We start from the raw sequence: 60948 nt of genomic DNA, 5'->3' as shown, positions 1-60948 counted from the left end.
ATACAACAGACATTCAATACCACCACTACCTCAACAATTTCTCACCAACACCACCAGACAACACCACAGCAACGCGTGGCCGGGCACAGCTAATGTATAAATATATAGTGTCCCTACTTTGTGGATTTAAAATATACAAATAGGCAAACATTAAAACAGAATTAGACCATAACAGCATTACAAATTCAGAGTTAAAATCCATTCAAACACATTCAAAGCTGAAAGCGCAGACTTTAAAAAGCAGTACAATGAACACACACAAGGTCAACAGTTAGTAAAAAAGTTTTTATTTCCCCTCCCCGAAAGTTACAATTTTTTGAGTGCAGAGGAAAAAAAAGCAAGAATTCCAAACACCCAACAAAATGACATTGTTTTTAACTGTTGTGGCCTGGCGTCTTTCCTTTTTCTCTCTCTCGATCCTGTTGAGCAGGACCAGGAGGAAAACCTGCTTGAAGCAACCAAGCCAGAGCTCAATTCTAAACTTTCCAACATGCAACACAGGACCAAAGGAAACCAAACCACCCTGATCCATTGTTTTTTTTTCTCAAAGAGTTAAAACCCGCTCCTCTTTAAAAAGGCCTTCGTTCTCGTTCAGCCAAAGGAGGAGAGGAAAAGCCAACACATAATGCACCTAAGTCAGGAAACTGCCTAATGTTTTCAACATAAATAATTCTCAATAGACATGGAAAGGAGTATTATAGAAGCTAAGGAATCAATGGAGGGCAAATGGGCACTCAAAGTAATCATGGCTTCAAAATGCCACTTTTTCTCTCTCCTGAACAGTTAGGAGAGACCAGAAACGTGACATTTAATGAGAGTGGAAGGTTACGCTTCCCACCCCTTTCACACAGAGGTCCTGATTTGCCGATTCGTTAGGTAGTCTATTTCGATTATTTACAAGATTATTTTTTTTTCCAAAGATAAAAATACCAAGACATGAAGAGCGGAGACTAAAACTTCCTCCATTGGGGGGATGCGGGGGGAAAGAGAGATGGGATTTGCAGTCATGGGATTCCCCATCCTCAGTCGCACATTGTCAAGGCTGCAGCTGACTCAAAGCAACAAGAGATTTCAAGGCAAGTTTCCCCGTCTCCCAAACTGTTTCGAAGCTTTTCAGCAGAACTAGAAAGCACGCGGCGGGCAAGTCACCCCCCAACCGGTCTTCTCTGGGGCCTCCCCGCGCATTCAGTTCTCTTCGTCGCTGTCGTCGGGGCTGATGGCCGGGCTGGTGAGGCTGTAGGTGGGCGAAGTGGGGCTGTAGCCCGGCGAGGTGGGCGAGTAGGTGGACCCTTTTGGCGAGGTGGGCGAATAGGTGGGCGAGGTGGGGCTGTACTTGGGGGAGGTGGGCGAGTAGGTGGGGCTGGTGGGGCTGTACTTCGGCGAGGTCGGGGTGTAGACGGGCGAAGTGGGCGAATAGGTCGGCGAGGTGGGGCTGTACTTGGGGGTGGTGGGGCTGTAGGTGGGCGACGTCGGGCTGTACTTGGGCGACGTCGGACTGTACTTCGGGGATGTCGGGCTGTACTTGGGGGACGTCGGGGTGTACTCCGGGGAGCTGGGGCTGTAGGAGGGGCTGGTGGGGGTGTACTTGGGGCTGGTGGGGCTGTAGCTGGGAGAGCTGGGGCTGTAGCTGGGCGAGGAAGGCGTATACGTCGGGGACTGCGGGGTGTAGCGGGGGCTGGAGGGGGAGTAGCTGGGCGAAGTGGGGCTGTAGCTTGGGCTGGTTGGAGAATAACTGGGGGAGGTCGGGCTGTAGTTCGGAGACGTCGGGGTGTAGTTCGGAGATGTCGGGCTGTAACTGGGAGAAGTCGGGCTGTAACTAGGGGAGGTGGGGGTATAATTGGGAGAAGTTGGGCTGTAATTGGGGCTCGTAGGGCTGTAGCTTGGACTCGTAGGGCTGTAACTGGGAGACGTTGGGCTGTAACTTGGACTGGTTGGGCTATAACTGGGGGATGTAGGGCTGTAGCTTGGACTGGTTGGGGAGTAACTTGGCGATGTGGGGCTGTAGCTGGGACTGGTTGGGCTGTAACTGGGGGATGTGGGGCTGTAGCTGGGGCTAGTTGGAGAATAACTGGGGGACGTAGGGCTGTAGCTGGGCGAAGTTGGGCTGTAGCTAGGTGAAGTTGGACTGTAACTGGGACTGGTTGGAGAATAACTGGGGGATGTAGGGCTGTAGCTGGGGCTAGTGGGGCTGTAGTTGGGACTGGTAGGAGAATAGGAGGGGGATGTTGGGCTGTATGAGGGGGATGTTGGGCTGTAACTAGGGCTTTGTGGTGTGTATCCTCCAGGGGAACGGGGCTCGTAAGCAGGAGATGTTGGGGAATAGCTGGGCGACATGGCCCCACCTGCGGAAATGGAACAGGAAGAGGAGTCAATTATCGGTATTGCTTATAACTGGCACAAGCAAACTTCATCCCTCCATGTGTTTTCTGTTGGAAATAGCAACCTCCCAAGCCTTTCACTATGTATTTGTTAATTGTTAGCCTGTATTCTATGTGTATGCTGATTTGCCAGTTTGTCTGTACCTCTTTGGTGTGGGAAGGATTCCAGACATGTGATTGTACTGAGCATGTTCAGACTCAGGACTCCATTTTATATTCAGTCTGTTTTACCTCTCGGTGGAGGTGGATGCATGCTGCTGTTACGACTTCAGTACAGAAATATGACTTTTGGACCTAAAGTATCAAATGACTACGGACTGTTGGTTAAGAATGATACCCTGTATACTCAACACACAGAGAGAACTACGTCCTATCTATCTGAACTTTAATAAGAAATATGCCTGGATGGTGAATCAATACAAGACGTTTGTGAGTAAACAAGGTATGTTATTTTCCAAATAAGACTTTGTTTTTTTTTTATCTCTGAGTGCATATTTTAAACTAAGAGGTTTCAAGGGAGTGTACATCTTTTGGGCAAATTACAAAGTACCAACTGCAATTTCAACTTCAGAGAAACAACCATCCTCTGCTAACCAATATATTTTTGTAGTGGCATGTCTTTGTCCTTGGCAGTTCAAAGACATGGTTCTTCAGTCTAATAGCTGAGTTCCCTGTGTGCCATTACATGAATGCTTGTGAATATCACTTGTTCAAAGGGTTGACTTCTAACAAGGTCATGCTTTTCTTGACTAGTAATTTTCAAAAAGTGGTCTCCACGTGTTCATGGAGATTCACATTTGCCAAAGACATCATTTTTTTCCTTTTCAATAAGATTGTGATTGCCATTTACAGTAGAGTCTCACTTACCCAACATTCGCTTATCCAACATTCTGGATTATCCAATGCAGTCTGCCGCCCGCCCAAATCCACAGCTGTTTCTCTAGACAGCAAGCACTGAACTTTTTATGGATTTAACTTCCGACAATGTTGTTAGTGCAAGTTCATTTTGTGCAATTCTGTCTTTATTTGTAGTCAATTTGTTAGTAGCCAATGTTTTTGTAGTCAATGTTTTCAATACATTGCGATGTTTTGGTGTTAAATTAGTAAATACAGTAATTACTACATAATGTTACCGTGTAATGAACTGCTTTTTCTGTCCATTTGTTGTAAAACATGTTTTGGTGCTTAATTTGTAAAATTGTAATGTAATTTGATGTTTAATAGGCGCTTTTCCTTAATCCCTCATTATTATCCAACATTTTTGCTTATCCAATGTTCTGCCAGTCCATTTATATCGGATAAATGAGACTCTACTGTATAACCAAAAGGGTATCTGCCCAGAAATTGGGTGCACATATTTCAAATAGGTTATCTCCAATAATTGGACTTCAACTCCCACAATTCCTAACAGCTGGTAGACTGTTAGGAATTGCGGAAGTTGAAGTCCAAAACTTCTAGAGCGACAAGGTTTGCCCATGCCTGGTTTATAAACTGCCTGTTTGATCTTTCTGCCAGAAAATTACACTGCTCAAACTAACAGAACCAGTAGAGATATTGACGTATGAGTCTCACAGCAAGAATACCAACGCTGCTCACCTGGTGATGGGATGTACGGGCTGGAAGGTCCCGGAGACCCAGGAGAACCTGGAGTAGGTGACCAGGCGGGAGAATAGCCTGGACTGAGGCCGCTGGCATCTGAGGCAGCGCTGGGCGAAAAGCCAGCCGCCCCAGGAGTCATTCCACTCCCTGCGGAGGAAACAAAAGCGAATACGCACAATCAGAGGGGGGAAACATTCAGAAACCATCCAAACTCCAAGAAAGACAATATTCCTAGGATCACAGAATGGGAGAGGACCCAAAAGACTGCTTATTCCAAGCAGGAAGGAACCATAGATATTCCCATGGGAGAAAAGTAGAGACACATGAAATGCTATCGTTAACCAAAAAAGCAGTTCAGATCTGAATTTGACACTAAAGAATGCAGCGTTTCTCTTGCTCGTAGCCTCCTGCCTCCTCCCCCAATATACACCCTCTGACACCTACCGACACTGGGAGACCAGGCTCCGTAAGCTGGTGTGGCACCTTGGTTCCAGGGGGTCATGGCGGGCGACATCCCTCCCATGGGGCTGGGAGCGGAGCCGAAGAACATGCCAGTAGCTGGAAGGAAAATAAAGAGTTAAAAGGGAGAAATTTGGGATCCAACCGGGTTGGGAATACAAAGAAAGAGATTGGAAGGTTGCTCTCAATAGGCCAGGCCTGGGCAAACTTCAACCCTCCAGGTGTTTTGGACTTCAACTCCCACCATTCCTAACAGCCTCAGGCCCCTTCCTTTCACCCCTCAGCCGCTTAAGCGGCTGAGGGGGGAAAGGAAAGGGTCTGAGGCTGTTAGGAATGGTGGGAGTTGAAGTCCAAAACACCTGGAGGGCCCAAGTTCGCCCAGGCCTGCTCTAAGGTTTAGCTTAAGCGGCTGAGGGGGGAAAGGAAAGGGTCTGAGGCTGTTAGGAATGGTGGGAGTTGAAGTCCAAAACACCTGGAGGGCCCAAGTTCGCCCAGGCCTGCTCTAAGGTTTAGCTCCCTCATTGGATAATTCTTCCTCATCCTTTCCCTTCAGAGAAATCAAATATGCACCGAAGAAGGCAGCAAATCCCTGTTTGAGGAAAATCAAAGAATCCCACTTAGGAGGAAATGATAGACCAAGAACCTAATCCCAACACCATTGATTGGTCTCTGGCTGCATCCTTGGGATGCCTTTGGCTAAGCATGCTGTGTCTGAGCCACTTAGTGATACCTCAAACCAACAAACTAGAGAAAAGGGGAAGGTTTCTCAAGACTAGTTTGTTTAGAATTTTTTTTTTGGTTTTCATTCTACTACTTGAAGACAGCCAGTTGTCCATCTCTGTCCCATCTGATCCATAATGCCCACTCCTTCCCCCATAAAGCTGACAAGGGAAATCCAAGTGTAGTTGTTGTTGGGCAAGTGGTCTTATTAACGAAAGACCCTTCCCATAAACCAGAATGAAGGGTGCCAGGATGACATCATTCCACCATGTCTCCTGTGTTGATATAACAATATATTTATTTTATTTATTTACTACATTTATATCCTGCTCTTCTCACCCCGAAGGGGACTCAGAGCAGCTTACAAATCAAATGAACATACAATATATTACTAGCATAGCTCAATATAAGCATTAAATTACTATACTGTACCATATCATTAATATAATAAATAATACTCATATTATGCTATACTAATAATGTAACATATGGTATATACATATAATACTGATAAATAAATGTCAATAATAAATAAATAAATGTATAGCAGAGTAACTTATTAACAGAAGTCTGACCCAGTACCAGTAGCCAAAAGTGAGAAAAAGAAACACACAGATCAATATTATCTCTTCCTTAATAAGTTTTTCTTTGTAGCAAAATATAGTTTCACTATTTACAAAAACAAGGTTTCCATAACACAAATAAAGTTCTTTCTACTTCCTTCTTTGCTTCCACACTAGCTTCTTTCTCATGCAGATAAACAGCTTTGCTCTCACAGAGCTTCCTCTCATAACAAACGTACACAGGAGCTTCACACACTAGCTCTTCACACAGCAGCCTTCACACTAGGGCTTCACACATGAGGCCTTCAATCTGGGGCTTCTCTCACCAAAGCTTCTCACACTGGAGCCTTCTCACATTGAGTCCTTCTCATACAGCTCAGGGACGACACTAGCTTTGACCCACTAACTCTAACAGGCTTCAGCCTACTCACTCTCCTCAGGGCGATACTAGCTTATTTAACCCTTTCAAGTGCTTGACTCACATTTTTGTAATTAAAAATACCTAGTTAATTTTTAATCTTTCTGACATTTGTTTCTTCTCTCCCACACTACATAAGTAAGGAAAAGCACCACAGAGTACTTACGGCCACCCACGCCCAACCCAGGGATGTTGGTGGGGATCTCCATGCCGTATTTGCACTTCTCTGCATCCAATAAGAGGTCGAAGCAGCCGGTGCCTGCCGGGGCAAGCTGGCCCAACATGATGTTCTCCGAGACGCCCTTCATGGGGTCGCTTTCACCGTGGGCGGCTGCTTCCATCAAGACGTCAACCTGCAGCAAAAGACAGAGCGCTCCAACGTTTGCTCAAAATAATCCCTCAAATCTCCTCTGACCAGCAGAGAAACAGGTGTTTTTTCCCTTCCTGCATAGCCTCAAACTTACCGTCTCTTCAAAGGAGCACTTCATGAGGGGCCCCGTGTCCTGACGGTTGACTCCGTGCCGAGTGATGGCCATCAAGTGCCCGCGGCACGTCATGGTGTCGCAAAGCAGGGCCAAGTGGCGGTAGTTGACGTAGGAACCGTCAAAAGAGATGACGTGGTACAGCTCCCGCTCCAGAGCCTTCCGCACGGCCTCAATGCCCAAGACCTGTGGGGTAAGGGGCAATCAGAGTCACATTTTCCCACCTGGGCTGGGAAACATGACCCCTCCCACAGAGCTTTATTAACATGCTTACATCACAAATAAAATACATCAAACGGACATCTACTCAAAATCAGCTGCTGGAAATGGGAATTAATTGCCCTTCTCATCTCCCCAAAGTGGAATCCTCTTCCTAAAACCTCATTTTCCTTTTAAGAAAATGCCATGCAACCCAATGCTCACCGTGAAGATCTCCACAATGTCGTTGGAGGTGGTCCGGACAGGGTCCACGTCCTTCTCACTCAGCACACGCATGAGGCTCACGCCATCTGTCTCCAGGATCCACTCCTGCAAGGCCTTGAATTCCCCGTCCTCCGTAATGATGATCTTCTTTTTGTTGTCGGTCTGAGGCAGATGCATGTACACCTGACAGAGAGAAAAAAACAGAAGCAAGATGAAGCCTGGAGTGGCACTTTCAGAGCAGTTTAGGCTGAGGCCTTGCATATATGGAGGGACACAGGTGGGGTGAAGGGTGAACTAGGAGCCCCAGAGTGCAAATCTCACAAAGGGATGTGTATCGCACTCACCTTGCTGATCTGCTCAATGCCTTGGAGGGTCATATCAGTCAACATGTTGGACTCAATGCAACGTAGGAAGACATCGTCATCCATCTTGTCCACCACCTCTTCCTCCTGGGAAAGAGGAAAAAAGGAAGAAGGAAAGTCAGTTCAGTCTTGCACAAACCACCATTCCTAAAGTAAGCACCTCTCCAGGTGGCCCAATGCATGCAATTTCCATCCTCGCACCTCCTGCATCTTGTTCTCATCACTGTTCATGATCCGGATACGCAGCACCAACTTCTCCGCATTGTCGTCATTAAAGATGCAATTCAAGTCATCCCCAAACCCTGCAAAAGAAGGTAGAAAGCAGGCAGGTTATACTCCCAGGTGGAAAGGGACTCTTGTGAAAACAAAGGGTCTTGGAGCAACTTAGGGAAACCCGCTGTCTGCCCCCTGCCCTGCCTCGTACCGGCATTGATTTTTTCTGCAATCTGCTCCATGGTGAGCTTGCGGTCCGTCATGTGCTTCCGGTCCAGCTCCACACGCAGCAGCCAGGGCGAGATGCGGGTCACGTCGAAATCAGGCATCTCGTAGTACACGTTCACCCACTCCTGGTCCTCAGCCACTACTGTGTTCTGTGGGTTTGGGTCATAGTAGATGGCCGTGTTGGCCGTCACCTTCCGAAGGGTTGTGTGCTCCAAGCGGCAAAGGATGTCCTGTGGAAAAAAAGAGACAGAGGAAATGGGGTGAAGGAGCTGCTTGTGTAAAGAGCAAGTAAAGACCATCCCACTCCAACCTCACAAAAAGTGAGCGCTGTCTCTGCACCACCGCCCCTCCAGCTTACCTTGGCTCGCTCGGCATCGCGCGCAGACTGGCCCAAGAGGAAAACAGTCAGCGAGGGGGTCTTGGGTTTCTTTGAAATATTGATCAACTCCTTGAGTCGAGGCACACCCAGCGTTACGTTCTTTGCTGAGACTCCGGCGTAATGGAAGGTGTTCAGGGTCATCTGAGTGGCAGGCTCACCCAGGGACTGGGCAGCCAGAGCCCCCACCATCTCGCCAGGATGGGCCTAGGAGGGGAGGAAGCAGTCCTTCACATTAGGGTGCTCTCCTGGCATGGTTTCATAACACTCTGCAAGCCAATCTTGTCCGACTTCAGAAACCAAACAAGGCTAGTTCTGGTTACTACTTGGGTGGGATACTGCCATGAAGACACCAAGGTGACCAAAGGAACCCTGTCTGAAAACCCTGGAGAGGCAAAGCTGCTACTAGTTGACGTATTAGACAGAAAAGACCAATGGTCTGAGTTCAATACAGGACAGGTTCCAGTGTTCCTCGTACCAAGTTGATTGGGGGGAAATAAAATGATGGTTTATTATTGACAGGAAGACAGTGCAGTAAATGGGAATCAGATGCTTCCCATTTACACAAGGGAGGTGCATGCTTTTGCTTTGATTTCTTTAACTACCACAATTATGCACTAGATCCAAAACCTAATCACATTTCTGTCATAAAGAGTCATGCTTTTTTGGGCATCTGAACTGCTTCTGTAGGAGTGAGATCTCTTGTGTCTCCCCGGCACTTCTGAACAACAAAAATGACAAGATTCCCACATGACTGCTTTGGGATTTCCTTCTTCTAGATTGGATTTAAAGGTTACACTGTGGGACTGTCCCTGAAGAAAGCAAAGGGTTCTAGGCAGGCACTGATACTCACAATGGCTTGGTTGAATTTGGACTCGATCTCGCCCAAGAGCCAGTCAAAGGCCTCCCCACTAAGGCGGAACTCCTCAATCATGCGCCGGCTGCAGAGTGTGGAGCGCAGGTGGATGTTGAAGAGGAGGGTGGCGTTCTCCTGGGCCTGCTTGCTCAAGGGGTCGTCCCCATTCACAATCACCAGCTTCTTGCTCAACTCTTTCACACCTGAGAAGCAGAGGTCAAAGAGATGGGAGATAAAGACACTTCCTTAGATCCTCATATGGAGAACGAGGACATCTATTCTCATTTGGTTATATAGCTGCCCTCTTAAACACCTACTTCCTTCCAATACACTCCCATAAACCATTCCAGGAGGCAAGGCTCTGATCCTACAGCTCTGCAAACATGCAGCTGAATCCAGGTTTGATGTTTTTCCAAGCACAGAGAATTATGGTCTCCATTCCATATACCACCAGTCCAGTCCTCCATCCCCAAACTCACCATCCACCACTTTGATGGGGTGCAAGTCAGAGGGCAGGCGGGTGTTGATGTGGAAGATTTTCTGAGCGTTCCAGATCATACGCAGCAAGTTGCAGGGAAGAACCACCTATTTGGAAAGGTAAATTTGCAGGTGAGATGGCAGGACCTAGCATCCAACAATACGACTGCACAGCCCCCTGGGTCAGATGTTGTTTTATGTCTCTATTCCCCCACCCCAAAAGCAGCCTCACACTACTTCTTTGATCTGACCAAATTACAAAAGCTACGGCAGTCCAGAGCTTACAATCTTTGAGCAACTAACTTTCATTCACAGGGTCAATTCAAAGCTGAACTGATGGCACTTAGAGTTGGGTATCCATGAGGGTACCTGGAACCAAACCCCAGCAGATGCCTGGGCCCACTGGGTGTCCAGGGGCAGGCAGAAGGGGTTGCCAGGACTTGGCCTCACCTTGCTGTCCCCTGTGGGGAAGATGACCCTCAACACCTCCCGGTCCTCCTTCATCTTCTCAAACTCCCTCTCCAGTTCGTTCTGGATGTGGGCATTGCTGAGAATGTCCTTCACCATCTCCTCTTGCAAGGTACGCCGCAGCGCCCGCTCATTCGTGTAATCAAATTTGAACCTGGGGGGCAGAAAAAAGGGGTTTTTTTGGGGGGGGGTTGTGATCAGACCTAGGACGTTGAAACATTTAACTCTGAATAAAACAACGCCAAGGAAATATATCCTATGGAGAGCTGTGGTTGGAGCTCTTTGCACAATAGCAGGCAATGGCTGGAATGTCTCGTCTCCAGAGACTTGGTGGAGTTGAGAAACAAACACACTTTTGTTTCTTCAGGGCCCTGTGGCAGCCCTGGGTGAGGGGAAAGCATTCCTGGTTTGTGTGGGAGACACCACATAAGCAACCATTTGGAGCTATTTAAAGTGAGGCAAGAGGCCTCCTCGAAGGGACGCCAGGCCAGAGTCCTTCCCGTGTGTGGCATGCTATTTTCTCCTTCCTTAAGATGCGGCCACCTTCCCAGGAGGAAAAAGACTGGTCTGGGTTTCAGTATCACATACATGGATGGTTGAAGAATCCCTTGTGAACTCAAAGAACCACAAAATAATGCCAGACTCCTGCAACTCACACAGACCCCAACCCAAAGCCCCAGACTCACTTCTTTTCAAAGGCCTTGTTGGAGGGCTTGAGTGTGGCCAGGTTCTGGAATTCCACGCTCTCCCCGGCCAGGCCATCCTCGCCATAACGCAGCTGCACCACCTGATTGATGGAGTTGCGCACAGTGGCATCATACTTCACCATCACCGACTCCATAGATTTAATCAGTCGACGCTGGATGTAACCTGGGGAGGAGCAGAGAAACTCAAAACTGATAAGATTGCAGTGATAATGCTTCGTTCTATGAAAATAGATTATCTGCTTAGTGGCTGCCCCTCTTCTCTGTAACTTCCTTTCTAGAAAGGCTACAAGGCCCTCCCTTGCTGTCACTGGAATGACAAAGACTTTTTAAAAAGTGTATTAAATTACTGCCATATAGACTTCATGTTGCAAACATTAGGAAAGCTGCAGTACATTATATACTAAGTGGAAGTGAAGTTTTTTTTAAAAAAAATTTTTTAAAATTTTAACCAACTTCTGAGATATTACTATTTTAAAAAATATAATTTTTATAGGGACTTCAAATTTGCTTATTTTGTGTAGTTTACATTGTTTTGGTATTACTAATGGAAATAATTCTATTTAATTGTAATCCATTTTAAGTTTATTATTGTGTTAACTCAACTGTATTTGTTCTTGCTGCTCTGACTCTCAATATAGGGGGGGGAAATGGATGCAGATAAAGATGGTACATAAATTCCACAGGTTTGTCTGCCAATTGAGGTTTTCCCTGTCCCTCCCCTCTTTCCCACATGCCATCCCACCATCTTCCACTCACCAGTTTCTGCAGTTTTCACAGCTGTATCAATCAGCCCCTCTCGGCCTCCCATGGCATGGAAGAAGAACTCTGTTGGGGTCAGGCCGGCCAGATACGAGTTCTCCACAAAGCCCCTGCTTTCGGGACCATAGTCGTCCTTGATGAAGTGAGGCAGCGTCCGGTGCTTGAAGCCAAATGGGATGCGCTTCCCTTCAACGTTCTGCTGCCCCACCACAGCAATGACCTGCAGGGCAGGAGAGTCAGAGGATCATGCACAGGGATCTGTGATGAAGCAGGCAGGTCAGTCAGTCAGTCTACCCAAAACAGTGGGCCTTACCTGTGAGATGTTGATCTTGGAGCCTTTGGCTCCTGACACCACCATGGACTTGAAGTTGTTGTACTCCGATAGGGACTTCTGCGCTGAAGAACCGGTCTTGTCTCGGGCATCGTTCAAGATCCTGTTGACCTGGTTCTCAAAGGTCTGCCGCAGCGTGTTGCCAGGGGTGGGCTCCAGCTCATTGTTGTGAGCTTTCTCAATGACCTGGTGATGGCAAGGGGAAAAGATCGGCTCTGGGCCCTAAGACTCTGGATGTCCCAAGATAAAAGCCAAATCATCCAAAAACAGAATTGTTTCCTTTTATAATCTGATTCCACTCCCAAATACTTGTGGCCTACTGTTGGAGTGGCAGAATTCAAAGATATTGCCATATTAACCTGGATCTGCATGCAAAGGGCTCATGTAATAATAATAATAGTAATAATAATAATACTTTATTTATACCCCGCCACCATCTCCCTGCGGGGATTTGGGGCAGCTCACATTGTTACAAAAGTAACAAATAAATTAACACAATATGCACAGGTTAAAACACAATAAGGTAATAAAACAAAAGTTAATACAACAGTAATAATATCAAACAACCACCAATACAATTCAAACTTCATAGGTGGGGGGACGGCAGCAGCAATAGAACACCTTTGAGACTGAGACAGACAGAAGCTGGTAGAAAAAAGGATGAAAGCTGATGCCATCCATTTCTTTCTCAGTCAAAAAGTGTAACAAGATCCCTTTGCACAGTCTGTGTGAGAAAGGAAGTGACAGCATACATCATCTCACACTCAACACAACTGACAGTGGCTCCTAAACACCAACTCTGGTCCCAATTCTTCCCTCATTTGATTTCCCATCCACATCTCCCCATTTTGTGCCACATCTACTGGCCCACAGCACCCTCTCCCTTAACAGCTCTTTTGTTTAAATGTGTTGCTTAACAATATAAGTTTATACTCATTTTTGGGCAAAAATGCTTACCCCATTAGCAGAACAAATTTGAAAAACAAAAACACACAGCCACAAGTGTAGCTCCTTCCCAATTTCTTTCTCAGTCAAAAAGTGCAACAAGATCCCTTTGTACAGTCTGTACAAGAAAGAAAGTGACATCATGCACCATCTTGCACTCAACACAAACAGGGGCTCCTAAACACCAACTCCAGGGAAATAACCTGCCTGAGAAAGCGCTGGAATAATTGCTTCTATGCCTTCTCTCCTCTGAACACATTCCTATTGCCAATCCCCAAAATACTGCATGACCTGGTGACCACCTGCCACGGTCTTGTGCTTGCTTCCTCTTACCTCTATCACATCTTGCTTGGCCTTCTTGATGGTGTTCTGAATGTCCTGGTAGGTCTTGGCATCAGCAATGGAATCTCCAATACCGATGGTGTGACCTGTGAAAGGAGGAGGGTTCAAAGCCGGGAAGGAAATGCATAACCCTACAAGGCTGTCTCCACACCCCTGAGGAGGAAGGCTTCCCTGCACAGAATATGGTAGATAGAAAATTTAATTAACAAGCAAGGGAACAGTTTGCCCATAAGTGATAGATGGCCCTCCAAGTTCCTTTTGTGGGTCTCCTAATGTCATTCAAATGAACATGTCTGTTCTCAGGCCTGAAATGTCAAAACTTCCAAGAAAAATATGCCAAAAAATACTGTCATAAGAAATGCGAAAAGGAACCTCCCTAAAACACTCCACCCACTTATCAGATTCTGGTTTTATGATGTTCATTATGCTAGACTGGCATCCACATCCTGTCAGTTGAATACAAAGGGAGAAATCATCACCATCATCTCCTTCCCTTCCCACAAGGATAAGACTTCAAGGATGCTCTGGAAGAAGCAATGAAAGACAATGCTGCCCTGGGGGTCCATGTAGCCCAGACTCACCTTCGATCAGGAGCCAGTTGTTGATGACGGTCTGGATGTTGCTGTAGAAGAGGCGGGTGACGTCGTGGCCCATCTCTAGGTAGGAAATGTGGACGAGGGAACCAGCCGAGGTGCCCAGAGACTTCTTACACAAGATCCCCATGATCAGCTCCCCGTTTTCCACAATCACCTAGAGCAGCAGATTGAAAATTAGACCCTAACACTTATTAGCAAGATATCTGTCAATAAGGTGACTAGAAAAGGCTACAGCAGGCATGGGCAAACTTCAGCCCTCCAGGTGTTTTGGACTTCAACTCCCACAATTCCTAACAGCCGGTAGGCTGTTAGGAATTGTGGGAGTTAAAGTCCAAAACACCTGGAGGGATGATTGAAGTTGTCCCACGCCTGCTCTAGTGTGATGAAGTGGTCAGTTCTATTTGGAAAGACATTTGGAGAGAAGCAAGAATGTCTAGAGGCCTCTTACTGCCATCTGCAGGGGAAAAGTGGTGCTGTGCTTCCCCTATTTGGCTGTCCCACTATCCTCAGCCAGCATGCAGGTAGTTAGCTGTTCAACACTCATCCTAAAGCCTGACACCTGGCAATATGGTACCTTTGTGTCTCCAGGAGAGATGTGCTTGTAAGGGCCACTGTCCTCATCATCAGGGTGGGTGCTGTGTGTCCGGATGCAGTTGATGTGGCCAGGGATGATCAGGGAGAAGATCTGCTTCCCGGTCCAGAGCGGGCGCGGTTTGAGGATGGCCGGCTGCGGCACCTTGCCATCCCAGGTGGAGAGGAACATCAGCAGGTTCATCACCTCACCCTGAAGGAGAGAAGAGAGAAGAAAAGGGGAGCCCTGAAATTTAGACATCCAAGTTCTCAACCCAAAAAGTATTCCATTGTGAAAACCTCCAGAGCATTTTAAGACTCTACAGTGCATAGAATTCAGGTCTTGTCCACCAACTTGTGATTCTTTCACAGAGGTTGGTGTTGATATGGAAATGAGAGCGTTAAATGAGAGAATTAAATGAATGAAATAAGAGAACCCTTATGTAAAAAGCATTTTCTCCATTCTGTGTCAACTCACCCTCTCCAGGAAGACATCTCTTTTGGTGAACTTGCGGACGGCTGTGAGAGTGTCCTGCACGATGCCCATGACGGGCCGGTTGGATTGGGGAGTGACGATCATACGGGGCACCATGGCCAGTTCCTGGATCTCTGCCCGGGTCTCAAGGGACTGGGGGAGGTGCAGGTTCATCTCGTCACCATCAAAGTCAGCGTTGTATGGGGTGGTCACACTGTCAAGGCAAGAGAGACAGCCATGTAAGCCCCTGCCTTGATCCAGAGCCAACTGAGGGATTGCACCCTGGGCACCCTCCCATCCTTCAAAGGGCTTCCTGCCTCTGAGGAAACACATGGACCTTTTCAGAGATCAGGCAAACCAATCAGACCCCAGAAGAATAAAAGCACCAGGATGGCCATTTACACGTCGAAGGATGCCCAAAACAAACCTGTGTTGATCTATGTAATTTATAAAATGATAAAGACAAGAAAATAACTGTCAACAATAGGGGTTGATTTCCTACGCAACTTCTACAGGTCTCTCTCCAAGAAACCACTCTGTCCCCACTATTAAAAATAGCTTCTTTTTAGTACGTAAGACCAATATGAATAGTAACTTTTTAAATTGAGATGCTCAACTAGATTGGGGGCTATGATAACTGAAAATGTCCTAGTTCAATGCGCCTGATGCATTGCATCAAATATCAGTCAAGGACAGGCACACCTTGCTGCACTGCAGAAGCCATTTATGTTAACTGGAAGTGATGTTGGATCACACTTGGTTGTTTTTTGGGGGGACATTTGGGGTTTTTATGGGGATACTGGGTTTTTTGGGGGGATGCATTCTCAAGTATCTTTTAACAATGGGTATTTTGACAGAATAATGGACATGGTGAAGTCCCAAGATTCCTACATTTGGACTATATAGTGACTTCATCTATTATAGTGGTTCTCAACCTGTGGATCTCCAGGTGTTTTGGTCTACAGCTCCCAGAAATCCCAGCCAGTTTACCAGCTGTTAGGATTTCTGGGAGTTGAAGTCCAAAACATCTGGGGACCCTCAGGTTGAGAACCACTGATCTATTGCTTCTTAAACTTGCATTCAAACTAGTTTGAAACCTGTTTTGGATTATATAATTCCTAAAACCTTAAGGATGTCAACAGCAAATTAGTTCTTAGAAGCAAGGAAGAGGCAATGCAACTCAGTGTAGCAAGCGTTTGGACTTACCTGCATCACAGAAAAAGTTCCAACACATGCCCTACACCTGCTCCGCTTACTCATTTCCCTCTCTCTGCTCTCACATGGAGAGCAATGGAATATTGCAAAACAGAAGGGGGGAAAAAAGGCTCACCTGAGATTGAGGCGGAAGGTGGACCACGGCAGGATCCGGACCCTGTGACCCATCATGGACATTTTGTGCAATGTGGGTTGCCGGTTGAAAATGACAATGTCCCCATCACACATGTGTCGCTCAACCTGGAAGGTGGACGAATGAAAGAGCCTTTGTTAGTATCCCCCCAAAGGATACTGAGAAAGGCTGAGAAAGTGTGACTAAAATAAAATGTAGCATATCAGCAGTCAAATGAAAATGTCCTAGAGCTCAGTGGTCGTGATAAAAATATATGTGACGTAAATAAACATGTAGAACAGGAGATCTTTGGTTTCTTTTGCCTTCCCACACCCTTCCTTGGTCTGGCATCACCTCAGCACATCTCCTAAGTATTCAATGCTCCCATTCAATAGGATTCCCTAGGAATCCTTAGCACAGAAAGCAGAACTGACCTTGTAGCCAATTTGCAGGTGGAGGTCGCTGGGCTTGGGGTGAAAACGGAGGTCAATCCTGTCCCCATTGTCCCGGATAATGTATTTTGCTCCAGGGTACTGGCTGTTTCCTCTGCGGACCAACTCCTGGAGCCTAGAGGAGATTAGGAGTGTGAGCAAGAATAGCTCAAGGAATGAAGACCTAGGCTTCTGCCTCCAAATTCAAACAACAGGTGCAGCAATGGTGTGAGGACTCTCACCTGTCAATGTTGAAGGGCGTCACTATCTCTGCGAAGGTCATGTTGGCAGCTATGGAGCGAGGAACTCCCACCTGATCGATGGAGAGGTTGGGATCTGGCGTGATGACGGTCCGGGCCGAGAAATCCACTCGTTTCCCCATCAGGTTCCCTCGCACGCGCCCCTCTTTTCCCTTCAGACGCTGTTTCAGGGATTTCAGAGGTCGCCCTGATTTCTGCATGGCCTGTGAACCAGGAGGGAGAAGAGAGTCAACAAAAACTGAAGCAATGCCTCCCTTTTTACTGTGCCCATGGAGAGGCGGCAACAGGGGGCACGTTTCCCCTTCTGAGGAAGGCAGAGTGGTGGTCAGATGTCCTGCTATGGAGGAAATCTTCCCCAGGCACTTACCCGGGGCAGCCCAGGCAGCTCGTTGTCCACCATGGTGGCCACGTGAAACTGCAGGAGTTTGACATCTTCGGCAATGACATGGGCAGCTGCCCCGTTCTGTTCATTCCTCCGGAGCTGGTTGTTGATCTTCACAATGTCAGCCAGTTTGTGAGTCAAGTCATCCTGGAGAATGGTGGGAAGGGGAAGAAAAGATATAAATGCGAGAACAACTGTGTGTACATGTTCACCTCTGCATGTGTTGAACATATGCTTATCTGCCTTCAACTGCCATTCCATTGGCCTCTCAGTAGGAAGGAAAAAGCCAGCAAGATACAGTTACATCATGTCTTATGTGCTACATCTTTTATTCTAATGTAGATTTTGTAAGCTTGAGGGCAAAGTAACATTTTGTAAGCCATTGTAAGTGCCTTTGTGAATGAAAAGTATGTTAAGAATTCTCTTAAAAACATATTCTAAAGGATATCCTATTAAAGATGGAACAGGCTTATTTTCTGCCGCTTTAGAGACCAGGACACAATGGAGAAATGAATTCAAATTGCAGGAAAAAACTATTCCACCTGAAACTCCCTGACAGTAAGAGCTATCTGACAGTGGAATCTGCTGCAGCCCGACAGTCTGGTGGAGTCTCCTTCTCTGGAGCTTTTTAAACAGAGGCTGGATGGCTTGGATTTGAAGCCAAGCCAATGGTTCACCCTTTATTCCAGACATGGAACAAACGTCAACCCTCCCAGGTGTTTTGGACTTCAACTCCCATCATTCCAAACAACTGATTTGCCCATGCCTGCATTATTACCTGATTCCGTGCAGAGCCCTGCATGACCACGGCCGGCCTGACGGAGAGCGGTGGGACGGGGAGCACCGTGCAGATCATCCATTCTGGCCGGGCAAACTTGGGGTCCATGCCCAGGATGAAGCACTCCTCGTCCGAGATGCGCTTGAAGATCTCGTGCACCCGCTCCGGGCTGAGCAGGATCTTCTTCTCCTGGGAATCCTCGTTGACATGCTTCCACTCCGCGTACAGCTCCAGGCCCGAGCGGCGGATTCTCGGCTGGTAGCGCCCACAGCCCCCGTGGCCCTGCAGCAAGAGGAGAGAAGGGAAGAAGAGGTATCAGGAGGAGGACTATTGCAGGAAAAAGGGATTCTACCTAGACATTAGGAAGAATTTCCTGATGGTAAGAGGGGTTCGGCAATTGAATATGCTATCGAGGAGTCTCCTTCTTGCAACGGCAGTGGGGGGGGGGGGGGGGAGAGGGGTTAAGCATTAGCTGGGTGGTCATCTGTCAGGAGGACTTGGATTCTCTATTCCTGCCTGGCAGAAGGAGTTGATCTGGATGTCCTAAAGCCTCTTCTTTTGGAGAAAAGCTGATTGGTTTTTCAATGGGTATAGTCCTATGCTGAGAAAAAAATATGAACTCCTCCCCTAATTTCTTACCTCTGACACAGCTATTAATAACAAGTATTTGTATCTTACAATTTTACAGCAAGAATTTTAGTGGATGACCCACTCTGATGATGGACATAGTATGGCCCCCAAATCAGTGGTTTTATCCACATTGGAAAAACGGTATCGTCACTAGCATTTTTTTAGGTCTTCCTAATTATACAATCATGTTATGCTTCAAATAGACATAGCCACAGATTTGTAATAGAGGAAAGTCTTAGGAATTTTCTAGGTCCTTCAAGCTAATTCTAAGGTAACTTGTGATTTATTTAAATTTGGTTCACTGTTATTCACAGTTTCCTCTTTCCACAGCAAGTTCAGAATTGTATCTTCTACAAATATGAGCACTTCCTTGATGTATAGAAACTGTGTTAATTTGCAACATAAAGTATTTTTTCAATTGAATTTGCCTTTAAACTAGATAGCAAAACCAGTTAGATGCTGTCAACAATTTTTGGCAAAAATCTCCAAAACTACTTTTGTAAAACAATGTATCCAGTTATAATATAACTGACAATAAACCAGATTTTTTTGAAAAAATCAAGGATTATTTGTTTAAAATGTAACAAAATTTATTTAGATAAATGTGCTACATTTTGATCCAATAGTTATCCTTGATATTTCATATCCACATATCCATCCACTTAACAGAATAGTAGTGTACTTTATGACCTTTAACACTGACCCAGGTTGAATTGCAACTAATTATTTAAAAAGGTAATAGTCACTCACTAATGCCTGAATTTACACATATTTACTAGAAATCATTATCCTATAAAGGTTTTTTTTTTTAGCTTCCTGCCTTAACAGCCTCAGAGCTACGAGCACTTGATTCTAGCAGCTCCTACTGTAAATGGAGCAAGCTCAAATGCTGTGCACCTAATTTATCAGTTGCCTGGAGACCTCAAAGGCAACAAACCAGCCCTTTGCTAATTGGAGTTAATTGGCGGTGGCTGGAAGTCAGAAGAATGTGGGCCAAATGCCAGAAGATTCTGCCTCCTCTGACCTGGTTTGGAGGACTGGAACTTGTGGGAAATTTGTTGCAGAAAGCATTGAAAGTAGGACCCTCAAATGCATCTCGCATCCTTGCTGCTGGATTTTGTGTTGTCCATGAGACTGGTACATAAGGTGAGGCTGACTCAACTTTCCTGTGTGTATAGTCCTATCGTTAGCCTTTGCTAGGTATTGTCATTCTATGCCCTCCTGCTCCCCTTTTGTTTTGGACATTAATCCACAACATTAAATGTCTGTTATTTCTGAAGACAAGTTGTCAATAGAGACATGTAATGGGGCTCGGCTCTTTATAATCTCAGGAAGGAGTTAAATAACACCTTAACAGACTGCCCTACACACTGGTTGCAATACCATAAATAGTTCCTCGCCCTTAACTAATTTCACTTTTGAGAAGCAAGGGATTTTTAGTTGAGAACTCTGCCATGTGGGATGTAGAGGCGCTTCAAAAACAAAGTGCCCCCATCTTCTTGAGCAACCTTCATTTCATTCTCCACCATTTTAGATAAGGCACAACAGAAAAGGAATGCACTGAGATCTGTGTTAACATGTCAGCTCCATAAATCAGTTTCACCGAATAAAATGTAACAGCTCAAGGACAGAACAAAATTGCATTGAATTGCAACTAAAGACTGTATGGCTGAACCATTGTCCTTGGCTTTTCTCCTTTGATGACATTGTTGCGTTTTATTATGAGAACTAATCTTGATATACACATGCGCTGTGATTGCCATTAGTTCAATCTTATAAATTTCTGACAACCAATCAACAAGCTGTTCCTCTTTACCTATGAAAGAAGGTGGCCATTTTGCACAAATGTGATTATGTTTAGACTAGCCACAGACTCTGCAGGGGTGGTGGACCCATTAAGATGGTCCGACCCAGGAGACTTATGGATCCAGGTGGATTCCTGACATCTCTTAGGGAGTTTCTTGTCATGGCAGCAGACAATCCTGTCAAAGCTCTGGTCGACCTCTGGAACATGGAGGTGGATACGATCGCCTCAGAATGTCTTCTCTCACTTAGCAGAGTCAACTTGGCTCCTTGGTTTACCGGGGAGCTAGCAGTGATGAAGCGAGTGAGGTGGAGACTAGAGTGCTTCTGGTGGAAGTCTCAGAGCAAATCTGACCAAACACAGGCTAGAGCCTCACTGACGGCCTACTCCGCGGCAATAAGGACTGCCAGGAAGGCTTTCTTGGCTGCCCGTATTTCGTCTGCAACGAATAGACATTGTTCTGAGTGGTCAGGGAACTTCTCCACTCTGGTTCTCCGAGGGAGGCTCCTGATCACTTGGTGACTCAATGTGATCAGGAGCCTCCCCCTTCCTAGATCGAATACGGCAAGTGCTGTATTTTATTGTTTTAGCCAGGGGGGTAATGTGAATTTATGGTGTTTTATTTCACTATTTATTGCCTATGTTTTGTTTTGCACTTGTTGTATTTTGTATGTCACATCTTGAGTGTTCTGTGAGCCGCCCCGAGTCCCTCTGGGAGATGGTGGTGGGATATAATAAAGTTTTTATTATTATTACTATTAGTAGTACCGGTAGTAGTATGTACAACAAAATAGTCATAATGGAAAAGAGAACAAAAAGCAAATATTGTTGCAAAAATCCCATCAATGTTTTGAGCAACTACGTAGGAATGTTTTCAAAAAGGCCTACATCAAGAATAGAAAAATACTAAAAAGGAGATGCCAGCACATGACATCTCAAATGTGAGCATCAACCGCCTGCCTCCCGCAACTTGTTCCTCTGACCTTTTCCTTTGTGATGTCCTCGTCTCCCTCCGGCTGCTCCACGCCAAACTTGTTGTCCATCTCCTCTCCTCCTTCGCAGATGTTCTTGCCTTTGCAAAGGTCATAGACGTGGGTCAGGCGCTTCTTTGGTTGTCCCTTGGATTTGGCCAGGATATCTTTGATCTTTGGATTGTTCTGCAGAAACAGAGCCAAACAGACACCTGTTAGAAAAGGTGATTAATACCTAATCTTTCTGATGCTTCACCACTTGTCCCAAACACTCAGATTACTAAACATCGGCACTGAAACTCCAGAAATCTGTTCCTTCCCAGTGTAATCAAAACTATACTGAACAGACTGCAGCGTTGAATTCAGTTCTACTACATTTTCATATATCCATACCTACATTTGCACATGTGCAGTTGAGTTTGTAAAGATGTAAACATTTAATCACAGCTCCTCACAGATTCCATCAGAAGTGACTAGACTTTTCATCTTTGTTCAGCCTCAGCTCACAGGCCCCTTGACACCTACTTTGTGGGATTGTAGCTATACAAACAAACCTCACATAAAATGGAGATTCCTTATAATCTAAAGAAAGATGCAAGCTCAGTCTCATACCATGGATCGGTTATGCTTAATGAACATGAAACAAAGGCACGTTGCTGGACTACAGAGAAAGGGCAGGTCACGTAGGACCCAAATTGTGTCCCTTGTCTCCAATGAGATACAAGTGGTGCCTTGAAAGCAGTCTTCCTCAATGCCTTAGGCGGCAGGGGCCCACAACGTGCAACTCTCTCCCTTCCATACGGTTATCCTCTCAGATGGATTACTGGAGATCCATGGTCAATTTACCTCAAGAAACCCTGCCCCCTTCTCTTCTCCAGCGCTTCACTAATTCTGCCGCCTTACATGTATGGAAAATGGTTTTAGTGTCAGACATCGGAGGGAGGCGGGGGAAAGCTAAGGGAATATTAAGAAGTTAAGCTTGAGTCACATGGACAAGATGGAGGGGTAGATGGGCTTCCTGTAGAAATTTTCCATAGAAAAGGATACTTTAAAAACTGATGAAAAATGAAATTAACAAAATGGTAAATGGCCAGAAGTCAATTTCTGGTTTACAAAAAACTACCTGAAGGAACTGCCTGCCCAGTCATCAGCTAGTGAAATAAAGCCAAATTATTTCCACATTCTTAGTTGCAACTTTAATTTGTTTGTACCTTTTTGATTTATACGTGCCAAAATGATCACTAGCACTACCGCTACAATTTTTAACTATCAGTGCAATTACATTTTCTTTGCTTGTTATTGCATCTATAACGTGGTGAAACTAGGTCACAGGACTGTTTTTATTTTGGCAATATTTATTCAGAGGGAGCTTGCTTTTGCCTTCCTTGGAGGCTGAGTGTGTCTTCTTGGTAACACTACTGAAATGTTTATCCATAAAGCTTACCATAAACTATAGTAAGCACCAAAATGTCTTCAATATACCAATACTCTTCTCAAAAAGAGAGGACCTTTTGTTTCTATCTTAGTGAGACCATTGATTTGACATAGGGATTGCAGAGATGTAAGAAAAGAAATGTTGAAGACCACTGGAATCAACCAGCCAGACTGAAGTTTGTCAACAGGAATACAGGTAGTCTTGTCGGCGGCACAGAACTACAAGCAACCAATCAAGAAAATTATTCCCCAATGGGGAAAAAAGTATAGGGTTTCCTTTCTAAAGCAGTTAACAAGCCACAAAAGAGCCCTACTAGACAGGTTAGTTTTAAAAAAATCTTGGTACAGTAGAGTCTCACTTAACCAACATAAACTGGCTGGCAGAATGTTGGATAAGCAAATATGTTGGATAATAAGGAGGGATTAAGGAAAAGCCTATTAAACATCAAATTAGGTTATGATTTTACAAATTAAGCACCAAACATCATGTTATACAACAAATTTGACAGAAAAAGTAGTTCAATATGCAGTAATGCTATGCAGTAATCACTGTATTTATGAATTTAGCACCAAAATATCATGATGTATTGAAAACATCGACTACAAAAATGCATTGGGATAATCCATAATGTTGGATAAGCGAATGTTGGATAAGTGAGACTCTACTGTAATTGTCCGGATTCATGTCCAAGGAGGTAAATCAGCTTCTATACTCACCGAGTCAACCAGTAGTTTGGAGCAGAAGAAGCAAACGCAGCGGAGAACTTTCATTGTCTTGCCCAAGAAACCCACGTGGAAAACAGGCTTGGCTAGCTCAATGTGTCCAAAGTGGCCAGGACATTCTGTCATGTTGCCTGTCGGGTGGGAGCGAAAGGAGACCCCATCAGCCTCTCTTCCTCAGAGAACTTCATCCAACAATTTGGCGGGTGGTCTTTTCCACCTCCAACTCTTACCTTCCCAATGAAGGCATTCTACCTAAAGTATTTGTTTCCTTTATATTCTGCCTTTCTCCCAATAGTGGATCAAAGGCATCAACTAAAGCAAGTTATATGGCATCAAACATTTAGTAATTTTTCAAAACAATCACAACTCTCTCAAAATCACTAATTGAGAACAATTTTTAAGACCACAAAGTGCTATAATAATAATGGTTAATATTCAACATGTTTTTGTTGTCTGACTGTACATGTTGCTACATGCCTTCAAGTTCCCTGCTGTCTTATGGTGATAGGAGTTTCATAGGTGTGGGTGTGTCACAGGAACGTAGCAAGAAATGACAAAAATCTTAGAAATGTATGTTATGATTCATGTATTTTAAATATATAAATAAAATTTTATGAGATATGTTGTGTTCCCTCTACATTTCATTATTATAATTTATGTACATGTACTTATCTCTTAAAAGGGGTTGGCAAGACCTCTGGTTTGCTAGTAAAACTGAATTACTGTGTCTAGTGGGAAAGCCTCACCACTGCTTTCAGAAAGCTCAACATACGCAACATTTGTTTCATGCAAAAAACCCCAAACAAACCAAAAAATTTAAACACTCTATAAAATTACCTTCTGGCGATGGTTATGAGGCGTACAGGAAGCATAAGAGAATGCTTTGTGTTAAGATCTGCACCCCATCTCCAAGATGCTTCATTGTATACATATATACAAATCCAAAACCCTGTTGGTCCCAAGTCTTTTGGATAAGGGATATTCAATCTGTACCCAGTAGGTGTCAATGAAAGGCCTAATGTCAGACTCACCTGCACAGGTCTGGCATCGCCCGGTCCTCTCAATCACTCCCTGCCGAGGGTCCATCAAGCCCCCTAACTTGGGGCGGCCCCCTTCTGTTGTCTCGGGGTACTTGATGCCCCCTTCTGTCACTGACATCCGTTTCTGGAAAGGAAAAGCAAAGGAAAATTCAGCATAGCCCAGGCATGGACAAACTTTGGCCCTCCAGGTGTTTTGGACTTCAATTCCCACAATTCCTAACAGCCTACTGGCTGTTTGCTTATGTTTGGCTACATAGCCAATATTACTAGAGAATGAAGATTTCAAAAACTTAGAAAAGCAATGCTGACAGATCTACCATATTTCTTTAATTCTAAGATGTGCCCCATTGTTAAAGATGTTTATATGGGAAAAATGCATCTCAGAATTACATAAATGTATTTTAAATACAAGACCGTAAGACAAATCAAATCCATGAGAGGTTTGCTTTAGCCACAGGAAATTAAGAGAACACTACAGTACATTATAGTTGTTCCATCTTCCTAATAAGCTCCTACATGAATTTTATTCTGAAGGCCTCCAAAACTGTGGAATGAATGCAGTTTTGACATTTTTCCCACCACAGCTTAATGCTATGGAATACTGGGAGTTGAAGTTTCATGAAGTTCCAGCACTCTTTTGGCAGAGAAAGTTAAACGCCTGGGATTCCACAGCATTGGACTATGGCCATTTGAAGGGCTGTCAAACTGCACTAATTCTACAATGTACTTGCACCCCAAAACAAGAGTGGGGCACAACTTTTTCTTGCCAAGCAGCTATTTAATGCAATAATTTTTTAAAGCTCCAATACGAAGTATAATGCCACATTCAATGTTACTATCTCCTGTCAACTCAACTCTGTAACTGTAAAAAGAATTCCAAGTACACACCCAGAGAAAAGGGCACAATGATCCGAGAGCTTGGTTTTACATATTCTCAGACTACACATTTTGGAAGGAGGGACACATTTTGGAAACAGAAAAACCAGTGGAAGTGTTGTGTGAAATGCAGGATTCAGGCAGGGAGATTCTGGACAAGTGGAGACTAAACCAAGGAAGTTTCGTATAGAAATACACAATTTATACAACAATCTAAGTGTCCAATATTCACTCCATGTCCAGCAACTCTGATTGTTATGAAATATATGACTCATCCCAAAACTGACTTGAAAGTAGCCTCCAAGTAACATTATATAAACCAGGTCACCGTGTTATATGAAAATACAAGTTTTGCAAGATTTCAGTATCCAGATATTATCCCAAATGCTTCTACACTTGAAGGAATATAACCTCAGAAGTCCTTATAGGCTGGGGAATACTACAGAAATACAGTTGGCCCTTCGTATCCCCAAATCCTACAGCTATGGAGTCAATCACTAACAGGTTGAAAATACTCCCCAAAATACAAATAAATCCCCATATCAAACATGGACTTTGACATTTTATGTAAGCACCACCATTGATTTTGATTACCCATTGAGGTGGGTCAGACTCCAGTGGAGACTGCTGTTTGAAGTAATCTTGGAGGCAGTATTATTAATAAAATCCCACACTTATGTAAAGGGAGAGGTGGGGTAAAATTCACAGAGTTTTAAGTTACAAGTACAGGCAACCCCCATGTTACAGACATCCAATTTATAAATGACTCCTAGTTAAGAACGGGGCTGAGAAAACAGGAAGTGAGAGAGCTCTGCCCTCAGAAGGGAAATTCATTCCTAAAAGAGTTATTATCATGGGAAAAAGTGTCTGGACTGAAGCCTTGTCACCAATTCATTTCCCTATGCTATCCAAAGCTTGTGTATGTGCGTGAACACTTTTAAAAAGTACCTGTTCTGACTTACATACAAATTCAACTTAAGAACAAACCTACAGAACCTATATTGCCTATAATTTGGGGACTGCCTTTAAACTAAATACGTTTTTAATGGTTTTGACTGTTTATAAGTTTTATCCTACTTTATTGTATTTTTTGGCTTTAAATTGTATATTCTTGTTTTGGCATTCGGTGCTTTGGGTCACCCTTTTAGAGACAAAAAGGGCATAGAAATAATTTATATAATAATAAACTTATTTTTAAAGCAATGTTCTATTAAGTTTTAAAAAAATGACAAGAGGCGTAAGTGGCAAGAAGTCCATTTCCTAGAGCATACAAGGTTGTCAGGTCCATATTTGTTATATTTATTTATACTCCACTTTATCTTTCCCATAGGAGACTCAAAGCGGTTTAATTAAAACAGCACATTGGCATTATAGGTGCCTTGCAAGGAATGCAAATTTGGGGGGCACTGCTGAGTAGATACTCCCTTCCTTTAAAAATAGAGACATTAATCTAGAGATTGCAATACATTGCTTCACTATGCACAACACCCCATGTTTTCATTAAAGGGCACCAACACGCAATGCAAAAGTAAATAAAGCCACCACCCCTAGTGTAATGCAAATATAACCCCCCCCTCCATCCAAAGCAAGAATAAATGAATAAAAGCCTCCCAAAGTGATGCAAAATTAAATAAAAGCCTGCAGTGGAATTTTTAAAAATGACTAAAATTCTCCAAATGCAATGGATAAAAAATGAACAAAAGCTCCTTGATAAAGTTTAAGAAACATAAATGACCAAAACAACCATAGAATAAAAGACAAAAATAAAGCCCGTTGGTGTAATGAAATTATTCTTATTTATACCCCGCTTTATCTTCCCAAAGGGATAAGTGATGCATTTTTTTTTTACATTTATGCAAGGCATCGAATTTTGCCATCTACTTTGTTGTAAACCACTTGGAGTCCCCCAAAGGGTGAGAAAAGAAATATAAGAAATAAAATAATAATATGCCTTCCTGTGCAATGCAAAATTAAATAAATCACTCAGTGGAAAATACAATATAATAAAAATGGTAAAATGAATAAATAAAAGCCTCCAAATGTAATGCAAAAATAAATGAAGCATAAATGAATAGAAATAAATGGATTTTAAATGTAATACAAGAATGCACAAAATCTTCCATGTGCAATGTAAAAATAAATAAAAAGCCTGCAATGTTATGCAAAAATTAATGAAGTATTATAATGGATTAAAATTATAATAAAATATAAATAAATGGGTAAAAACCCCCAACTGCAAGAATGCATAAAATCTTCCAATGACAATGTAAAGGTAAAAATAAAAACCTCCAAATGTCTTGCAAAAACAAGTATTATAAATTATTAAAATAATAATTAAATGGATAAAAGAACCCAAAATGTAAGAGTGCACAACATCTTCCAAATGCCATGTAAAAATAAATAGAAGACTCCAAATGCCTTGCAAAAAGTAAGATTAAAATAATAACACAAATAAATGGATTTTTAAAGGCCCAAAATGTAATGCAAAGAATGCATAAAAGCGTCCAAATGCAAGGCTTAAACAAGAGCCCTCCCATGGATCCATTGCAAAGACAAATGAACACGGAGAAAAGGTGGTAGAGTATTATTTTGGGGGGTGTTGGGGTTTGCTTTTGGTGTTGTGCATGGGGAGAAAGCGGGCTCGGCGCGTACCATCTCATCCGGGCTGAGGATGCCGAACTGCACGCGCTTGATGGTGCGCAGTGGGCATGCGCTGTCCCCGGAGGGCGCTCCCCCGTGCATCTTGGCGGCTCTCCTTTCCGGGGTCACGTGACGCTAGCCGCGGCTCTGCCTCCGCCTCAAAAGCCCGCCGTCAGTCAGGAAGGAGACGTCGACGGAGGAGGAGCGCCGGCAGCTGCTGCTCCTGCTGAGGCGGAGGCCGCCGCCGCCGCCGACACCCTTCCCCCCTCTCCTCACACAAATACTTCGCCGACCGATAACCGATAAATCGCCTCACGCCGCTACTCCCGAGCTCCGCCCGCCGCCGTCCGGCAATCGCCACTCCCAACTCTGAGGAGAGGCCCCCACCGCGACCACGTCCAGCCGCCTTCTCCCCTCCCTCTTATCCTTCCCCTCCGCGCTCTACAGCGCTTCTGAGCCTGTGGCGCTCCGGCGCCGCTTTAAATAGGCTCACCCCCTCTACGGGGCTGCAGGGGCAGAACGGCAGGGGCGGTGATGACACCTGTGGGCGGGGCCGCAGCTGCGTCGTCGCTGAGAGGGCAAGGGGCGGGGCTGAGCCGAAGAGCGAGAGAACACGAAGGCGGGGTTGTGGATGGGGAAATGGACGAAACCAATTCTCAGGTGGGGGGGAGAACAGAAGTATGTTTTGTTTCCCTTTGTACATCTTCAGTGCCATTGACTTCAAATAAACAAGTTAAGGGTTGTTTATTTATGTATATCCCCATTGGGGAGATGGTGGCGGGGTATAAATAAAGTTTTATTATTATTATTATTATTATTATTATTATTATCTCTCAAAGTGACTCACATTACAACTTACAAATATACAATAATAAAAACATATATCACTATATATTATTATATATTATCAGTACAGTAGAGTCTCGCTTATCTAACATAAACAGGCCAGCAGAATGTTGGATAAGCGAATATGTTGGATAATAAGGAGAGATTAAGGAGAAACCTATTAAACAGCAAATTAGGTTATGATTTTACAAATTAAGCAGCGAAACATCTATATATATAAGAGTGATGGAATCCTGGCGACCGCCAAAACAACAAAACTAAACACCCCACAACCTCGAAAATTGACAACACAACCCATTATCCACGCCTCTAGGTTGATACAACAAAAAGAAAAGAAAAATAAAGTCCTAATTAGAGGGAAAGTAATAGTTGTTTTTATCCAATTGCTGCCAGTTAGAAGGCTAAGCAACCCACTCACCCAGGGGACAGGCAGAGTTAGGCCTCACTTAAGCCTCTTCCACACTGCCTATAAAATACAGATTATCAGATTTTAACTGGATTAGATGGCAGTGTAGATTCAAGGCCCTTCCACACAGCTATATAACCCATATAATCTTATATTATCTGCTTTAACTGGATTATCTGGACTCCACACCTTTACCCTTTACCTTAACTATCACCAATTCCTCAATACTTTATTTCCCATACCACCATACTTGGCCACAGCAACGTGTGGCCGGGCACAGCTAGTCATGTTATACAATAAATTTGGCATTATTATTATTATTACCCAATTCATTTAGGGAATTTCTATGCCGCCTGTCTCCCAGCGGGCCCAAGGCAGCTCACAACAACTTTAAAATATACAATGTAACATTGTAACTTAAGAAATAATGTTAATAAACTTTATTTGTATTCCGGCCTATCTCTCTGACGGCACTCAGGGCAAATCCCAACAAAAAAATGGCAAACATTCAATGCTGTAGTACATTCAAATAACAAACTAACCAGATCACAAAATAAACCAACATCTAAGACAAAATTATATTATGCAACCAGATATTAAATAATAACATAACCTGCCCATTAATTTTCATCTAACAGAAAAAACATAAATATGAATTTATATAAACCACAATTAAAATTCATTTTTAATTTTATCCATCACACATAAGGAACTAATCTTGTGCAATTAAATCCAAAATACTGCATGCAAAGTTTTGGAACTTAACAAGCAAATATGGTTTCTCAAGCTTTATTTCTTTCCAGAATGAAATCAAAGCATCATTCCAACTTTGAAATGCTTATGGTCCTAATGGGAGAATACAGATCAAAATCATCAATTTTTACAGACAAAAAGGTTACATAAACAAGTACTTAATTCTAATTATTTTCTTGCTCCCCCCCTTTTCGGCTAATGGTACAGTCTGGGCGATGAAGGCGGGCCCTCTCCCCAAGTTTCGGGGGAAATTTAACCCGCCTCTTTGAATATTCATAAGGCAAGCTGGGCGGGAAAAGAAAGGCCGGGAGGCGTGGCCATCTTCCGAAGTTTGCCGATGATGACCGAAGGGGGGCCGAGGGCGGAGAAAGGGATTCATCTCCCAGCTCGCTTTTGTCGAGAACGAGGTCGAGAGGGTTGGAACGTTCCGGGAAGCGGCCTTGAAAGCCTCGGGCTCGCGTAGTTGACGTCGCTGGAGAGGACGCGCAACGGGTCGGGCGCTGTACTTAGGAAACGCCGCGGCTTGGCGGCCTACCTCCGGAACTGGGTTTGGCCTTGGCGGGAAGGCGGCAAAAGCGGTCTCGGGCGGGATTTTAGGGGATCTTCGCCGCAGAGGGTTATGAAGGCTGCTGGGTCTTGGTGTCTAAGGGGAAGATGGAGAATTTATCTGGGGGGGGGGGGGAATAATACTATATTATTGTTGTTATTTATTATCATTATTGTTTTCATTATAATATAGCTATGTATGTTAAAATATCCATTTTCTCGAAATGCTTGGAGCCAAAAGTGTTTAGAAATTTGGATTATTATTATTATTTGGATTTTGGAATATTTTCTTACACATAATGAGGTATTTTGTAGGTGGACCCCAATCTGAACACGGAAGTGTATTTATGTAACTTATAATCAGCTTGATGCTAATGTTATACTGTGTATTTTAAAATAATTTTGTGTATAGAGAAAACATTTGAGTTGAACCATCAGAAAGCACAGGAGTCACAATTTTAGTGTGGAGTCCATTTTGTAACACAGAATTTTGTCGTTTTAGCTAAAAGAAGCTCAACCTGTAGTAATTGTAGTAACAGCAATAATAATAATAATAATAATAATAATAATAATAATACTAATTTGCATTTGTTACTTTCCCCTCTTCATAAAGTCTGAGGGCGAATCCTAGATGTTGTAGTTTGGAGAAGCTCCTGACTCTAGCAGAGAAAGCTAAAGCCTTTTAAATCTACAACTCCTATGATTATGTAGCTTTAAGGCATGGCAGCCAAATTAGTGTCAAACTGCATTAATTCTGTAATGTTGATGCACCCTGAAATTGTGATGAGGGGATGTAACAGGTCTTTCTCTGTAACCAAAGGAAGTCTTTGGGGCCATGTGTTGTCGAAGGCTTTCATGGCCGGAATCACTGGGTTGCTCAGAGTTTTCTGGGCTGTATGGCCATGTTTCAGAAGCATTCCTAACGTTTCGGCCACATCTATAGCAGACATCCTCAGAGGTTGTGAGTTCTTTCTCCCACCCTGGACATTCCACAGATTTATAAATCCCATTTCCCTCGTTTCCAACAGACCTCACAACCTCTGAGGATGCCTGTCATAGATGTGGGCGAAACAATAAGAAAGAATGCTTCTGAAATATGGCCTTACAGCCTGGAAAACTCACAGCAACTCTTTTGAGGCCAGTTGGGAAAGGTTGGTATCACTGAATGTATTGGGTTTAAGACCTAAGGTTTTGTAATCCCTGGAGGATCTTAAGGACTACAAAAACTTGTCCGAGGATCACATGTGGCCTGCCTTTCCCCCACCCTCTGGGTTCCAAGAATAAAGTTAATTATAATGGACAATGTAACTCCTTTGCGTGAGAGATGAGCGTTTGGTTTTTGATGGTGGACTAACATCTGGGCTTAGAGATAGCTAACTGGGAAGGGAGATATGTGAGTGGGTTGCAGAGTAAGAAGGGTTTAAATAGAGGCAGGAGAGTGAGTCATGAAAGAAATATTTGAGGTAGCAATGAGGCTATTCAGAAATGCCTAAAGAAGTATTGTGAGGAGGTTATAGTCCAGGTAGGCCCTGCCTTACAAACAACCCCTAGTTAAGAATGGGGCTGAGAAAACAGGAAGTGAGAGAAATCTACCCCTCGGAAGGAAGGGAAATTCACTCTTGGAAGAGTTATTATCCTGTGGAAAAGGTATTGCTACTGAAGCTTTATCCCCAGTCCTTGTTACCACAATAAACTAGTTCATATAGTATTTTATGTAATATTTTAAGGGTGCATTTTGCCATTGATTTATGTAGCATTTTAATGATTTATCATTTTAATTGTGTATTTCATATTATATTTAATAATCTGTTTTTTTATATATTTGTTCTATATGTGAAAGACCTATGGTCTTAAGCATTGAATAAACTAGAACACAGCAAGCCAAATTGTTAAAAATTCAATTATCACAGCAACAGAAAATGAGGAGAAATCTTCCGAACAGGAACATAGATAGCAAAACAAACACTATAAGTGTGTTAACACTTCCCTATGCTATCCAAAGCTCTATGGCTGGAGTTACACTTAAAAAATCTATTTGTTTCAATTTACTTACAAATTCAACAAACCTACAGTAACTTTACTAAGAAAGGTTTGGATGTTCATATAGAGACAGGAGGCAAAACAGCAAGAGGTAATTGGTGGGGGATTGGGCTTGCTTTGGGAAAATATTGTGAAATTGCAAGTTTCAGTTGTAATAAATAGGGCTCCAGAGAGGCAGGTTTGTAGATTGGAATCCAGTTTGAGTTCTGGCCTCAGGGATCAAGCTATGAATTGTTTGAAACTTCCTGGTTGGTGACATGAAGAAGAAAGGCACTAATTGATTAGTTAAATGGAAGTTTCCTTGAAAATAAGAGGTGAGAATCAACAAGTCCCTCCAGATAAGGTTGAACTCCATTTCCCAGCAGCTTTACTTGACATGATCAAGGGCGAAAAAGGCTGATAACATACAGAAAGCATCATAATTCCTATCCTTGAGAAAAGGAATCATGGTTTGAAAAACTGTATTTGAAGGAATGTCTGTGAGAAAATATTTACATTTTTTAAATTGGGAAGCTCTTGGTGAAATGGGGGGAATAACACATTGCAAGCATCAGATATCTTGAATGTATCTCAAGGATTTATATACCACAGCTTTTCAATCTGGCTTTCAGGGTAGTTTATAGAAAATTGGTCAAACACAAATAAAATGTAACAAAAAGTTAAAAGTACACTTAAAAGTTTGGGAAAGTAAAAATGTATTATGTTTTTATTTAGGGGGGGGGGGTTGGAACTACAGTAGAGTCTCACTTATCCAAGCCTCTGGATAATCCAAGCCATTTTTGTAGTCAATGTTTTCAATATATCATCATATTTTGGTGCTAAATGTGTAAATACAGTAATTATAACATAACATTACTGCGCATTGAACTACTTTTTCTGTCAAATTTGTTGTATAACAGGATGTTTTGGTGCTTAATTTGTAAAATCATAACCTAATTTCATGTTTAATAGGCTTTTCCTTAATCTCTCCTTATTATCCAAGATATTCGCGTATCTAAGCTTCTACCGGCCCGTTTAGCTTGGATAAGTGAGACTCTACTGTACTTGTATTTGAAGGCTCATAATTTCAAAGGGGCGAGTAACACCAGTGTGTCTGATAATATAAGTATGTGGTTTGCAGGTCGATGTCTGAGGAGGGAATTCCTCAAATAGGAGATTCCAGATAAGAAAAAAATGTCTTCTCCTCGTTGGCATTTCCTTAATTCTACTGACCAGGACACCTGAAAAGTAGGTGCCTGAATCTTCCCAAATAAGATGCTTCATGGAGTAATAGATTCTGTACAGAACTGAGAAAACACTTCCATCTTCTGATGACAGTTGTAAACTTATTACTTCTTTTTTGCTGTGGAACAATTGTTGTGTGGCCTTCACCTGAAAGTCCCAGTGACATTAGTAGCATAGGCAATGATGAGGAATGCTGGGAGTGGCAGTCCAACCACATCTGGAAGACTTCATATAGGTGCAAATGTTTAATACTGAGGTTGTGAGGAAACAAAAGGGAGAGAGAAATTGCTGAGAATGCATCGATAGTAAATATATATATATATATATATATATATATATATATATCCATAGTTAGATACTGTAAGATTTTGTTTTTGGAACAGCTGCCCCTGCAGGTGTTGAGTAGGACTTTAGAATATGAACTATTTTGAACTACAACCCCCAGATTCCCATGGCAGTCGTTTGGTGGGATTCCTGGGAACTGAAGTAAACACTTGACGCCCAAACTTTGAATGTTACCACATTGACTCCAGTCTAATGTGGCATCGAATGTAATGTGCACCTCGATTTTCAAAACTTTGAAACCAAAAAAAAGCATTTCTGGTGAATGTAATGTACAGTGACAAAAAGTGGACCCTTTTTAATTTGGCCAAAAAGGGTGCACATTGTAGTTGCTGCCCACTTTGAATTTCTTGAAAAAGAAAAGTGTTCAAACACAAAATTTTCCAGCAATGAAAAGGAAACCTTGAGGTGCATCTTTGTTGTAAAATGAACCCACTTTAATTTCCCTGGTTCAATGCTATGGAATTGTAGTTTTGCAAGGTCTTGAGTTTTCTCTGTGAAAGAATGCCGATGCCTCACCAGACTACAAATTCCAGGATCCCCTAGCATTGAGCTGTGGACATTAAATTAGAGTTGACTTTCCTCAAATAGGATCTCCAGGTGTAGCTCCTGAAGCTGCTTCCCCTTTTGCTGTGGTTCAGCACTAAGATTACTGTTTTATGTGAATCTAATTTGACCCCTAATTTTGGTAATTTAGCTCCCCCAAAAGTGAGCATTATACACAAGTAAATATCATGTTTTGTGGAATAGGCTGCTTTGGTTTTGCCAGTTGAAGCTTTGCTTTAACTGTGAGGAAGAGATTGTAGTTCTGAATGACTGAAGGGATTTAAAAAGCAAGTTGGAGAGAGAGATAGTGGGTGGAAATGAAGAGCTCTGTGTTTGAGCGGTAGGGAAGGGGGCTGGTCATTCTTTTCCTTTCTTGCCTTCACTTTGTATTTGCGGCCTCCCGGCAGATGGCGCAAGCACACTGCTCAACCTCCATAAGGCACTTTCGGCCATCCCATCCAACCCAGGATTCCAATCAGCAGAGCTGAGGCTGAAAATGGCTGCGAGGCCTTGAGTTTGCCTCAGCAAAACAGAGCCTGGCTTCTTTCCTCTGTATATATATGCCCCATTTAATTTCAAGCTGCTTTTGTTCTCATTCGGGCTAACGTTGGCCTTGTGACTCTGCTGGGTAATGTATTCTAGGCTTAGCTATGTGTTATGGAACTCAGGAACAGGAGAAAGCTTGGACGGAAGTCTGCCTTAGGAAGTTGCCACCTTGAGTCCTAATACAGTAGAGTCTCACTAATCCAAGCCTCGCTTATCCAAGCCTCTGGATAATCCAAGCCATTTTTGTAGTCAATGTTTTCAATATATCGTGATATTTTGGTGCTAAATTCGTAAATACAGTAATTACAACATAACATTACTGCGTACTGAACTACTTTTTCTGTCAAATTTGTTGTATAACATGAAGTTTTGGTGCTTAATTTGTAAAATCATAACCTAATTTAATGTTTAATAAGCTTTTCCTTAATCCCTCCTTATTATCCAAGTTATTCGCTTATCCAAGCTTCTGCCGGCCCGTTTAGCTTGGATAAGTGAGACTCTACTGTATCAAGAGGATGGTGGGGTGAAAATAAACAAGGAGGTTTGGATCATGGGAGGAAGTACACAGAGGATGCAGAAGGACTTGTAGAGGGAATTGTGGCTAAAAGTGTCTCAAGAAACAACCTGGTTGGGCCTGATTTTCTTCACATGGAGAGAGACCAGAAATATTTGACTATGAATATCTGGAAGCGAAATTCAGGTGCACCCACCCTTGGGATACAGCCTTGTGTCCTTTCTATGAGGGGAAATCCCTGTAATGTGGTTTTGTGAGACTACACCCCAAACGTAAAGGGTCAACTGAGGCTGAGTCCCTCTCTTTGACCTGCTTTCCCTGCTCCTCCGGCAAGCCTTGTTGTGTGAAATCTTCCATTCTCCGGGGAGCACACGTCTGATGTGCGTTCATAAATACCAATGCCATCTGCTTGTCACGGACGTCTGATGCCTTAAAGTGCCTCTGATTACATTTGCATTTTAATGAGGTGCTTGGAGCACAAGAGCCTCTTTTCCGGGGCTCCCACGGCGGCAACACCGCTTCCCGTTCCTCTCCTTCACCCCCCCTCGCTTCCCCCATAAGTCGAAGTTCGTTTTATAACCAAATACTGTGAATAAAAAGGTTTTTCCACGCTGACGTAAGTGTCTTGCAGCATTTTTTGCTTCAAGGGGTGGGAGCATAGCAGCTGATGCTCTTCTCTCGAGATGCTGTTCGTGTTGGCAGCTATTTTTTAATAAGCCCTCGAGGTTTCTAGTCCTCGTGAAGGGGGCAGGAGTGATTTGTTTAAAGGGCTTTGAGAGAATGGGAAACTGCAAAAAAGTGTTGGATTTTCTGCATTTGTTGTTTTCCAGGTATGGGCTGCCAAGTCATGGCTCTGGAATGTAGAAATATCAGCACTTGTGGTCAGCTCAGCTGGTAAAAGGGGGGACTCTTTGCACTGTGCATCCTGCCAGGAATTGTCTCTTAAAACAGGAAAAACCACAAAGGGTTCAGGGTGCATGGTGTTCTCTTTCAAGGCCTGGTCTTGCTGGAAATGCCAGCTCTCAAGCAACGAAGAGGGACTTAATATGGTGGGCTTAATACGACAGAGCTCACCAGACGTGGGATTTCTTGGATGCACCTTGGAAGTACCCCAGAGACAGATGAGTGCTTTGAACTGGGACATACTGGTTTCAGATCTTGCTATAGGTAGCTTGGAGGCAAACCTCTTAACAACAACTGTGTCTACAATATGAATGTAACTTTCGGGTGGTCATTATGTGCTTCAAGTAGACTAAATTTATGGCAAAACTCATAGAACCATTAAAACTTTTTCCTAATGTTTAGGTGAAATCTTTCTTGCAATTTGAATCAATTGTCCCATTATGTTTTGTCTTTATGGCAGCAGAAGACAAACTTGACCCTCTCCTTAATGTGTCAACCTTTCAAATATTTCAAGATAGCTCTCATGTTCCCTCTCGGCCTTATTTCCTCCAAGCTAAACATATTCAGCTGCCTTGAATTCAAATTGCAGGAAAGGAGATTCTACCTCAACATTAGGAAGAACTTCCTGATGATAAGAATTGTTTAACAGTGAAATATGCTGCCTTTGTGTCCAATTGAGTCTCCTTGTCTAGAAGTTTTTAAGCAGAGGGTGAATGGCTGTCTGTTGGGAGGGCTTGATAACAGAAGGGAGTGGACTGGATGGCCTTTGGGGGTCTATTCAAACTCAGTGGTTCTATGAGAAGGGCGTTCTGGTACAGCAGAACCTAGAGAGAGCCTGAAAGGGGAAGAGTGGAGTGAAGGGCTGCAGGAGACCAGAGAGAGCACATAGCACCTCAAATCAATCTGGAGCTTGTTCAAAAAACTGCAGCAGCACCAACGCCATCCAAGCAAGAGACAGAGCAAACCATGCTCCTCCCACTGCCTAATAACTGATTGTTTTGCAGGACGCCGAAGACAAGAGGCGGAAATGTAAGCAGCAAGTGCTATGTGCACACACAAACGAGAGAGCGCTTGTTGTGAACTTTCTAGGCCGCTGCCTTGGCTGAGCAAGCAAGGAGCCCTTCCTGTCTGGTAAGTCCCACAGCCAGCCAGAGAGCCGCCAGAGGGCAGAATGGAGGCAGGGCCTCCCTTTTGCGCACTGCTTTATGCACTTTCTGGATCAGCTGTCAGTGTGTGGGTTCTATTATGGGACACAGGTGACACTATGACTTCTCGGATGCTTGAGGGCAGGGGAACATCCGCCACCAGGGAACCAAAACTAGAGAAATCTTTGGGATTGTTCCACAGCCGACGTCTTTTTTGTTTAGCCAGCCATCTTGGCAAGAGTTTTTGCTTCCTGCGTTCTTGGGCCCGACTATTTGGTTCCGGGGTTTCTTAGATAAGCAGGCAGACAAAGGTCCTGGGCTGCAGATGTATGCTCTCTGTTGAACTGAGTCATAGAACTGGAAGAGAACCAAAGAACTATCCAGTCCCATCCTGTTCTATCAGGCAGGAAAATACAACCAAAGCCCTCCTGACTGATCATCCTAGAAGCTTCCAGAGGAGGCTCTGTGGGACCCCAAGGAAGCCTGTTGCCCTGATGAGCAGCTTATACTATCAGGAGATCCTTCCTAATGTTTAAATGGAATATCTTTTCCTGCTTTTTTTTATATGGCCGATAGGCTAATCAATAAAAAGTATTTGTATTTTCCTGCTATTTGAATTACGTGGGCTTAATCTCAGTTATTCTCTTCACCTGGTATAGATTCGGCAATGACGGGGAGCAGGTCAGCTGGAGAGGTCTATTTGTTGTGAGTGTCAAAGGATATATATATATATATGACATGGCAAAATGGGAATTGTGGCCAAATTTGATACTACACATTTGGGGGTGCATCTACACTCTATGGGTAACACAGTTTGACCCCACTTTTAACTTCCATGGCTCAGTGCTACAAAGTCCTGGGAGTTGTGCTTTGGTGAAGCACCAGCACTCTTTGGCAGAGAAAGCTAAAACATAAAACTACAACTCCCACGATTTCATTGCAGTTAAAGTGGTACTAAATTGCGTCAATTCTACAGTGTAGATGCACCCTAGGTGACAGAAAGTGAAGCAAGCTTGAATGCTAAACTGTTTGCTTTGGGATGTTGTTGTTTTTTACCACCCTAAGGCTTGAAATGGGAAAACAGCATTTCATTTGTGGGGGCCTGTAGACCTTGCTGGACTGCAGCATGCTTCACTCATTGTGGGTTAGGAATGCTAGGAGCTTCTGTCTAACAATACCTGGAGGCCTGCATGAGTCTCAGTTCTGCTTGCTGTGTGCTTTTGGTGGACAGAACATGCAGCCTTCCCAATGATTTTGGCCTGGGACTCCCTTCTATCCTTGCAAGCCCAAGCCAGTGGTGAAGAATGAGGAGAGTTGCAGTCAGTACAACAGCAATTAGAAATACTTTATATACAGTATAGTCTTGGTTCTAGATTTAGTCCTGTTTTGCCTAGCTTCCTCCCTGTACTCCAGTTCTTGCCACCAATACGCTTCCTCCCTCCAAGTCCCATTGCTTTCCCTTTTAAGGGATCTAAGTCTTTCTTCAGGCTTCCTTCCTAGAACTGGTCAGCCATGTGACTAAGCGGCCCAGTGGTCAGCTAATTCCACAAACGAGAGCCTTGTCCTGGGGATACAGCAGGGAGCAAAACAGCCTCTCTCTCTTATCCTCTGTCTCTGAAAGTTCAGATGTTTGGATGTTGTTGCCTGTTATGACGCCAGAGCTTGGGACTGCGCCTTTGTTGGACTACGTTTCCCACAATCTTGGCTCTGACTGAGCATGCATTCAGCCCTTTCAAGTCCATCTTGGCTTTTTTTAAAAGTCGTAATCTTTATTATAAATCATTGGAGAGAAAACTTGCGAGAACAAAAATGCCAGTTATATGTATTTTTGTTCAGCTCTTTTGACACACAAAGCAACAAATTACATTTACAGAAGTCTCCTTAAGGTTTGGCTTCTAAAAGTGGCCTTGCTCCTCACTTGATTTGGAGAAAATTCCATGCCTAGGGTTACAGCTTTTGTCCAAATCTATAGAAACTGTCTTTCATCTGAGAACTTTTTTTGAAAAAGAGAAATAGAACGGGGAGAATGTGGTGGTCTTCACTTGGTTGCATTTGAGTGCTTTCCCCTTGAGCCACCTCGGAGTTTTTCCAGTGGCTGCCTCCTCCTCGGATCTTGACCGGCTAGATCTTGACCTTAAAACTTGGGCCACTTTTGCTGGAGATGCCCTTCGCTCCGTCCATCTTGACCTTCAGTGTCATAAATGCTGCTACCTTCAATGAGGAAGCAACACTGTGGTTCTGTCTCTTTTCCTCTGTGGCTCATAAGAAGAAGAACTTCCCCCGCCATGAAGGAGATTCCACCAAGGTGGATCAGTTAAATAGTGCAAGTTTCCAGGTGATTTTTGCAAATGTTTGGAAGGGTTCTCTCCTTTGGGAAAATGCCAGCCTTCTGCTCAGAATGTGGGCCTTGAGACTGATGCCTAGGGAGTTCTCCATCTTTTCCATGTCCATGATCCACAGAGGAAGCAGATGTGGCCACAGCTATGCTAAGTAAATATCTGAGATCTGGTGCCATTTTAATCCCAACATTGAGGGATTGATTTGGAAATTCAGTGTATCATTCAGCTCTCAGATGTTTCCTACCATCTTCAAGTTGGCTAAAAGTCTCTACTGCTTCCCAGCCCCAAATATGACCATGGGATGAAGGACCTTAACAGCTCCAATGCTGTTCTGTAGATGGCAGTTCTGGACATACCCCATTTCGTGGGGCACTCCTTGTCAAGATTGTGCTCCGACCGCCTGTGCAGCCTTCCTCCGTTATTCAGTCCCCTTCACGTGCAGGATGGACCCATCCTCCTCCTCTGTTGTGTCGCAGCTGATGTTCTGGGCTGTGATGATCGCAATGCTGCCCAGGATGACCCCGGCCCCCATGATGTCGAAGGGCGTGACAGCCTCGCGCAGGACGTAGTACTGGACGGCCAGGGTGACCACCACCTCGGAGTGCAACACGGCGCAGACCAGAGCCGGGTGGGCTTTGGTCACCGCGTAGCTGGCGCACAAGAAGGAGACCAAGGCCAGAATGGTGATGGACCCGACGTAAATCCAGGTCAGCAAGTCCACGGGCATCACTGGCTCCTGCAGGAGGAACATCACTGGAGAGCACAGCAGGCTGCCCACCACGCCAAACAGGAAGGCCACCGTCACCAGCTTGGTGGGGAAGTCCAGGGCTCGGAAGATGACCAGGCCCAAGGCTAAGGCTATCCCGCCCAGGCAGGCCAAGATGTAGCCGAAGGTGTCGTAGAGCTGCGTGCTCTTGTCCAGGTTCAGCACGTCCGGCACCACCATGATGATCAAGCCCAGGGTGCTGCCCACCAGCCCGAACCAGTCGTACCCCGTCAGGCTCGTGTTCCCGATGCAAATGGCCAGCAGGACGGAGAAGATGGTGGAGGAGCCCTTGCGGACCGTGGCGGCGTTCCCGCTGGGCACCACCATGAAGGAGCTGTAGGCGCAGCCGATGGAGATGACGTTGATGAAGGCGTGGAGAAAGCTGCGCAGGCGAGCCTCCGGGGGCGCGAAGCACGAGGCTTTCCGGCAGCACAGGTAGAAGGAGAAGAGCAGGTGCAGGATGCAGCGGAATAAGAGGATCTCCAGGGAAGGGATCCCTGAAGCTTCGTTGGCCATGCGGGTGAACGGGGCCACGAAGCCGGCCGGCACCCCGCCTCCCACCAGAGCCACCAGCAGCCCCTTCATGCTCTCCGACAGGCGGGGTAGCGGCTCCAGGCCGGGCGGCGGGGAGGCGGTGGCGGGGAGCAGGGCGGGGAGAAGCGTAGCAAGTCGGCCACGGTCCAGACCGCTCGGGCAGGAGGCGTGGGGTCACACTCCATCACGGAGCTTCTTCAGAGACAAAGCTTGGAGTCCAATGAAAGGAGCCACAGGCACAGAGCAGAATCAAGTGTCAACCTGTGGGAAGCGGAAGGAGGAGATCAATAGGGTTGCCAAAAAGACACCATTCAAGAAGGATATGGACAAGCTGGAATGTGTCCAGAGGAAGGTGACCAAAATGATCAGATGCAATGAGACGCAGCAGAGGGAGATGGGGATGTTTAGCTTGGAGAAAAGAAGGCGGACAGAAGAGGACACGAGAGCCATGTTTACATATCTGAAATGATGTCACATTAAGAAAGAGGCAAGTTCACTTTCTGCTGCTCCAGGACACAATGAAGCAATGGATTCAAATGTAGGAAAAGAGATTCCATCTGAAAATTAGGAGAAACTTCGGACAGTAACAGCTCTAACTCTCCGGAATGTCTTCCTAATATTTTGGTGCAATCTTTTCCTGCAATTTGAATCCATTGTGCCCTAGTCTCCAGAGAAAGCAGGCTTGCTCCCTCCTCAATGGGACACCCCTTCATATGTAAACATGTCTCTCATGTCTCCTTTCAGCCTTGTTTTGAAGCTAAATTCCCCCAGCTCCCTATGCTGCTCTTCATAGGGGTTCATGGTTTCCAGACCTTTGACCATTTTGGCTTCCTTTCTCTTCACACCTTCCAGCTTTTCCATCTCTTTCTTCAATGACTCCAGTGAGGTCTAACCAACGCAGAATAGAATGCTCCCATTGGTTCTGCACACTGTCCACCCAGCCTTCAAACTCTATAAATTGTTCAAGGGAGAGTGGCATAAGTTGGTAATGACTCTTCAGAATTAACTTTGAAATTCAACTAGGATATCTTACTCTGCAAACAAAATACACAATGCTAATTTGTCAAGTTATTTTGGAAATATGACTTCATCAATGCCCAAAACCTGGACATCCCATCAAGTGTTGTAGTTTAAGTGTTGGACTATGATGACTAAAGACTAAGGTTTAATTCCTTGCTTAGCCATGGAAATCCAGTGGGCGACTGTTGCTCCTCAGCAGTAGTTCACCTTGCTCTTAGCACCAACCAAGAACCCAAACGTGATAGTAAAACGGTTTATTGATAAGAACACATATAAAAAGGAAAAAACACCACAAGAAATTGGAAAGGTAAAATCCAAGAGTTAATAAAGGAAACAAGTCACATAAGCAATAAACCAGACCAAACTGGTAATAGGAAAACAATCCAAAGGCAATAATCCAAATGGCTCCTAGCTGTTTCAGAGACAAAGAACAGGAATCCCTAGAATCGAACATGAGAATAAATTTAGGAAGCAAGGATTAAAACATGAGCATGAATCCAGAGGTATAGCCGTAAAACCAGAATCAAAACATGACATTAATCTAGGATCTTGAACTAGGGCATGAACTGGGAACGAGACTGAAGTTCTTCACTTGGATAGCGATGTTGCCTGATCTGAAATCCCAACGGAACTCTCTGATTTAAGGACTGCAAAATATGAAAGCATTTCTTTGACCTTGAGGTGTCTTCTGTGCCTCTTTCTCACGGATTCTTTCCGATTTTCTGCACCTGAATCTCTCCTCCCTCAGAAGCAGCCTGGTATCTCTGTCTAAGACAGCTGCTCTCTTGAATGAGCTAATGTTATCATGGGCTGCTAAACTTCTTTTGGGTGAAAGATCTTCTCCCTGCTTGTTGGATTCCAAAACAGTTCCACTTTCAGACTCTGTCTCAGAGACAGCATCTTGCTCCAAAAACCCTCTGTTTCCTCATCTACAAAACCATCTAGCACTCTCCCAGGCCCTGAAACCCCAACACAACAGCGACCCTGGACAAGTCACACCACCTCAGCCTTAAAGGAAAGCAATGGCAAAAACCCTTCTGAACAAATATTGCCAAGAAAACCAAATAATAGAATTTCCATAAGGTGGAAACAGTTGGAAGATACATGACAGCAAGTATAAGTTACACCAGTCTGCATTATTCTACCTCTCCATCTCTTCTCATTCTAAAAGGGTACTAAATCCATTTCACTCTGGCTAAACTGATGCACATTTTTCAAGCTGTACACGTGAATATGTTCTGAACCAATTATGTTAATAGTGTTTTATAACCTCTAACAAGATGGTGTCAGGTTTACTCCATATAAATATATCAGCATGACGGGTGGTGAAATAGTGGCGCTAATAAAGCAGACATCAAGTATGAGATAGTGCTCTGAATACTGGATAGGGCACTGGGAGATCAGGGGTCGAATCCCCACTCAGCTATGGAAACCCATTGAGTGACTGTGGGAAAGTCATGCTCTCTCAGCTTCAGAGGAAGGTCATAGCAAACATCCTCTGAATAAATCTGGCCAAGAAACTCTTGGGAAAAGCAGTGTTGTGACTCAGCGTGGATCTAGGATTGACTCTGATGAGGAAAGAGGGATTCAGGTTCAGAATCTTCCTGAAAGGCCTGTCGTTTTGGAAGATGAGGAACAGAGAATGCAAGTTCAGTTTCCCACAGGGAGGGGTTGGAGTTGATGACCCTGAACCCACTAAAGCCAGCCAGGTGCACACTGATATGGGAACGGAGGAAGGGAGGATGGAAGATTCCCAGCCTAATAATGATCCTCCGCGAAATAACGAGCAAGCTGACCTTGATGGGATGGGCTCCTTAGATAGAGCTGAGCGGTTGGAATTGAGGGTACGGCATAGTGTAAGGATTGCAAACAGACGGGGGAAGGTGAGAGGGCAGAGAAATGCTTTCATGTTTGGCAAGGAGTGTTAAAAGGGGTGATTTGGGGGAAAGCTGTTGTCAAAGCAGCTTTCTCGCTACCAGAGAAGCAAGCTCCAGTTTTCTTGCTGTGCTTTGGATTATATTGCACAGCTTGGGCTGTGGCGCAGGCTGGAGAGCAGCTGCAATGAATCACTACAATGAATCCACTCTGACCAGGAGGTCATGAGTTCGAGGCCCACTCGGAGCCTATGTTTGTTTGTCTTTGTTCTATGTTAAAAGGCATTGAATGTTTGCCTATATGTGTAATGTGATCCTCCCTGAGTCCCCTTCGGGGTGAGAAGTGCGGAATATAAATGCTGTAAATAAATAAATATTGCAGGCCATGTATCCATGTTTCTTGGATTTTTGTCATGTTTTCTTTGGTTGTTGTTTATTCCCGGTAAGCTCTGGACTGACATCTCAAGACTATATTTGTAACTGACTTTTGATGCTTTACTTTTGCTTTTAATAAACTACAAAAACTCAAACCTGCTGTGGAGTTTGTGTGCTGGGGCAAGGTGAATCAGGGCTGAGGTGCGACAAGCAGGATGACTTGGTGGTTTAGATGAGACCAGGATTTGAATCCTCCCTCAGCCATGGAAACCCACTGGGAAAGTCCTGTTCTCTTTCACCACCAAAGGAAAGATATTACTGTTGTTATCATAATCTGAGACACAGTGGGGCAATGGGTTAAGCCTTCATGCTAGCTGAACTGCTGGCCTAAAGGCTGGGTTGCTGAGCTGAAGGTTGCCAGTTCGAATCCACAAGACGGGGTGAGTTCCTGTCTGTCAGCTCTAGCTTGCGGGGACATGAGAGAAACTTCCCAGCAGGATGGTAACACATCTGGGCGTCCTCTGGGCAATGTCTCTTGTCAATGGCCAATTCTCTCACACCAGACGCAACTTGCAGTATGTTCTCAAGTCGCTTCTGACATGATTAAAAAAATTATCATCATCATCATCATCCTGCTTTTATCTCTTGGCCACGAGCTTGGCCAAAGCAGCTCACAACATCAAATATATACACATACATATGGGAAATCACTTCTGAATACATCTTACCAAGAATAATGCAATATAGGGTCACTATAAACTGGAATAAAGGAGAAGGCACGTGACAAGAACAACCAGTGCAGTGGCTATTGATTCATTTTGTGACTATTTTGTTTCAAGGTAATAACAAGCAATTAGAGTGGTTTCAATGTTCCATTGGATGCTGGGAAGCCAAGGTTCGAATCTTTGCACGGCCATGGAAACACCTGGGCAATCTTGGGCATGTGCCACTCTCTCAGCCTCAGAAGGAATCAAAAGCAAACCTCATGACTGTCTTCCTTTAGGGCAGGCATGGGCCAACCTTGTCCCTCCTTCCAGGTGTTTTGGACTTCAACTCCCACCATTCCTAACAGCCTCAGGGGCAAAAGGTGTTGGTGTATTTTGTTGTTAGTGTGAAATGTTAGATCAGTTGTTTGCTGTTTGGATTGTGCATCTATGTTCCGGCAAGCTTTCCAGCAGCACACGTGTTAATTACCAGCCAGCCCTGATTGACTGCCTGCAGGGCCAATAGGTCAAGACTTCTGGTTTCAAGGTGGACAGAACATTTGTCATGGACAGTGGAATGTAGGGTGTTGCCAGTGTATGCTGATAGCTGATGGGGAAGAGAGAGAACATGCTTTACCCTTGCGGGGAAGCATGAGTCCAGAGAGTGATGGTGTTTGTTATTGTAGCTGTATATACTTGTAAATAAATAAAGCCTTAGAACCGCTGGGATCAGCAGAATTATGACTGAGGTGTCGTTCGCTGGATGCTTAAGCAGTCTGACTGGAGAGAGGAAGGTGAGAGGACCTGTCTCACCAATAAATCAGGGTTTTTGCAGATGCGATTATAAATAAATCCCTGACAAAAGGAAAGGGCCTGAGGCTCTTAGGAATGGTGGGAGTTGGAGTCCAAAACACCTAGAATGGCCAAGTTTGCCCATGCCTCGTCTACACTGCCCTATCAGGATTCCCCCTGGGCAGGAAACAGCCAGGCTTTGAAGCTGCAAGGCCATTCAATGCTAATCAGGGTGATTAATTGCAACATTCACACTTTCCTCCAGCAGACAAGAGTTCTTTCTCCCACCCTGGGCCTTCCACAGATATATAAACCCCACTTGCCTAGTTTCCAATATACCTCACAACCTCTGAGGATGCCTGCCAAAGATGTGGGCGAAATGTCAGGAGAGAATGCTTCTGGAACATGGAAAACTCACGGCAACCCAGTGATTCTTCTGGCTTTCGCGGAGCTTCTACAGCAGTTGTGTCTACATTTTGAAGCCTGTCCCTGCATTTTAAGGACTAGAAACTTGAGAGTTGTGGCAGAACCACATGTTCTTAACGTGGCTGGTGGATTCTTCCACCCAGACCGAATCCTTTTCACTCGGACTGAAATCCTGGCCCATCTCCGTGTCTGCCTTGCATCCGTTTGCCCTCGTTTTTTCATCCCTCTCTTTTCTCTTTGTCCTACTCCTTCCCCTTCTCTTTCGGGTTCTCTCTTACAGTTTGGGTGTGATTCCTATTATTACGGATTAGGCGGAGAATGGCTTTTATTAAGCATCTAGCAATTCTTAGGGGTTTGGTTTTTTTTTCAAAACGTGCGTGCCAGTTTTTTAATCTCCGCAATAGTTCTATTTCCACACTACAGATGGAAAATGGGATTAAAGAGGCGGAAGCGGGCAAAGAGGGAGGGAGAGAAGGAGACGTGGTTTTCGCAAGGCCACCCAAGGCTGGGTTTTGCTCCCAGGAGCCATAGATTTCAAAGGCGAAGGCTCCCCAAAGCATGCTTTTCTGAGAAGAATCCCACCATTTGTTGATGCTCAAGGGCTCTGTGATCTGATTCTAGAAGGGAAGGAAGAGCCATTTGTCTCAAGGAGAGGAGACACAAAGGCGCCTGAGAATGGCTCAGACCTGGAGAGGGGATGAAAGGACCGGAAAAATACTTACTTTCGATACTTGCTTGCCACAAACCCATAGACCTCCACAACCACCATAAAACACAAGCCTTTTCCCCAATTGTGATGTCATTCCTCCTCCCGGCATCTCTGTGACATCAGACCTCCGAGGTGATGTCACTTCCTTGAGCATCTCTTGCAGACAGGAAATAATCCAGGTTATTTACCTCTCTAGGGAAAATGATTTTCCTCCCGACTGCTGTTTTTCAAAAACATTAATGTTTTTATGTTGTCGAAGGCTTGTGAGGTTATTTGGCTAATACTGGAGGTTGTGAGCCACTTTGGGTCCTGTTAGGAGAAAATTGGAATATAAATAAATTTATGATTGTTATTGTTGTTATTGGGCCCTTGGTGGTGGCGCAGTGTGTTAAAGCGCTGAGCTGCTGAACTTAAAGACTGAAAGGTCCCAGGTTCAAATCCCGGGAGTGGAATGAGCGCCCGCTGTTAGCCCCAGCTCCTGCCAACCTAGCAGTTCAAAAACATGCAAATGTGAGTAGATCAATAGGTACCGCTCCGGCAGGAAGGTAACGGCGCTCCATGCAGTCATGCCGGCCACATGACTTTGGAGGTGTCTACGGACAACGCCGGCTCTTGGGCTTAGAAATGGATATGAGCACCAACCCCCAGAGTCAGTCATGACTGGACTTAACATCAGGGGAAAACCTTTACCTTTTATTGTTGTTATTATTATTATTTATATTAAATTTTATTTCTATACCGCTCCATCTCCTCAAGAGGACTCAGGGCGGTTTCCAACATGAACATTCAGTTGTCAAAAAATTGAATTGCCATACAACAAAGTTAACACAGTAAACATAATCATAAGACAGAACCAAAACAATTCTGGAGGAAACTCCCTTATCTCTTTTGGGTTTTGGGATACCAGTAAATACAAATACTGAGTTATCTTGGAGATGGAACCCAAGTCTGACATTTATTTATTTTATTTTATTTACAGCATTTATATTCCGCCCTTCTCACCCCAAAGGGGACTCAGGGTGGATCACATTACACATATAGGCAAACATTCAATGGCTTTTAACATAGAACAAAGACAAGACAAACATAGGCTCCGAGCGGGCCTCGAACTCATGACCTCCTGGTCAGAGTGATTCATTGCAGTGATTCATTGCAGCTGCTCTCCAGCCTGCACCACAGCCCGAGCCCAAGACATGCATTGTGTTGTCGAAGGCTTTCATGGCCAGAATCACTGGGTTGCTGTGAGTTTTCCGGGCTGTATGGCGTTGTGCCAGAAGCATTCTCTCCTGACATTTCGCCCACATCTGTGGCAGGCATCCTCAGAAGTTTGTGACGTCTGTTGGAAACTAGGCAAGCGGGGTTTATATATCTGTGGAATGTCTCCGGGCAGGAAGCAGCCAGGCCTTGAAGCGACAAGGCTATTCAATGCTAATCAAGGTGGCCAATTGCAACATTCACACTTGCCTCAAACAGACAAGAGTCCTTTCTCACACCCTGGACATTATTTAATACTGACACCAGTATTAAAAATTTCTAGAATCAGGACAGTAAATGAAGAACAGCACTCAGAAAATAGGGGAAACGATCAGGGCCAGCTAACACCACCCAACAAGGATTCCCCCCAGGTAGGAAGCAGCCAGGCTTTGAAGTGGTAAGGCTACACAATGCTAATCAAGGTGGCCAATTGCAACATTCACACTTGTCTCCAACAGATAAGAGCTCTTTCTTCCACCCTGGACCTTCCACAGATATACGAGGGTTATCCAGAAAGTAGATTACGTTTTGGAATTAAAAATGAACAAAGTATGGGAGAAAACATTTACCACATGCAGTTGAAAGCCACACCCAAATACCACTTCTCAACATAGTCGCCATTCAAATCTAGGCCCTAAACAACATAAACCCCACTGGCCTAGTTTCAAACAGACCTCGCAACCTCTGAGGATGCCTGCCATAGATGTGGGTGAAACGTCAGGAGAGAATGCTCCTGGAACATGGCCAGACAGCCTGGAAAAATCACAGCAACCCATTAAAAATATTTGACTTTTCTCCTTCCTCAATCAAATCTGATATCAAATTATTGTGTATACTTCTTGTTCTATGTTATTTCATTTCAGCTTCTCCTAATATACATATAATACTTTACCACGAATAATATTCAAATCAATGTTTTTCATCTTTTTTTGGAATAAGGTTTAAATTCTTGTAAAATATTCATCTTGGTTCATTAGCTGGGATAAAATTAGACAGGATAAATTTAGACAGCTATAGCAGGCATGGGCCAACTTGGACCCTCCAGGTGTTTTGGACTTCAACTCCCACAATTCCTAACTACCGGCTGTTAGGAATTGTGGGAGTTGAAGTCCAAAACACCTGGAGGGCCCAAGTTGGCCCATGCCTGCTATAGGTTCATGGGAGCTATAGTTTGGAGAAGTCTTTGACCTTCTCTGCAAAAGATTGCTATTGCTTCTCCATGCTAAAACTTCCATAATCCCGTAGCATTGAGCCGTGGAAGCTCAAAAGGTGCGAAACTGCAATAAATCTACAGTGTAGATGCACCCCAAGAGAGGCAATTTATTTTCTTGGTCAGCAAACGGGCGGAACAGAGACGTCGTGGAAGGTTCAAGAGCCAGAAAAAAGTCTTTGGAGGCCACTTTGGAGACTTGCCCCATTCCTGCTCCTGATAAAAGCTGCGAAGCTCTTTGTTCAAACCCACGAGCCTCCCTTGTCTCCAAAACTGCAGTCATCCTGTGCTTCTGTCGTCAGACAGTGGAGCTGCAAAGCTGCTCGGATCTGAATGATTCCTTGTGCATAATAGATCATCTGAAAACGCCGGCGAAGGAAAGGCAGCGGAAACGGGCAAGCGCAGGCTTTGGCACATCTCCTGCGGAAGTCTTGTGATTTGGAAAAGAGGAGAGGTTTGGCCGTGGCTCCGAACCCAGTTTCAGGACTGGCAGCGATGCACGCTCTTTATGCGCAGCAGGGCCGAGACAATAACGCACTGCTGCCGGCCTATATTTCGTTTTCCATTGTGGCTGGCACATTTGCGCGCTCAACAGAGCTGCGAGTTTCAATTTTGCTCAGCTTTCTGCAGGAAATCGCTTTCGAGACAAAACTGGCGCAGTTGTTGGTGCGTTTTGGAAATGCTCTTCGGGCAGAAGACTTGGAAACTGTGCTGCTAGATGTACTGTCAAGAATATCAAGAATTTCACTGCACTAAAACCTGCACTTAAGAAAGAGATATAAGTGGTATGATGATGATAATAATAATATCTAATTACAGCTGCCTTACATCTGGGATGAAGGAGAAGCCTTGGGATGGATGAGAAGACTTGTTAATCAAATCTATGTACACCGTTTACTCGTGTTGCTGTTGTGGGCCGTGTTGTGGTGCAGCTGGTTAGTAGCCAGCTGCAATAAATCACTACTGACTGAGAGATCATAAGTCTGAAGCCAGCCCACATCAGAGTGAGCACCCAACCATTAAAAATAACCCAGCTCATTGTTGACCTAAGCAACCCGAAATATAGTTGCATCTATCAAGTAGGAAAATTTAGGTACAAAAACATGCCAATGTGAGTAGATCAATAGGTACCGCTCCGGCGGGAAGGTAACGGCGCTCCATGCAGTCATGCCGGACACATGACCTTGGAGATGTCTATGGACAACGCCGGCTCTTCGGCTTAGAAATGGAGATGACCACCAATCCCCAGAGTTGGTCATGACTGGACTTAACATCAGGGGAAAACCTTTACCTTTACTTACCTATGTGGGGAGGCTAATTTAACTAATTTACAACACCATAAAAATCGCCCAGCAGCATGCAGAAAGGAATGAGGAAGCAATCCATCAAGGACTCAGTGTCACAGTGGATGATGAAGCAGCAGCTCCCCCTGTGGCCTGAATCGAACATACCCTCATGAAGCCGGAAGCTGGAAAAATGTTAAATTGCTTCTGTGTCTCTGTCTCTATGTTCATATGGCATTGAATGTTTGCCATGTATGTGTACATTGTGATCCGCCCTGAGTCCCCTTCGGGGTAAGAAGGAAGGGCGGAATATAAATACTGTAAATAAATAAATAAATAAATAAATAAATAAATATTTTCTGCCTTATGGCAACCCCATCATGGGATTTTCTAGGACTGGGAACCCCAAGAATTCAGTGAGCATTGCTTCTGGATGATCATGAATGGCAGCATAGGCGGCAACAAGAACAACAACAACAACAACAAACCCCTTCCTGGATTGGGGATATCAAGAACCTCCTGTACCTATATATTATGTATCACAATATTATTATTGATACAACAACACAGTATGACACAGAAACAAGATGTATATGCTGGATTTCATATCACAAAATCACAAGTTGAACACTTCGCAAGCGTTTAGGATTGTGTGGTGTATTTTCGGATGATGTGCACAGATCCCATTAGGGTGTCCTTTTGCAGTTGACAGATCGTGATTTTGTCAATGTCTATTGTTTCCAAATGCCAACTGAGATCTTTTGGCATGGCACCCAATGTGCCCATCACCACCGGGACCACCTGTATTGGTTTCTGCCAGTCTTTGAAGTTCGAACTTGAGGTCCTGATAGCGGCTGAGTTTTTCCTGTTGTTCAACATGTATCACATTATTATTATTATTATTATTATTATTATTATTATTATTATTATTATTATTATTATTATTTTATGACACAGCAAACAAGATAGATATGCTGGATTTCGTATCACAAAATCACAAGTCGAACACTTCCCAAGTGTCTAGGACTGTGTGATGTATTTTCAGATGGTGCGCGCAGATCCCATTAGAGTGGCCTTTTGCAGTTGGCAGATCGTAATTTTGTCAATGTCTATTGTTTCCAAATGCCGGCTGAGATCTTTTGGCACGGCACCCAGTGTGCCCATCACCACCGGGACCACCTGCACTGGTTTCTGCCAGAGTCTTTGAAGTTCAATCTTGAGGTCCTGATAGCGGCTGAGTTTTTCCTGTTGTTTTTCGTCAATGCGACTGTCACCTGGGATGGCAACATCAATGATCCAAACCTTTTTCTTTTCCACAACTGTGATGTCTGGTGTGTTGTGTTCCAGAACTTTGTCAGTCTGGATTCGGAAGTCCCACAGTATCTTTGCGTGTTCATTTTCCACAACCTTTGCTGGTTTGTGATCCCACCAGTTCTTTGCTGCTGGGAGGTGGTACTTGAGGCATAAGTTCCAATGGATCATTTGGACCACATAGTTGTGCCTCTGTTTGTAGTCTGTCTGTGCGATTTTCTTACAGCAGCTGAGGATATAATCAATGGTTTCGTCAGCTTCCTTGCACAGTCTGCATTTTGCGTCATCAGCTGATTTTTCAATCTTGGCCTGAATTGCCTTTGTCCTGATGGCTTGCTCCTGGGCTGCAAGGATTATTATTATTATTATTATTATTCGAAAGTAACTTGAACTCCTTTGTGTACCAGTTACAAAGGGGGGGGGGGAGTAAGCGACTGGGACATCCATGCATTTTGGTATCCACGGGATCCTGGAACCAAAAACCCAGCCAGCATCAAAAATCTCCAGGACTCCGATGGAAACCAAAATCCGTGGATGCTCAAGTTCCATTGAATACATACAATATTTGCACAAGGCACTTTGCAAAATAACCTAATTTCCTTTTGGATAGTAACATAATTTCCCTTTAAAATCTGTGAATGCCGTGCGGGAGGAAAACTACAATCTGCTGGATACTTTGTGCTTTTCCTGCATGGCGAGGGGTTGGGTTAGAATTATTAGATGGCCTGTGTGGTCTCTTCCAATTCTAGGATTCTATGGAGTCCTTGATGGGTTTGGGTTCCACCAACCCCCTCCCCTCCGTGGATACTGAAACCAGTGGATGTTCAGATCCCACTACATATATACAATATTTACTCAGGACACTTTGCAAAATAATGTGATTTCCCTTTGGAAATCCTTGATGCCCGCTAGGTTAGGTTTGGGTTCCAGGCCCTCTCAGTGGATACCAAAACCCGCGGATAAACAGATCCCATTGCATATACTATTTTGCATGGCATTTTGCAATATAACACAATTTCCCTTGGGCGTCTTTGATGCCCACTGGGTTTGGGTTCCACCCCACCTGTGGATACTGAAACCTGTGGATGCTTGGGTCCCATTGTATACATACAATATTTATGCATGGGATTTTGCGAAATAACATGATGTCCCTTTGGAGTCCTTGATACCTGCAGGGAGATGTTCAGGTTCTATTGCATATGATATTACGCATGGCATTTTGCAAAGCAATGTGATTTCCCTTTGGAGTCCTTGATGCCCGCAGGACCCCCGTAGATACCGAACTCCACGGAAGCTCAGATCCTATAGCATTCAAACAATATTTATTCATGGCATTTTGCAAAGCAACATAATTTCCCTTTGGAGTCCCTGATGAGCTCTGGCTTTGGGTTCCACCCCCTACCTGTGGATACCGAAATCCGCGGATGCTCAGGTCCCATAGCATGAATACAACATTTATGCTCAGGTCCCATTGCATATAATATAATGCAGGGGTCCTCAAACTTTATAAACCGAGGGCCGGTCCACAATCCTTCAGACTGTTGAGGGGCCGGATTATCATTTGAAAAAAAACAAACTAATTCCGATGCGCACTGCACATGTCTTATTTGTAGTGCAAAAACAACAAGAACAAGAACAATGACAGAACAATACAATATTTAAAAATAAAAACAATTTTAACCAACATACATTTATCAGGATTTCAATGGGAAGTGTGGTCCTGCTTCTGGCCAATGAGATAGTCAAGTTAATTAGGATTGTTGTTGTTGTTGTTGTTGTTGTGTGCCTTCAAGTCATTTCAGACTTTGGGCGAGCCTAAGTCTAAAATATATTTATTTATTATTTATTTACTGCATTTATTTACTACATTTGTATCACACCCTTCTGACCCCAAAGGGGACTCAGAGTGGCTTACAAATTATATGTACATACAATATATTATATTATTAGCATAGCACAATATTAGCATTATATATTACTATATTGAACTATACCACTATACTGTAATATTATTAGTAATATTATATGTAATATAGTATATATAATTAATATTATTACAGTAGAGTCTCACTAATCCAAGCTAAACGGGCCAGCAGAAGCTTGGATAAGCGAATATCTTGGATTATAAGGACTGATCAAGGAAAAGCCTATTAAACATCAAATTAGGTTATGATTTTACAAATTAAGCACCAAAACTTCATGTTATACAACAAATTTGACAGAAAAAGTATTTCAATACGCAGTAATGTTATGTTGTAATTACTGTATTTACGAATTTAGCACCAAAATATCACGATATATTGGAAACATTGACTACAAAAATGGCTTGGATTATCCAGAGGCTTGGATAAGCGAGGCTTGGATTAGTGAGACTCTACTGTATATGGTATTATTATTAGTGTTATATTGTATTACATTATAATATTATTATCAATATTATATATATTATATATATTATATATATATATATATACACACACACACATACACACACACAATATATCATATTATAAAACTGAGGGCGGGGGCCAGGTAAATGACCTCGGAGGGCCGCATCCGGCCCCCGGGCCTTAGTTTGGGGACCCCTGATATAATGCATGGCATTTTGCAAAAGTAACGTGATTTCCCTTTGGAGTCCTTGGTGCCAAATGGGTTTGGGTCCCACCCCCTACCCGTGGATACCGAAACCCGCGGATGCTCAGATCCTATAGCAAGCAAACAATATTTATGCATGGCATTTTGCAAAAGTATGAGTGTAGAATAACCTATGCCAGTGGGAAAGGGCTGGCATTTGCCAAGAAGGGAAAGGGAGCAGGGAGTGGGTCTTGGGGGTCCTGGAACAGGGGCAGCAGGCGGTGGGTGCTGGGGCGCGAGGCACAAGGCTTGCGCGCGAAGGGGGCCGAGCGGGGCGAGCGATGATGTCAGAGGGGGAGGCAGCCGAAGCGGCGGCGAGTGGAGCAGCAGGAGCAGCAGAGCGCAGAGCCGCCGCCGAGGCAGGCGAAGCAGGAGCAAGAGCAGGAGGAGCAGGCGCGTCGGCGAGGCTGGGCTGGAGCGCCATCGTGGAGCAGAGGCAGAGGCAGAAGCAGCCCGTGCCAAGCCGGCTGCGAGCATGAATGGCCGGGCAGGAAGGAGCCTCCATCTTGGGCCGCCCCCCGACCAAACCCCACAGGTAGGGACCCCTCCAATCCCTGCCAAAAAAAAGACCCCCAAACCCTCTCCTTGCTTGTTTTGACGCTTTGCTTTTTTGCTGCCCCCTTTTTGCGCGCGGCCTGGGCGCCCCCCTTTGGCTCTGCCCCCCTCCAAACGCCCACCTCCCCCTTCCTTGGGGTCCGCTCTGGGCGCCCCTTTTGTTCCCGACCCCCAAAGATTCGTCCCGGAGGAGGGAGAGGGGGCGAAACAAGGTCCCCCCAGACCGTGCCCAAAGCGCACCGCCCTCTCCTCCTCCTCCTCTTCCTGCTGCTGCTGTTTCTGATGGCAGCCTGGAAATGCAGCTGCGTATTTGGGGCCCAGTGGCCCCCGGAGCCTGGAAAAGCGCCCAAGGTGGAGCCCAAGGGGAGAGTTCGTCACAAGGGGTTCTGAGAGTTCATCACAAGGGGCCCAAGAGTCTGTTTTGTTGTTGTTTCTGTGTTTTGTTTGTGTCTCTCTACATTCCCAGTGTGTGTTTTTGGTGCGCCCTCCTGGAGAGCTCCTTCTTCTTCTGGAAAGCCACGACTGATGATTAATCACTTTTTAAATCATACAGGAGAGTCTCACTTATCCAACATAAGCGGGTCGGCAGAACGTTGGATAAGCATGTTTGTTTTATATGATTTTATTTGTTTTTGTGACTTGCTTTATTGTTGATGGATTTGTTTTTATTGCTGTGTTTTATTTTGTCTGTTTTGCCCCATGTAAGTCGCCCCGAGTCCCCTTGGGGAGATGGGGCGGGGTATAAAAATAAAATTATTATTATTTTTTTATGAGACAGCAAACAAGATAGATATGCTGGATTTCATATCACAAAACCACAAGTCGAACACTTCCCAAGTGTCTAGGACTGTGTGATGTATTTTCGGATGATGCGTGCAGATCCCAGTAGGGTGGCCTTTTGCAGTTGGCAGATCGTGATTTTGTCAATGTCTATTGTTTCCAAATGCCGGCTGAGATCTTTTGGCACGGCACCCAGTGTGCCGATCACCACCGGACCACCTGCACTAGTTTCTGCCAGAGTCTTTGAAGTTCAATCTTGAAAATTATTATTATTATTATTATTATTATTATTATTATTATTGTTTTCGTGTCAGGAGCAACTTGAGTCGCTTCTGGAGTGAGAGAATTGGCCGTCTGCAAGGACGTTGCCCAGGGGACGCCCGGATGTTTTAGATGTTTTTATCATCCTTGTGGGAGGCTCCTCTCATGTCCCCGCATGGAGCTGGAGCTGACAGAGGGAGCTCATCCGCACTCTCCCTGGGTGGGATTCGAACCTGGCAGCTTTCAAGTCAGCAACCCAACCTTCAAGTCACTTAGTCCACTACGCCATCTTATATTATAAGTGAATATGTTGGATAATAAGGAGAAGCCTATTAAACATCAAATTAGGTTATGATTTTACAAATTAAGCACCAAAACATCATGTTAGACAACAAATTTGGCAGAAAAAGTAGTTAAATAGGCAGTAATGCTACATAGTAATTACTATATTTACAAATTTAGCAACAAAATATCACAATGTATTGAAAACATTGACCACAAAAAATGTGTTGGATAACCCAGAACGTTGGCTAAGCGAATGTTGGATAAGTGAGACTCCACTGTAGGTTGAAAACCCATTCCTCCTGTTAATTCCTTAAAAAAAATTGTTTTCAAAAACCAGGACTAGATCCTTGATGACTTTTGTTTTTGTTTTGTTTGTTTGTGTAAATTATCTTCCGGGCAGCCTGCAGTCAAAACACTTTGTGTTGTCGAAGGCTTTCATGGCCAGAATCACTGGGTTGCTGTGAGTTTTCCAGGCTGTCTGGCCATGTTCGAGAAGCATTCTCTCCTGATGTTTCACCCACATCTCTGGCAGGCATCCTCAAAGGTTGTGAGGTTTGTTGGAAACTGGGCAAGCGGGGTTTTGTTTATATACCTGTGGAATGATGTCCAGGGTGGGAGAAAGGACTCTTGTCTGTTGGAGGCAAGTGTGAATGTTGCAATTGGCCATCTTGATTATTATTATTATTATTATTATTAATAATAATAATAATAATAATAATAATAATTTTATTTGTATCCTGCCTCCATCTTCCCCGAAGGGGACTCGGGGCAGCTCTCAGAAATATCAAATACAAAACGGTAACAATATAAAATACATCAGTAAACAAAGACAAGCACAAATTATAATATTTAAACATTGACCAAAAAAAAAAAACACTTACTAAAACATGAAATTAAAAACAGCGAGGTTGTAATAATAGTTAGCTAAAGTGAACATTATAAGTTGCAAATTCAAAAACATAGAAAGTGCCACAGATTCGTTTGATTAGCATTGAATGGCCTTGCAGCTTCCAGGCTGGCTGCTTCCTGCCTGGAGGAATCCTTTGTTGGGAGGTGTTAGCTGGCCCTGATTGTTTCCTGTCTGGAATTCCCTTGTTTTTTGAGTGTTTGAGAGAAGCCACTGAAATGCACAAGAAGCATGTGGACAGTTTCAACAGAAAGGAATAATAATAATAATAATAATAATAATAATAATAATAATAATAAAACTTTGTTTATATACCGCCCTATCTCCTCAAGGGACTCAGGGCAGTTTCCAATACAACAGAAAAGATACAACAAGTTAAAAACATACAGCAATTAGGACATAATACCACACGAACATAAATGCATAAGACATAAAATCAGTTAACAAAGATTTAAAACCTAATGACAAAAACTCCATCAATAAACCCAGGATTCAGCGTTGGAAACCATGAAAATGAGCAAAATCTGGCTACCAGTATTAAGAAACCCTGAAATCATGACAGTAAATAAAGAACAATGCTCAGAAAATAGAGGAATTCCAGACATGAAAGAACCAGGGCCAGCTAACACCTGCCAACAAGGGATTCCCTCAGGCAGGAAGCAGCCAGGACTTGAAGCTGCAAGGCTATTCAATGCTAATTGAATGCCGCCCTGAGTCCCCTGTTGGGTGAGAAGGGCAGGATATAAATATTGTAATAAAATAAAATGTAATAATAATTAAGGCAAATAATTGCAACATTCACACTTTCCTCCAACAGACAAGAGTTCTTTTTATAATAATAATAATAATAATAATAATAATAATAATAATAATAATAATAATGATGATTTTTATTTATATCCTGCTTTTCTCCCTTTTGGGACCCAAAGCGGTTTACAACATATTAAAATCACGTATCAAATTCCCACTCTGGGCATTAATTCACAGGTATATAAACCCCACTTGCATAGTTTTCCAACAGATCTCACAACCTCTGAGGATGCTTGCCATAGATGTGAGCGAAATGTCAGGAGAGAATGCTTCTGGAACGTGGCCAGACAGCCCAGAAAACTTAACACAGAAACAGTTAGTTGTAACAGTGGCTTTTTTAAAAAGGTAAATGAAACAGTTTGTCCAATATTTAAAACTAATAGAAACAGTTTAAAATTTTGTCCTGTGTGGCCCCAGAGGGTCCCAAGGCAGGAAATTGACTATCTCTGGAATGGATGGCCGTAAGTCCAAGAACCGAGAGTTCTGGGTGATATAGTTGTCTGGTTCCTTCTTACCTAGAAGGAATCCCTTTTTAAAATGTCTGTGGACCGAATTGGAGACCTTTTGAGCAGGAGGTTTGGGGGACAGAGCTCGACCCCTCGAGGATCAAAGCCTGGGGTAGAAACCACCCTGGTTTGGCAGAGCCAGGCTTTCTTTTTACGGACAGTGTTTGGATTTATTCCTACGCAGTCCCAAAAAGTAGGGTCACACAGTCCTTCTGGCAGCCTGGGCTGGATCTGGGATTCTCGAGAGTGAGCTGTGCTTTATGGGGAGGCAGAAATGGGAAGGGTCTTGATTTTATGCTTTCAGGGTGGGTTTTGGGATGCGGAAGATCTGCAAGACTGGACTCACTTTATTGGGGGCAAAGTGGGATATTCGGGCCACAAAGGGCTGTCAACCACACCCCCCAGAATGTCTGTTCCCTCAAACCAAAGATAGATCACCTTCCTGCAAACCTTTAGTGGCAACAGTCACCTTTTAAAAAATAGGTTGCATCCTTTTCTCCCCGGATTATTTTGTATCGAAGTCACTCCTTTTACAAAATGTAAACAGAAGACCAAACAGAGTTTTCCTCCCTGAAACTGGAAGAGAAAACAACATGGTTGTAGGACCAGAGACTAAAATGTCAGGGCAGCAGGGACAGGACTATTTTAGGAAGTAGTCCTATATACGTAGGGACAAGAATCTGGATATTTGTGGTTAGAAAAATAATTGGGGTTTCTTGGAAATATGGGAGAAGAGGTCCCCAAAGGAAGATCTGTATATTTTGGGGGGCCAGGTAGGCTTATTTTAATTGCACAAAACGAGGCCACAAGGTAGAAGAAGGGACCTCAGGAGCCTGTGCATGTGAGTGACCTCATTTGATAGAGAGCTACCTTTGTGCATTTCTTTTTCTGTGCCAGTCTTATCCAGGTCTGGGTTGCTGTGAGTTTCCCGGACTGTATGGCCATGTTCCATGTTCCAGAAAACTCACAGCAACCTAATGATTCCGGTCAGGAAAGCCTTCGACAACATATTATCCGTGAATTCAACTCATGTTTTTAATACCTATTTTGTATGCTGACCTTTTATGACTGTTTTTATCAATATTGTTGTTTTTATTGTTGATTGATTTGTTTTATTGCATTGTTCGCTTTTATATTGTTATGTCTGGGCATGGCCCCATGTAATCCGCCCCGAGTCCCTTCGGGGAGATGGGGCGGTGTATAAGAATAAAGTTATTATTATTATTATTATTATTATTACAGTAGAGTCTCACTTATCCAAGCCTCGCTTATCCAAGTTTCTCGATTATCCAAGCCATTTTTGTAGTCAATGTTTTCAATATATCATGATATTTTGGCGTTACCGTGTTTCCCTGAAAATAAGACAGTGTCTTATATTAATTTTTGCTCCCAGAGATGCGCTAGGTCTTATTTTCAGGGGATGTTTTATTTTTCCATGAAGAAGAATTCACATTTATTGTTGAACAAAAAATTTGAACATTTATTATGTACTGTACAGTAGTTATCATCACAAACCAGCATAACCAGACAAACTGTGAATCCTATCAAAAATTTCTTGTTACTACCATTATTTCTATGTACAGCAATCTATGGTATGTACATTTACCGATCCTGCATGCTCTGGTGTTCTGTTCGGTGGGCATGCTTCCAAACAAAAACTTTGCTACGTCTTACTTTTGGGGGAGGCCTTATATTTAGTAATTCAGCAAAACCTCTACTAGGTCTTATTTTCTGGGGATGTCTTATTTTAGGGGAAATA

The 60948-nt window shown here is 43.9% G+C and overlaps 3 protein-coding genes across 3 annotated transcripts in view; 1 reads left to right on the top strand and 2 right to left on the bottom strand.

Annotated features, from left to right (window-relative positions):
• Positions 1-266: 266 nt before the first annotated feature.
• On the bottom strand, positions 267-28503 carry polr2a (RNA polymerase II subunit A). The gene is made up of 29 exons (XM_003228507.4): positions 28056-28503; positions 24519-24651; positions 23482-23618; positions 21343-21516; positions 17926-18207; positions 17133-17294; positions 16748-16968; positions 16509-16641; positions 16078-16202; positions 14751-14961; positions 14277-14486; positions 13688-13856; positions 13098-13192; positions 11802-12005; positions 11486-11708; positions 10709-10892; positions 10005-10176; positions 9557-9662; positions 9075-9280; positions 8204-8428; positions 7829-8075; positions 7606-7706; positions 7387-7491; positions 7043-7225; positions 6602-6805; positions 6304-6490; positions 4422-4535; positions 3975-4124; positions 267-2342 (listed from the first exon to the last, which is right to left on the bottom strand). The coding sequence occupies exons 1-29, from the start codon at positions 28143-28145 to the stop codon at positions 1186-1188; spliced, it is 5910 nt and encodes a 1969-aa protein (XP_003228555.1). The 5' UTR covers positions 28146-28503; the 3' UTR covers positions 267-1185.
• Positions 28504-39181: 10678 nt separating this feature from the next.
• On the bottom strand, positions 39182-41985 carry LOC100562458 (solute carrier family 35 member G3-like). The gene is given in 2 exon segments (XM_008122215.3): positions 39182-41559; positions 41562-41985. Coding segments are annotated over 2 exon segments (1065 nt in total). The 5' UTR covers positions 41679-41985; the 3' UTR covers positions 39182-40611.
• A 13428-nt stretch (positions 41986-55413) lies between these two features.
• Positions 55414-60948, top strand: part of zbtb4 (zinc finger and BTB domain containing 4) — a 60648-nt gene continuing 55113 nt past the window's right edge. Inside the window, exon 1 of the mRNA XM_008122216.3 lies at positions 55414-55620. The gene's annotated coding sequence lies outside the window, so the exon portion shown is untranslated. The remainder of the gene's footprint in view (positions 55621-60948) is intronic.

This window comes from Anolis carolinensis, chromosome 6 (genome assembly GCF_035594765.1).
Source record: "Anolis carolinensis isolate JA03-04 chromosome 6, rAnoCar3.1.pri, whole genome shotgun sequence".
Classification (NCBI taxonomy): domain Eukaryota; kingdom Metazoa; phylum Chordata; class Lepidosauria; order Squamata; family Dactyloidae; genus Anolis; species Anolis carolinensis.
Note: the sequence above shows the minus strand (reverse complement) of the source record. Positions and strands in the feature narration are given on the sequence as shown.

Coding starts and splice junctions, on each gene's coding strand:
- polr2a (XM_003228507.4), bottom strand. CDS start 28,145: ATGCACGGGGGAGCGCCCTCCGGGGACAGCGCATGCCCACTGCGCACC. Junction 14,962..16,077: donor ACCTTCCGCCTCAATCTCAG/GTGAGCCTTTTT, acceptor TTGCCTTGACAG/TGTGACCACCCCATACAACG. Junction 8,076..8,203: donor GCGATGCCGAGCGAGCCAAG/GTAAGCTGGAGG, acceptor TTTTTTCCACAG/GACATCCTTTGCCGCTTGGA.